The following is a 70,935-nucleotide window of genomic DNA, read 5'->3' as shown; positions in this document are numbered from 1 at the left end:
GAAACCTTAGGCTTATATGTATTGTCTATTTTTTGTTGAATCCTGGGTTAAATTGAAACTAGCTGTTGATGACTTGCTTTGCAAATGCTATATAGGGCTAAAAGCATAATTGATGATATATGACTTGTAAAAAGTATGGTTACATTTAATTTGCTCTCTTAAACCTACCCTTTGTAATGACTTCCATAGCAACAGTGCATATATTTAGTTATTAAGACGTCTCTCAATAATCATTATCACGATAGATAACGTTAGCACATTGGTAGTAGTCAGTGACAAATATAAAAGCTAACCAGGGCTTGGTTAAAACCCTGGATGGGAGACCAAATGAATAGCTGTAGATCAACTGCCCAGTCTATTGTTTATTTTTTAATTTTTATAGTGGATATAACGTTGAAGATCTGACGTTATTGTGGGGGGTTAAGTGCCTTGCTCAAGGGCACAACGGCAGGCAATGACATCTAGGATTTGAGTCCAGCAACCCCCTGGTTGCCAGCTCACTTCCCGACAGATCTTTCCTGTCAGGCCCAGATTTCGAAGTGGCAACCCTCTCTAACCGCTAGGCTACCTGCCCACCCTGTAATTGCCAACAGGATTAATATCATACTGTGTACCAATAGCTGCCCACAGACTGTAGGCCAGTCCAATTGACTCACACCGAGTCTGGCGGAACACAGAAAAGCAGCCTAGTGAGATGTTTTGCACACAATATCATCTATTGATCAATTAAATTGACGACTTGTATTAGTTTCACGGTTGCTTCTATTAATTTCTGAGACGACCAAATAGGCTAGCCCACTGTCTCCTATTATTTCAATGATCTCGCTTCACCTTCCCTTCTTCCACCGCCGCGCGCACTCTCACATTATACTATTTCTCACAGAGCGTGTTGGTAGCAGCGGTGGTATGTTCTGGTGGAGCAGTCGGATGCTCTGGTGGAACGCTTGCGAGACAAGCAATCCATTCCGTCCACTATTGAGAAAGAGAAAGGGGCGGTGATAGAGGAAGAGACATGGCTTCTAAAGAGATAACTGCCTCTTGTTTCGTCAGTGTGAGCAGGGATATTACAGGTAGGAAAAAATATCAACATTATTCCTATCGCCATTATGTCGATCATTATTATCTGTATGATGCACCGATTCTGGCTTTTCCCCATTTCGTTGTATCTGGTGGTCTGCGACTGAACAGAGGCTTTTGAGGTTTATGAGCAAGACCTCTTTCATATCTGCCACCAAGCTTTGTGTCATTTTTTATTTGTCTTTTAAGCAACACGTGCATTGCATTATTTGATCATGAAGCTAGAAAGTTGTGTAAAGCAAAGACGTTCTGCTTGCACAGGATTTAAGATAAAATCCCCAGCCCTAGGCCATAGGAAAAGGGGCGTTGTGAAAATCATCGCATGTGCATCACGCATGGGTTTACTCACTCATAATGTGATCTGCATTCAGAAATTCATGCCAGGTTGTAAGAATAGGAATTGTTACCCTCTCAGCATGTTGGCAGTAAGCTTGCTCTTTTTTGTCTGCAGTGTGTGTTTGAGAGAGAGAGAGCATGCGTACTTGTGTGTGTGTGAAAGATAGAGGGGGAGCAGCATCCTTTTTCTTGCCAACAATGTATGTATTCTTTGCTTTCCTTTATTGAACGAGACAGACATGGACATTATCCTACACTGGTCTTTCAGAGTATTATTTTATACCAGTGTATCCCAACCCTGGTCCTCGAGGGTTTTTATTTTAACCATGGACAAGCACACCTGATTCAATTTGTCAACTAATCAAGCCCTCAATGAGTTGAATGAGGTGTGTTTATCAAGGGCTACAAGGAACTGTGTACTGTTGGGGGTACTGGAGGACCAGGGTTGGGAAACACAGTTCTATACAGACGACAAGGCTGCCATTGAGCTGACACCAGCTTACGTCTCACAAATTTACACCATCAGGACTCAATCACACTCTCACTCACATGCTCACATTTGTAGGGAGTCTCTGCTGAGTTAATTACTCCTAATGGCTCTGTTAACCACTGTGATAATTATTCCAGTGGAATCCCTGCCTCTCAATCCACTCACCTGCCAGCCAGCCACCCCCATCTGCCTCAGAGAGATAGACAGCTATAGAGCATCAGACCCCAGGTGGCCATCTGCCCTGGCCAGCACAAGCTCATCATCTGTATGGAGCCAAAAGACCACCTCTGTTTAAACAGTCATCATGATGTTCAGATCATTGTCTTAATCATGAGAACATGACTCTTACTATCTTGTCAGAACAATCAGAATCAGCAGCATTCTTTCATTTGACAATGCATTAGTCACAGGTGAAGTACAGTACATTCAGGGCCTTGGTTTGTTATCCATAATCTAATACCTTTCACCATGTCACTCTCTCCTCCTGTCCTCCTCTCTGGCCTCGCCCCGGTCTCTCTGATGGTGCCTGTCGGTCGGTGAAGGGATGTCCTCAGGCCCAGCCAAATTATCTGCAGGAGTCTGGGGGGTGGGGGGTCACACCTCTGACTGGGATTATACAGTGGGGAGAACAAGTATTTGATACACTGCCAATTTTGCAGGTTTTCCTACTTACAAAGCATGTAGAGGTCTGTAATTTTTATCATATGTACACTTCAACTGTGAGAGACGGAATCTAAAACAAAAAAAATCCAGAAAATCACATTGTATGATTTTTAAGTAATTAAGTTGCATTTTATTGCATGACATAAGTATTTGATCACCTACCAACCAGTAAGAATTCCGGCTCTCACAGACCTGTTAGTTTTTCTTTAAGAAGCCCTCCTGTTCTCCACTCATTACCTGTATTAACTGCACCTGTTTGAACTCGTTACCTGTATAAAAGACACCTGTCCACACACTCAATCAAACAGACTCCAACCTCTCCACAATGGCCAAGACCAGAGAGCTGTGTAAGGACATCAGGGATACAATTGTAGACCTGCACAAGGCTGGGATGGGCTACAGCTTGGTGAGAAGGCAACAACTGTTGGCGCAATTATTAGAAAATGGAAGAAGTTCAAGATGACGGTCAATCACCCTTGGTCTGGGGCTCCATGCAAGATCTCACCTCGTGGGGCATCAATGATCATGAGGAAGGTGAGGGATCAGCCCAGAACTACACGGCAGGACCTGGTCAATGACATGAAGAGAGCTGGGACCACAGTCTCAAAGAAAACCATTAGTAACACACTATGCCGTCATGGATTAAAATCCTGCAGTGCACGCAAGGTCCCCCTGCTCAAGCCAGCGCATGTCCAGGCCCGTCTGAAGTTTGCCAATGACCATCTGGATGATCCAGAGGAGGAATGGGAGAAGGTCATGTGGTCTGATGAGACAAAATAGAGCTTTTGGTCTAAACTCCACTCGCCGTGTTTGGAGGAAGAAGAAGGATGAGTACAACCCCAAGAACACCATCCCAACCGTGAAGCATGGAGGTGGAAACATCATTCTTTGGGGATGCTTTTCTGCAAAGGGGACAGGACGACTGCACCGTATTGAGGGGAGGATGGATGGGGCCATGTATTGCGAGATCTTGGTCAACAACCTCATTCCCTCAGTAAGAGCATTGAAGATGGGTCGTGGCTGGGTCTTCCAGCATGACAACGACCCGAAACACACAGCCAGGGCAACTAAGGAGTGGCTCCGTAAGAAGCATCTCAAGGTCCTGGGTGGCCTAGCCAGTCTCCAGACCTGGAACCCAATAGAAAATCTTTGGAGGGAGCTGAAAGTCCGTATTGCCCAGCGACAGCCCCGAAACCTGAAGGATCTGGAGATGGTCTGTATGGAGGAGTGGGCCAAAATCCCTGCTGCAGTGTGTGCAAACCTGGTCAAGACCTACAGGAAACGTATGATCTCTGTAATTGCAAACAAAGGTTTCTGTACCAAATATTAAGTTCTGCTTTTCTGATGTATCAAATACTTATGTCATGCAATAAAATGCAAATTATTTACTTAAAAATCATACAATGTGATTTTCTGGATTTTTGTTTTAGATTCCGTCTCTCTCAGTTGAAGTGTACATATGATAAAAATTACAGACCTCTACATGCATTGTAAGTAGGAAAACCTGCAAAATCGGCAGTGTATCAAATACTTGTTCTCCACACTGTATGTGACACACTGAAGCAGAGAGGAGCCATGTGGTTGTTGGTAGTATCATATTGTTCACATAAGGTTGGCGTTTGTGTGGGAATAAATTGTCTGGCATTGTATTTTAAATCTCATTAATAACAGAATGAATGAGATTGCAGGTTTTCGCCGATGAAACACACAATGAATAATAACAAGATGTGTTTGTTGGTTTATTCGCGTGATTAGATTAACAATAATGAAATTACAAAGCGCTTTTAGTATGCATAATACAAGGCAATTAACAGGTGATAATGGAAAAAATACAACAAGAAACAGAAAAAACAGGAAGCGTTTTGTCTTCATCCACTCTCACCAAGTACTGTATTTCAGCTCTGGTTTCCATATTCTATTAAAATGCTCTCTATTTTATGGCTTCATTCTGTCCTCCTCACTTATCCTCATTTTACGGGGCAATTTCTATGCGCCTGCCATGGAAAATAATGCTGTCTTTCACTTTTTAATGAAAAATACAATCGTTTTGGAGACTCAAGGGTTTTCTCAATCAGTACCATAGTTTTAGATTCCAGAAGCAGGGTCATATTCTACAAAATAGACAGTGAGTGTGTTTCTGTGCAGCCTCAGATTATTTCCCTGTTTATGAAATGCCAGTATGTCAGTTTTAAATGACACGGTTGGTCCGCCTTCAGTTGGTTGGCGAAAGCGCTGTCCACTCAAAGGTCAAGCTTGTCTCTCTCAGTGTTTTGATGTACTGTATACTTGGTTGATTTGTGTGATTGTGTGAGTGAAATGTTTGCTGTGTGTATCTGACCTTGGATGTTTTTCTATTTACAGAGAGTATCAGGAAGATTATAGACAAGTCCTCAATCAAGTTTATACGTGGCATTAAGCTTGAAACCAAAAATGGCAAATCAGAGGATAGGATACTGGTGAGTAGTGTCTCTAAATAACTTACACTGGTGAAAACAGTAATTGCTATATTGATGTGCTGACTGAGTGGGTGGTATTCCCAAAGATCATTGTTGAGCTATTGATATAGAGGAGCTCTCCAGGCCATCCATACACAGTACTATTCCACCCCTCACTACGCCAAAAAACAAGTCTGATGCAGTGGATGGATACTCCATAACACATTGGATGGAAACCTGATGGGTGGTCTATGAGAGACATGATGCAACATAGGCAGTATTGATGTGCAATTAATCACTATGGTCAATTATACACTGAGCGCAAGCTATGGCCAGACTGGCCACTTTCCATGAATATATTAAGTTGATAGGCTGCTGCTTCCCCATCCCTGGCTGTGCCTGGGCTCTATATTGGGACAATGTAGGACAGAGAGGTCTGTAATAGCAGCAGCTTGGGGAGGGATCTGTTTGAGGCTCTGTCTCTCTGAGACCATGGCAGTGGAGGCAATGCCGGGTGCGGGCGGACCACTCCCTTTGATACTGGGTGCTTTCATCAGAGAATATGGGGCAAAGATGTGAAATCTCCATTTGAGGAGCTGCAGCCCTGCCAGCTCACAGGACTAAATCTGGGCCAGTGAGCTCTTTTAGTATAGATCACAACCTACAGCAAATAGGGAAAAGTATAAGAAACAGACCGACCAAATAACTGAAGCTGCTCAACACTCTTAGAAAGAAAGGTGCTATCTAGAACCTAAAAGGGTTCTGCGGCTGTCCCCATTGGAGAATCCTTTGAAAAAAAAAGTTTGGTTCCAGGTAGAACACTTTTGGGTTCCAGGTAGAACACTTTTGGGTTCCATGTAGAATCCTTTCCACAGAGGGTTTTACGTGGAACCCAAAATGGTTCTACCTGGAACCAAAAGGGGTTCTCCTATGGAACACTTTTTTATAAGAGTGTAACAACTCCACATAAAACTGCATTGAAATGTTTTCATGTTTTTGTGCTGCCCAAAAACTACCACCACCCCTCCCCTCAACTCCCTGATGAGGCAATGGGCTCACACCCCCAGCTGGGCAGGCTTTGGCAGGGAGTCGTTCCTTTGATGAGTGATTAATGATTCATTATGGGGCAAGTTTGAAGAGTTTTGCATGTGCACCCTTTGATATTCAGGAACTTTGATATGTCTGTCTATCTGTTGGTACTATGTTATCTCTTCAATCCTCTCTGTCCAATCTCTCTCTGCTAAACTGTTCCTTTTTTTACTCTGAACGGTCTGTAATTGTAGTCTCTGTGGGGCTTAGGATGAGGGTTAGGATTTAAGGGGTCAAGGTAACGGCTTGGGGAACGGGAAGGGTGAAAGGCTTGTTTGCTATTAGGCTTGTTTGCTATAAGGCGGGTTCAAGTTCAGGCTGGGGCTAGGGCCATTGTTTTTATTTCATGTCGTGGTCAATGTACTGTAAATGAGGCTTTGGTTCCCTTGCTTGTGAATTATTTAACCAGGTACTGGAAGTATCTTGTTCGTGTATAACAGTTGCCTCACTCCCTTATCAATCTAATATGAAAAGACAGGCTTCTCTGCTCCAAAAACAGACACATGCATAATTATATGCCACAATGACCATGATGAGTGTGGTATGTCCCTTTGATCTGGAAGACTTTGATTAGGACTCTCCTGGGGGGACTGTCTCTCCACCCTTCTCTCCTGGGGGGACTGTTTCCCCACCCTTCTCTCCTGGGGGGACTGTCTCCCCACCCTTCTCTCCTGGGGGGACTGTCTCTCCACCCTTCTCTCCTGGGGGGACTGTCTCCCCACCCTTCTCTCCTGGGGGGACTGTTTCCCCACCCTTCTCTCCTGGGGGGACTGTTTCTCCACCCTTCTCTCCTGGGGGGACTGTCTCTCCACCCTTCTCTCCTGGGGGGACTGTCTCCCTACCCTTCTCTCCTGGGGGGACTGTTTCCCTACCCTTCTCTCCTGGGGGGACTGTCTACCTACCCTTCTCTCCTGGGGGGACTGTTTCCCCACCCTTCTCTCCTGGGGGGACTGTCTCCCTACCCTTCTCTCCTGGGGGGACTGTTTCCCTACCCTTCTCTCCTGGGGGGACTGTCTCCCCACCCTCCTGAACCATCAGCATGATTGACTTGTATATACTCATATGGTACAGTACGCACACACAGTCTCCACCCCCTACCCAGGATACCCCTCCCCAACTCATTACGTTAATGTGATACTATCCGCACGTTTTAATCAACTCCTTCAGACACAGTATCTTTGAAGTGAAGTGGTGGAAATACAGGAGACTCTCTCTCTCTTTATTCTCTCATTCTCTCTCTTTTCTCTCTCTCTCTCTCTTTTCTCTCTCTCTCTAAGTTCAGACACACCCCTCGTTGTGGGGGGTTTGATGTTGTTGTGTGTGGGTGTTGTGGCTGCCGGCAAGTGTTTGGCTCTGATGGGTAGAGTCAAGCACCTCTCTCTCGAAATGCAACAGAGAGGGGGAGCCGTAATTTAATTACTGCATTTCATTAGGAGGGCATACTGTGTACTAGTGTTACTAGGGAGAGAACAAATGAGAGCGATAGCCAGAGAGAGAAATGCAGAGGAGAGAAATGTTCCTCCATCCCTCCTTAGCTGCTCCTCAGAGTGCTGTTTAAAGGGGGCATCCGAGAGGAAGGAGCAAAGGAGCAAAGGACGAGAGTCAGAGAGAGGGAGGGAGAGAGCGAGCATCTGAAAAATATGTTTGTTCATCTGATGAAAATGTTACACTGTGCTTGAACAATATTTACTAAAGATTCTTCATTCTCCCTCAAAATATGGACAGAAGGAGCATGAGAACAGGGCATAGAGATTGTGTTTGTAGCTCAAGGTGATTGCATGTGTGAGCGTACATTTACAGTACGTCTGCGTGTGGGTGTGTGTGTATGTGCAGTGCATCTGTGTGGTTTCTTTTAATGACTTCCCTATGTAACTATTGTTGTTGTAATCATTTCTATAGAACATCTTAATTCACACCCTGAGAATGCAATCATCCCCAGTGTACTGCTCAGCCCATCGTAGCATGATGCTGTGGAAAAAAGATTCCTACCCAGATCAATAGATTAATACAGAGAGGACTCCACATTTCACTCTCTGCATTACCGTGGCAACCCATCAGAGAATCTGATGCCCTTAGCGAGTCTTGAGTGTGCAGTGAACTTTTGCTCAGGATGGATTTTTTCCTGTTTCTCTGGCTGTCTCAGGTTCTCACAACATGGAGACTCTATCTCTTGGCTGCCAAGGTTCCAACAAAGGTAGCCGTCATGATCTCTATGTACAGTATTTACAGTGGGGGAAAAAAGTACTTAGTCAGCCACCAATTGTGCAAGTTCTCCCACTTAAAAAGATGAGAGAGGCCTGTAATTTTCATCATATGTACATGTCAACTATGACAGACAAAATGAGATAATTTTTTCCATAATATCACATTGTAGGATTTTTAATGAATTGATTTGCAAATTATGGTGGAAAATAAGTATTTGGTCAATAACAAACGTTTCTCAATACTTTGTTATATACCCTTTGTTGGCAATGACACAGGTCAAACGTTTTCTGTAAGTCTTCACAAGGTTTTCACACACTGTTGCTGGTATTTTGGCCCATTCCTCCATGCAGATCTCCTCTAGAGCAGTGATGTTTTGGGGCTGTCGCTGGGCAACATGGACTTTCAACTCCCTCCAAAGATTTTCTATGGGGTTGAGATCTGGAGACTGGCTAGGCCACTCCAGGACCTTGAAATGCTTCTTACGAAGTCACTCCTTCGTTGCCCGGGCGGTGTGTTTGGGATCATTGTCATGCTGAAAGACCCAGCCACGTTTCATCTTCAATGCCCTTGCTGATGGAAGGAGGTTTTCACTCAAAATCTCACAATACATGGCCCCATTCATTCTTTCCTTTACACGGATCAGTCGTCCTGGTCCCTTTGCAGAAAAACAGCCCCAAACATGATGTTTCCACCCCCATGCTTCACAGTAGGTATGGTGTTCTTTGGATGCAACTCAGCATTCTTTGTCCTCCAAACACGACTTAGTTGAGTTTTTTACCAAAAAGTTCTATTTTGGTTTCATCTGACCATATGACATTCTCCCAATCCTCTTCTGGAACATCCAAATGCACTCTAGCAAACCTCAGACGGGCCTGGACATGTACTGGCTTAAGCAGGGGGACACGTCTGGCATTGCAGGATTTGAGTCCCTGGCGGCGTAGTGTGTTACTGATGGTAGGCTTTGTTACTTTGGTCCCAGCTCTCTGCAGGTCATTCACTAGGTCCCCCCGTGTGGTTCTGGGATTTTTGCTCACCGTTCTTGTGATCATTTTGACCCCACAGGGTGAGATCTTGCGTGGAGCCCCAGATCGAGGGAGATTATCAGTGGTCTTGTATGTCTTCCATTTCCTAATAATTGCTCCCACAGTTGATTTCTTCAAACCAAGCTGCTTACCTATTGCAGATTCAGTCTTCCCAGCCTGGTGCAGGTCTACAATTTTGTTTCTGGTGTCCTTTGACAGCTCTTTGGTCTTGGCCATAGTGGAGTTTGGAGTGTGACTGTTTGAGGTTGTGGACAGGTGTCTTTTATACTGATAACAAGTTCAAACAGGTGCCATTAATACAGGTAACGAGTGGAGGACAGAGGAGCCTCTTAAAGAAGAAGTTACAGGTCTGTGAGAGCCAGAAATCTTGCTTGTTTGTAGGTGACCAAATACTTATTTTCCACCATAATTTGCAAATAAATTCATTAAAAATCCTACAATGTGATTTTCTGGATTTTTTTTCCTCAATTTGTCTGTCATAGTTGACGTGTACCTATGATGAAAATTACAGGCCTCTCTCATCTTTTTAAGTGGGAGAACTTGCACAATTGGTGGCTGACTAAATACTTTTTCCCCCCACTGTACCATTTACCATGCACATAATTATCAGCATGTTAACAAATAGGTGCAAAATGTGTTGTTCATTGCAGATAGAGCTGACATTTAACTTCTTGGAGATCCGAGCCATGAACAGTCACCCAGAGCCTAAGGTGAGTAACATAATGCCAGGTGAACTGAAGTTTTGAATGGCCATGTTAGTGCATTGTCCCTGTGGCCTCTTCACTACAACTGATTTGTTTTCTAAACAGATTATTTTTGGAGTGATTGCATTTGCAACATCATCTCAACATCTGAGTAATCATTGAAATCAGTTAATCTCATTATCTGCAATATGGAGATATGAGGATCTTCATTCCTGTAAGTAGAGCTACAGTAATCACATAGATATTTCCTGCAGGTAACTGTTAGTTATCCATTTCAAACCTCAGCATTATGCCATCAAAATCACTGTGGTGCCTGTATCACTCTACAGTCATTGAAACTATGCTGTTTCTGTGCAGGTCGTCATAGACACGGACAAGTCCACTTATTCCTTGAGGCTTCAGTCACGTGACCACCTCAATCATGTGGTCAGCCACGTTAACTTTGCCCTGTCCAGAATATTTAACAACTCTGTGTTTGCGTAAGTGTCCATTTTCAGACAGCACAGACTCCTTTACCAGACAGTGTTGAAACCCAGACAAATGATAAGCTTTTATGTCCCTTCTAACTTAAACCTCCTTTGTCCCCCCTCTCTCTCTCTCTCTCAGTCCCTCCATCTGTCATTCAGACAGTGACCTTTCTGAGGGAAGCAAGAAGTACTCCCCCAGCTCAGAGACGTCTGTGGAAACCCAGAGGGCCTGTGGTAAGAGACGCACAGGCAGGAAGGCAGGTATACAGACACACACACAGTCAGACAGACACACAGCATAAGCAGGCACGTGCACAGATAGGGCTCTACCTGTGCAGAGCACATGCCCCTTTGCCTTTCCAGTCTCCAAATTGCCCTTTTGGGTGGTGGTATAATTTCCCCGCTTTAAAAAAAATATATATAAATATATTTTGTCATTGTTGTTCGGAAGTCATTTCCTCGCGCCCGGTTGTGCCTGTTTCCCAGTCTTCCCTGTACGGAGATTGTGCGCGCCTGGTATCCAAACATGCATGGCTTGAGAGATACGGTCACCGGTCAAATGTGTGTTTAGCTATCTACTGCCACAGTAGCATAACATTTGATTAACACTTGATAACACTTGATTCAGCCTACATCATCATCAATATTGGGTCTGGTTGGCTGATAAGCGCTGCAGAAAGACAGAGAGAGGAGCGGCTGCATCAACAACCCTCCGACTGAACTCCATCACTTCTTCAGTCGGGAGTGGCACATGTCAGGGCAGCAGCAACGCAGGTAGTCTAGACTCTAGCTAACCACCATATACTAAAATATCCACACAAGCCACTAGCCAGTTAGCCATATATCATGAGTTAGAAGATTATGAATATTATATTATGAAGTTATTATTTGATTCGGGCATTGAAGATTTATCACAATCTAACTAGCAGATTTAAATCAATCATCAACGATCAGCTGACCACCCTCTTTTCCCGATGTCAATCATAAGGCACTGTAACTAGCTTGCTTATGTGTGATGATGACTGAGTGTGTTGTTGCAGAAATAAATAGGCCTAGGCTCAAAAATGTTAACATTTTTGCTACAGAGACATTTGGTATGTTATACATTTCGAGATATGAATTATGAGCACATGCCCCTTGAAAGGTCTGTTCATGGCCCTGTGCATATGAGACAGATTCTCGAAGATGATAGACAGTCAAAGGATATTGTTGAGTAATTTGATTGAGACAAATGGATAGAGAAACCCACTGCACTACATACAGTGTATATTACATTTAGATTTGACATTTTAGTCATTTAGCAGACACTCTTATCCAGAGCAACTTACAGTTAGTGCATTCATCTTAAGATAGCCAGGTTCTCAACTCTCTATTTACACAGACATTGTAGAGGAATTGCACTGCTTGTTCTTTCTTTCCCTCTTTCTCTCTCTGAAATAACCACCTGCTCTTTAAAACCCTCCTCTCTCTCTCTCTCTCTCTCTCTCTCTCTCCTCTCACCATCCGCTATTTTTCTTCCTCTCTGTCTGTCTCAGGAGGGTTTTCAGAGACCTACGCTGCCCTGTGTGACTATAATGGAATCAGCTGCAAGGAGGAAGTGCAGTGGGTAAGCGCTATGGGAGTGGGCCGGTTGTGTGTGAGTGCACTGGAGAGTTATATACAACACTGTACTTTCAATTGAGGGGGTCATATACTATAGCAAGTGGACTCATGGGTAATCTTGTTCCTAGGATGTGGACACTATCTATCACTCCCAAGACAACAGGGAGTTTAATCTAGTGGACTTCAGCCACCTGGAGAGCAGGTGAGAGAAAGGGGGGGGGGAGGGAGGGAGGGGGGAAGGAAGGAAGGAAGGAAGGAAGGCCAGGACACTATCAAATTGATGCTGCTACAGCCTTAATAAATCCAGTTGCTAAATTTATATTAAGGGTATTATGAAATGTACCTCTTTCAAAACAGTAATTGTTGTGTGTTTATGACAGGGACTTGGCAGTTATTGTGGCCTCAATGGCATACAACACCTGGTTCACCAAACTATACTGTAAGGACCTACGCATAGTAAGTATCCTTCTGTCGGTCTCTCCTTGTGTTTCAATGGTAATTGATATTATTCAGAAGTTATTATGCGTGTAATGAAATTAGATCATTTCTCATGTCAGGGGTCAGAGGTCACTGAGCAGGTTCTGCACACGCTCAGTAAGTCCTCCAGTCTGGAAGAGATCACTCTGGAGAATGCTGGTCTCAAATCGTAAGTTTTCCCTTGCTTCACACATCTCTCCCATACTTTTTTAAAGAATAAGAAATAAGAGTGTTTGTGTGTGTCATTGTTTCTACATATGTCCAAATGTGTGTACTGTGTATGTTGCAGTGACTTTCCGCAGAAGCTGTCAGTTGCGCTCTCAGAGAATCCTGCTTCTGTCATCCACTCTCTGAATCTGGCCCACAACACACTGGACAACCAAGGTACCAAGCAGATGCCTAAGTTCCTGTTTGACTTCCACACTAGTTTGACTTACTCACTATGTCTGTTTTAGTGACATCTCTCCTCACTCTCTCTCTCTCCTCTGGTGTAGGTGTGGCTAACCTCATCCAGCAGGTGTGTCGCCTCAGCAAAGGACTGCGTCTCCTCAACCTCTCCAAGACCTCCCTCAACTCCAAAGGTTTGGACTGCTTCACCTCTCTACCAGCCCCACCCGGAGAGAAGGCCCGACCCCGCTGTCCTCATCCATGTTGCAGAAGCATCCTCCTCTACAGCTCAGTGTCCCCTGACATTAATACAAGGCAGTAATTCAGCAGGCAGGGACAGTCAGCTGGAGAATCAGTTAATGAAAACCTCCATCTGTATTTGGGTTTTATGAAGCAGCAATAGCTGATTGAACATGCCACTAAACCATGCATGCATGCTAGATTTCTAACTGAGGTGATATAAACCTCTGTACCTCCTGCAATTCCCCCACCAACATCTCTGTGTGTTAACGTAATGTTTTGTGTACTATACAACAGCTTCAAAATTCATGATGTGTCCCCACGGTAACCATCCTTCAGGGGGAATGCTCTGTGTTACTCCACCACTTTTTAAATATTTAGAATTGGAATACTGAATATTGAATATTGAATTATACTTCACACAGGTGCGGATGAGAATCACATAACTAAAAATATTCTGAAACTGTTTTTTTTTTTTTTATCTTTGGGGATAACTGTGTCAATTTGCATTAGCTAGCTAGATGCATCTCTCATGGCTTCCCCCTCCGTCTCTCTGTGTGTCTTAGGTGTGGTGTCTCTGTCTCAGGCGCTGTGCTCCAGTGATGAGTATTCTAACTCTCTGCTGCACCTGGACCTGAGCAAGAACCCTGGGGTCCTGTCTGGGGAGGATGCCTCGGTCAGAAAACACACACACACACACACAGACATACACTCATACTCTGTAAACAAATCAACAGTATAATAAATGCACTGCAGATGCCTTATGCATCAGTTTCTCAGTTTAACATAACCATATTTTCTCTCTCTCTCTTTAGAATCTGTACCATTTCCTGTCCCAGCCTAATTGTCTGGTCCATTTGGACCTGTCTGGCACTGACTGTTCTGTTGACTCTGTGAGAATCTAGCGTTTCTGAGAATTTGATTGCACGCTTATAGAATTAAGCATTTCAAGAGTTTCTTTCTTTCTGTGTTTCTTTTTCGTCCTCTATAATCCCCAACCCCTATCTTTCTCTCTCTCCCACTAAAACTGCACAACACAACTCTCGCCTCTCACGTAGCTATTTGGGGATCTGCTGAGGGGGTGTTGTGCCGATCTCTCCTACTTGAATCTCTCCAAAAATTCCTTCTCCCACAGGTTAGTCACATCCTTGAGATTAACTATTTCTTTGGTGTGATGTGGCAGAAAAACGCTTTGAGGCTCGGCGTGAAGATAGAACGCTGATTTTTTTTTACTTCAAACATCCTCAGGCTTGATCTTTCGCTCTCTTTTTCTTTTCACTCTATCTGTCTTATCTCTGTCGTTCCCTTAAATGTGAAATAAAAAATAAGCTTTGTGGGAATCACTGGAACATTGTGTTCCTCTCTGTGGTTGTGTCTGTCGTTTTAAACTCCTAGAGCTGTCTGCATAGATAAGACTCATGAATAGGAAGCAGAGCTATTTATCATCTGACCCCACTTGCACCCTCCTCTTTGGCCAACTCCATTTTCTCTCTTTCTCATTCAATCTGAATACTCTCTCCACTTCATACCAGTCTCTTATTTATCCTGACTATCAACAAATAACCACTCGCCTTCTATCGCTTTTCCCTCCCACTCTCTATCTCTACCTCCTCTCCTCTCTCGTTAATCTCACTCTGACCTCTCTCCTCTCCCAGGAAAGTGAAGGAGACCCTGCCGTTGTTCCGTCAGTTCTTCAGCTCGGCTTTCAGTCTCACTCATGTCAGCCTGGCCTCGATGAAGCTGCCGCCTGAGGCCCTGAGGTCAGTTCCCTTATTCTCCCCTGCTCTCTCTCTTTCACACCTGCAGCTCACTGGAGTGACTGGGGCCAGGCTGTCCGCACAACACGCATTGGTCACCATGGCAATTGACACTACGTTAAAGGGTGTGAATTTCCAGAAAGAGAAAATAGCGAAAAGGTCTTTGTTGTAAGTAAATACACTTTCCCCTTATGTTTAACTTTCTTTAGGTCTCTCTTCATCGGTCTGACCACAAACCCTCACATTAATGACCTACACCTGGACATCAGTGGCTGTGAGGTACAAGTCTGTCACTCTGCACACAGAACATTCAATTCCTGCTAGCCTTTATATAATTTACCATATCGATCTCTCTGGCATTCATTGCTTATGTTTCCAATAAGGACTTACTGTGCAGTAGCTATAGATGGAAACTATGTTTTCTCAAGGTCTCCTCTTATTGTGCTTTGAAGGTCCTCCTCCTCTCACACATGTTCTCTCTCTCTGTCTGTCTGTCTGTCTGCCTGTCTGCCTGCCTGTCTGCCTGTCTGCCTGTCTGCCTGTCTGCCTGTCTGCCTGTCTGCCTGTCTGTCTGTCTGTCTGTCTCAGCTGAAATCTGCAGGAGCTTCTGTGATCCAGGAGCTGTTCCCCAGGCTCTCCTCCATCGCCACGCTGGACATCTCAGACAACGGTGAGCAGAATGACAGACTGCACCACTGTGGCACACGCTGGCACTCTGCACCTCTGTGGCAGCCTGCACCACTCAAGCTAGTTTTGTGTGAGGGGGTTGTCTGTGTTTGATGTAGTTGTGTTTACAGGGCTGGATGCAGACCTTCTCTCAGTTCTACCAGCTCTCTCCAGACACACCTCCCTAAAGCACCTGTATCTGGGCAAGAACTTCAACATCAAGAGCAGGTACAGTACTACAGAGACACACTGTGTGTGTGTGCATCAGTTTGCATCAGAGCTTGATTTTCCTCAGGCAGACTGGGATGATTACGATAGCAGCAGGAAATGACTAGTGCCAGAGCTCCTGCTGAGTGTAGCCTGAACTCCCTCTCTCCTCATGGATCCATGTACAGGGTGCTGGATGAAATCCTACACAAGCTGGTCCAACTCATACAGGAGGAGGAGTGTGTGAGTGAGAATGCGTCACAATTCACACATCATTCACACAATATATCACTCAATTGAATATTCACTGATTGTACTGAAACTCATGGTCAAATACTGATATTCTCCAGGCACACAGACTGTATTTTACATGGTACTCTCTCATACATACTCTTTATTTTCTACAGTATAGTGTTTCCCTTAGAGTATATCACTCCATGGCACTGTTACTGTGGGCTGTAACATATTGTGCCCTCTGAATTATTCCCTTTGTGTACAAAACTATGACACATCACTCTATTACAAATGCTGAGTTCCTCAGTTCCTCCTCAGCACTGCTGCCACCTGTTCCCAGCATTATTTAACCGTCTCTCTTCACTGTCATCTCCTTCTCCTTTATGTTTCTGTCCTACCCTCTTCTTCTACTTTACCTCTCCCCTGCTCTCCACCCTTACCCCTCACCCTACCTTCCCTTCTGTTTTGCCCTCTCCCGTCACCCTCCATCCTCACCCTTTCTCTCCCCTCTTCCCTGTCCCTCCCCAGGCCCTCCAGTCCCTCTCCCTGGCTGACTCGCGGCTGCGTTCTCGGGGCACAGTGCTGGTAAACGCTCTGGGCAGCAACACCTGTCTGCGTAAGGTGGACCTGAGTGGGAACAGCCTGGAGGACATTGGAGCCAAGATGCTGAGCAAAGCCCTGCAGATCAACACCACACTCAGGCAAGAGACAGAGACAGGGAGGGAAAGAGATAGAAGGTATTGTCAGGTATGGTTGTGTTTGACGCTGGTTCTCCCCTGTCCTGACAGGAGTGTGACATGGGATCGTAACAACACCTCAGCTACAGGATTCCTGGATGTGGCTCGAGCCCTTGAACAGTGAGACTGTTTGTGCCTCAAACACACACACAAACACACACACACACACACACATACACACAGACTTCTAAGCAAGACATTTTATATAAATAGGATCCAAGAGACATGGGGATGCCTGATGTTCTGTCTAATTTACATTTTCAGAATTAGCTGGCTAATATATCAACTCAGGTACACAGGAACCAAACCTAGCTTACTGTACACACACAGGACTAAACACATACTTGTGAGGGTCAGCCAGAGAACTTAGACTTCCCCTTAATCAGGCTGCAATAATCAAAGCATTACTCATCCTATCACAGTGCCATAGTCCAGCATCATGCGGGGGGGATTTTGGAAGTTCTGTCCACTGGGGGTATTAAGCCTTAGGTCTCTACCTCCGTTTTCTGCAGCTCTCTTTTTCTATTTCCTTCCTTTCTCTGTCTCCTTCCTAACTCAAACCCCTTCTCTTTCTTTTAACTCTGCCGGTGTGTTCTCTCTCAGTAACTTCACCTTGCAGTACATGCCCCTCCCCCTCAGTGACATCAGCCAGGCGTACCGTAGTACCCCCGAGAGGACAGAGCAGGCACTGACCAAGGTGGGCTCCTGACGCTACCTGAGTCCATCTGCACCCATCTCAATTCCTCCCTCCATTCCTCTGTTAACCATCCTCTAATCTCATCTGCCTTGTCCTTTCCTCCCCTGCTTCTTTTCTCTGCTTGGCATCTACCATCACCAACCCTTTCCTGCTCTTTCCATTTCAAATTACACTGCATCATTGACATTACCACACATGACGGTATTGCCAGTAGGTATTGCCAGTGTGAGTGAATGGTTTTTATCTGTGGTCATCAGATCCAGCGTGCTCTGCTGCGGAACAACCAGACTCAGCGCTTCTCTCAGAGACAGGCTCTACGGCTGCACCAGGGCCTGGTCACCAGCACTGCTGAACAGGTAGATACAGCATATGTATATTAGTCGTGTGTGATTGAGAGACAGTGAGTTGAGACATCACTAGAGCAATATGTGTGTATTGTAAACCTGTATGTCTTTTAATGAAGTTCCTCCTGCTTGTCTGTTCTCTGTTTCCCAGGTGATGGAGCGTCTGACTGTGCGGGTGCTACAGCAGGTGTGTGTGCTTCGTGGAGTAGGGGAGATGGAGGATATTCAAGCTGCTAAACAAGTGCTGAAGGAGGCCAGGAACTCCCGTGCGGTGAGTGTGTGTGTACATGCCTGAATAATTTCTCTAACATCTGGAGTTTAGGTGAGTTTTAAAGTGTTCATTATATGTCTTTGTGTATTCATATGACCCCCCCAACCGTCCCTCTCTCTCTGTGTGTATCTCTCTCGCTCTCTCTCTCTCTCTCTCGCTCTCTCAGCTGTACCCCTCTCTCTGTGAGCTAGCTCATGTACTGTCAGTAGACGGGCCAGTCAGACAGAGACTGGACTCACTGGCAGGAGAACTGGCCAAAGCAGCTGACAAGGAACTACAGGTATACTCCTCAATACTGTACATCACTTATTCAACATAATCTGTTTACTTACTCCTTCACCATTTCTGAATCAAATACATAGTTGTTTATTTGTTTGATTTGTTTAATTGGTTGTTTGATTGATTGACAGGTGATTGTTGACTCCATGGTGTCTCTCTGTCGTGAGCTGTGCCCGCTGTCCTCCTCTGCAGCGGAGAGATTGAGTCCTCCGCTCTCGTCTGTCTCGGAGCGCGTCTCCATCCCTCTCTCCACCATCCGCACAGCCTTGATGGAGAGAGCAGAACAGGACATTCACCGAGTGCTGGAGTGAGGGAGGGAGGGAGGGAGGGAGGGAGAGCTGAGGGAGGAAGATAAGCAATGCAGCCTTATTTTTTCAATTGAATCAGTGTGGGTATCTGTGAAGTCATTCTATCATACTCTCTTCCCCCTCCTCTCTGCCCGGCCCTCCCTCTCCCTTTCCTCCCCACTCTCTTTGTCTCTCTCCCCCTCTCTCAGGGAGGTGAAGCTCTCAGTGGTCTCCTATCTCACCAACTCCATTGTAGATCAGATCTTGCAGGAGCTCTACGCCACCCACAAGACCCTGGTATAGACATGCTACATTTGTCTGTGTCTGTCTATCTATATGGGCCTGTCACCTTTAGCTTATAATTATTGGTAAAGCTTTACTTGAAGGGGTGTACAGGCATTCATAACACCATTACACTTTTGTAGTATCATTCATAGAAACCTTCATAACACCCTTATGAAACCTGTCAGAACACCTTTATGAGTGTTGCAGTATTATTCATATCAACCTTCATAATACATTTATTCATGTGTAATGTCTGCTCCCTGTCCCAGACACGTCAGGTGTCCCAGGTGAAGCGCTGGGAGGTGACATGTGACGGAGGAACAGGTCTGAGGTCACACAGACACAGAGACTCTCTGGACATCACAGACGATGAGATGGGCACCAGTATAGTGAGCATTGTGTGTTGGGATCGTCTGCCTAGGGTGTGTGTATGGTATGTGTGAGTGAGTGAGCATATGTGTTTTGTGATTGTTTGTTTGGGATGTGTGTGTTTGTGCTTTTACATCTTTCTCTGCCCTCTCTAGGACACACTTGCCATTAAGAAGCGTAGCTCTAGAACTAGACGTATACGACCCGTCTCTACCAGGCTTAGTGAGTTTGCCTCCGTCCCACTATCTCTCTATCTCTTTATCCCTCTCTCTCTCTTCCTCCCTGCTCTCTTTTAGAGGTCATTAGTGACTGTGTCCTGCTGTGTCTGTTTTCCTCTCTCTCCTTTCCTCTCCCTCTCTCCATCTCTCTCCTTTCCTCTCCCTCTCTCTCATTTCTTCTCCCTCTCTCTCCTTTCCTCTCCCTCTCTCCCTCTCTCCCTCTCTCTCCTTTCTCCCTCTCTCTCCTTTCTCCCTCTCTCTCCTTTCTCCCTCTCTCTCCTTTCTCCCTCTCTCTCTCTCCTTTCCTCTCCCTCTGAGAAAGCCATTAATCGCTGGTGTTCATGCCAGCCGAAGCCCATTCCTGCATCAACATGTTTGAGTGAAGTTGCTAATTGTTGTAGTTTTTAAACAGTATGTCTTTGAAGCACAGATGACAGCGCCACATGACTCCTATGGGAACTTCTATCCCCTCTCCACTTCCTTCTCCATTTATCTTTGATCTCGTCATCTTTCCATCTTTTTTCTCTCTCTCTTTCAGGCCTGTGTGATGACTCCAGCTCCTCCCCACCGTCCTCTTCTTTCTCTTCTTTCTCGGCCCTCTCGTGCTCTGCATCCTGGGAGGGGCTGTCTGCGCTCCCTACCCAGGGTGCACCTCTCCATCATGTGACACGGGTTAGGCCGAGGCCCCCACGGAGGCACCGAGCAGGACACGCCCCCTCTGACACAGTAAGAGGAAGCTGATCTCAGCATCTCACCCCATATGGAATATACACTGCTAAAAAAAAAATAAGGGAACACTTAAACAACACAATGTAACTCCAAGTCAATCACACTTCTGTGAAATCAAACTGTCCACTTAGGAAGCAACACTGATTGACAATAAATGTCACATGCTGTTGTGCAAATGGAATAGACAACAGGTGGAAATTATAGGCAATTAGCAAGACACCCCCCAATAAAGGAGTGGTTCTGCAGGTGGTGACCACAGACCACTTCTCAGTTCCTATGCTTCCTGGCTGATGTTTTGGTCACTTTTGAATGCTGCCGGTGCTTTCACTCTAGTGGTAGCATGAGACGGAGTCTACAACCCACACAAGTGGCTCAGGTAGTGCAGCTCATCCAGGATGGCACATCAATGCGAGCTGTGGCAAGAAGGTTTGCTGTGTCTGTCAGCGTAGTGTCCAGAGCATGGAGGCGCTACCAGGAGACAGGCCAGTACATCAGGAGACGTGGAGGAGGCCGTAGGAGGGCAACAACCCAGCAGCAGGACTGCTACCTCCGCCTTTGTGCAAGGAGGAGCAGGAGGAGCACTGCCAGAGCCCTGCAAAATGACCTCCAGCAGGCCACAAATGTGCATGTGTCTGCTCAAACGGTCAGAAACAGACTCCATGAGGGGTGGTATGAGGGCCCGACGTCCACAGGTGGGGGTTGTGCTTACAGCCCAACACCATGCAGGACGTTTGGCATTTGCCAGAGAACACCAAGATTGGCAAATTCGCCACTGGCGCCCTGTGCTCTTCACAGATGAAAGCAGGTTCACACTGAGCACATGTGACAGACGTGACAGAGTCTGGAGACGCCCGTGGAGAACGCTTCTGCTGCCTGCAACATCCTCCAGCATGACCGGTTTGGCGGTGGGTCAGTCATGGTGTGGGGTGGCATTTCTTTGGGGGCCGCACAGCCCTCCATGTGCTCGCCAGAGGTAGCCTGACTGCCATTAGGTACCGAGATGAGATCCTCAGACCCCCTTGTGAGACCATATGCTGGTGCGGTTGGCCCTGGGTTCCTCCTAATGCAAGACAATGCTAGACCTCATGTGGCTGGAGTGTGTCAGCAGTTCCTGCAAGAGGAAGGCATTAATGCTATGGACTGGCCCGCCCGTTCCCCAGACCTGAAACCAATTGAGCACATCTGGGACATCATGTCTCGCTCCATCCACCAACGCCACGTTGCACCACAGACTGTCCAGGAGTTGGCGGATGCTTTAGTCCAGGTCTGGAGGAGATCCCTCAGGAGACCATCTGCCACCTCATCAGGAGCATGCCCAGGCGTTGTAGGGAGGTCATACAGGCACGTGGAGGCCACACACACTACTGAGCCTCATTTTGACTTGTTTTAAGGACATTACATCAAAGTTGGATCAGCCTGTAGTGTGGTTTTCCACTTTGAGTGTGACTCCAAATCCAGACCTCCATGGGTTGATAAATTTGATTTCCATTGATAATTTTTGTGTGATTTTGTTGTCAGCACATTCAACTATGTAAAGAAAAAAGTATTTAATAAGATTATTTCATTCATTCAGATCTAGGATGTGTTATTTTAGTGTTCCCTTTATTTTTTTGAGCAGTGTATAAAGTTACTACTGAACTGCTCAGACTGTTTGTAATGCTTGACTGTGAATATGGAAATACAGGATCTATAATAATTTATAGATTCACGTAGATTTCTCATTTGACTGCAGAAGAGTAAAGACGTAGATTTATTAGCTAATAAATTATACATTTAAGGAGATACTGATATGGCAACACATAGTTAAAGATATGTGAACTTTAAAAACTCATAGAGTAACATAGAGATACTTCCATATTAATAACACAGGATACAGATGTTATTAGCATAGATAATGACAACTAAGAAGATAATATTCCCTTATGATACAAGCACAATTTATAACTTGTGGCTATATTAATTTGCTTATTAAATAAACCAGATATGAATATTGATACAGGTTTGTAACACTGTGCTGTGCGTATGTGCGTGTGCCCATGCACATATTCTATTCCATAAGGGCAATTATTAATATGATTAACATAATGATAATACAAAAATGTTTAATTCCCATCGCATATTCCCAAATACTGGGGCCTCCCGACAGTGGCAGCATGCTGCTCTATTTTCAGGATGATTGGGTCCAGGGTTGTCTATACTAAGTGAATTACTCCAATTGGGTTAAGTCATCTCTCCAAAGCTACGTAGTATAATCCATTTGTATTATTAATAACAGAACATTTTAAAAATGAAACTTACCCACCCCCGCCCCCCCAAAAAAGTGCTTACAGTGTTAGTGGGAAATCACTCTTTATTTCTCCATATGAAATCGTGGATGTATCAGACTAGGACAGATGTAGGATCTTAATTTGATCACCATGTGCAGGAGAATTTTCCTTCAATGCAGGAAATGTAAAACTTGTAGTGTATTTGAAGTTTAAAAAGGCTTCTGAAGTTTGTAATTTCCACTTTGAAATTTCAGACTTGATTTTCCCTTACAAAAAATGTATCAACCCCTACAAAAATGTCAGTTAATTATAATGCACATAATAATTCACATTTCATGTTGCTGCAAGATAATTTTTCTGCTGTGAGAAACTGGTCAAATTAAGATCCTACATCTATCTGTATGGTCAATCTGAAATATGGGTGTTTTTCTCTGTCCCCAGCATTGCAATGAAAATGGAGCTGTCACCCCTCTTGATCATGGACTCCCAGATTTCTACACCAAGAGAGTCCTCCCTGATAGGTAGACCCCCCCTCCTACACACCTCTCTCTCTCTCTACCCTTCTCTCTCTCTAATGACCAAAAGGCAATAAGAGTGAATAGCACACCATATGCATGATCTAAATTACATGAATCACCCAAAGAAACTACAGCCTAAGTCATTTAGCATAGGCCCTACTTTCCATCAGTCCATAGACTACTTTCAGAATAAGGACTTTAGGTGAGCTCTGCCTTTAGTAATAGTTTTAGAGAGTATCGTCTCCACCTGTCACAGACTGGCAGAGTAATGCTGGTCCATGCTAAAGTATACCCACACAGCAGATCATCTTGTTAAGTAGATGCTTTTAGTATTATTACATTTACTGTTAAACATATTTCTAAATTAATGCACTCTGGAAAAGCATTGTGTGCCAGGAGTGGTATCCTAGCAACGCCCCTTGCTGCTGGGAAGTGTTATTAAGTTTCAGAGGCAGCAGCCCAGAGAAACATACAGTCTTCTTCGGCTGTCCCCATAGGATAACCCTTTTCTACCTGGAACCCAAAAGGTTTCTACCTGGAACCCAAAAGGTTTCTACCTGGAACCAAAAAGGCTTCCTCAAATGTTTCTCCTATGGGGACAGCTGAAGAACCCTTTTAGATTCTAGATAGCACCTTTTTTCTAGGAGTGTATGGGGGTCTGATGACAGAGACAATAAGAAAAAGTGCAGGTGCTGACTAGGGACAAACTGAACAGAAATATGTAATATAGACATACTGTATTTTTACAGCATAGCTATGGTCAGTTTCTCATAACATCTGCTTTTTCTCTTTTTCCTGTTTTGCTCCCCTCATCTCTCTCTGCCCTCTCCATCAGTCAGTTGTCCTCTCTCCATAAAGCCCACTCTCTCAGGCGAAAGAAGAGACGCAATATGCTGGCCATCTTTGGTTTCCGTAGGAACCGCAACTCAACGCTCTCCAATCAGGGGCCAGAGTCTGGCAGAGACGGGTGTGGGGAAGAGTGTTGCACTGTCGCCACGGCACCGACAGGGTTTGTGAATCCTCAGTATCATACACACTCTCCCATGTAGTATGATATATGCAGCTGCAATCTGCACATTATGATATATATCAGGGTGGCATAGTCTACACTGTCACTTTATAACATACCACCCACTACTTTATGAATGTATCTCTCTCATTCACTCTCTCTTTCTCTCTCTGTCCCTCTGTTAGAGTGATGAGCATTAAGTGCATGCTCTGTGGGCCCTGTGTGCTATTAGTCTAATTGAGTGCTGGGATGCAGCTCTGTGTTGACATGAGGAATGGCCATGCTGCCGGAGAGCACACCCTTACAGAAACACCACATGATTTAACATGTCAACTTACACACAGCTCTGACACACACACTTACCCCACAAGACATGCCACCAGGGGTATTTTCATAGTCCCCAGGTCCAGAACAAATTCAAGAAAGCGTACAGTATTATATAGAGCCATTATTGCATGGAACTCCCTTCCATCTCATATTGCTCAAATGAACCCCAAACCTGGTTTCAAAAAACTGATAAAGCAACATCTCACGGCACAATGCCTCTCCCCTATTTGACCTAGATATTTTGAGTGTATGTATTGATATGTAGGCTGTGTGTCATTTTTAAGTTGATGTAGTTCTGTCCTTGAGATTTTTTTGTCTGTTAATGTTCTGTATTATGTCATATTTCATGTTCTGTGTGGACCCCAGGAAGAGTAGCTGCGGCTTTCGCAACAGCTAATGGGGATCCTAACAAAATACCAAGTTTCGTGTTATCACATTAACTTCACATAAGATCACATGTGAAATTCATGTGGTTTTTCCGTATGGGCAGCAGATGACACCAGTGTGTGTACATAGATGACAGCTGTTGCCCTTCTGTCACTCAGATTATGAGATGCAACAGAATGGTTGTGGTGATGCAGTAAATGAATAAAGATGTCAAAATAATGCAAGTCTTATATGTTCTATCCCAATATTATAACATTACTATAACATAGCCTGCTGGGTTAGAAAAACAGGCCCATTTGTTGTCCACACCAAATCAAATACAATCCAGGGGCCACAGAGCAAATTCTTGGTTGACTCTGTCATTGTTTCTCTGACTGTCCTCTTCTCTCTCTCAGGACAGCCACTGAGAATGTCTACACGCTGCTGCAGCCCCCTCACTCTGCTGCCAGGGCAGGCTCTCCTGGTGAGGGGGGTGAGGTGGAGGACCAGAGGGGGGAGGAGCCAGTGGGCCAGAGCCTGCAGCCAGTGCAGAGCATACCACCAGGCAGCAGACACCCCTTCTACTCACCCAGCCAGGTACAGTATATGCTGTATCACTTGTGGTACATTAACACTCCCCCTGTTTTCTCTGCTGCCACACGGCAAGAAGTACCGGTGCATCAAGTCTGACACCAACAGGCTCTTGAACAGCTTCTATCCCCAAGCAATATGACTGATAAATAGCTAACAAAATAGCTACACAGACTGAGTTAACCTTGTATCTTTATTGACCTTTTATTTAATATTTTGCACTGTATCTATGCACAATCATGGGGCCCTACACACTCATACACAATGTCAATCCAACACACACACAAACACTCACTCCATCATTTGCTCACACACATAATATACACATTTATACTGACTCTACACACCAGCAGACCCACTCACATAAGCTGCTGCTACTCTGTTTATCTTATATCCTGTTGCCTAGTACTGGTTGATGAATTCATGATTATAATATCTCTTATCTTTCCTATGTGTTTTTTACAGCCATCAGAGCTAGAGACAGAGCACGAGCAACCTGCAGATACAGACAGACAGTGGACAGAGGACAGACAGGCGGACAGACAATGGATAGTTGACAGACACACACAGAGACAGATCGACAGACAGTTTGATCGAGATAGACAGTGGACGGTGAGCAGAAAACAGACAGACAGAACGTGGGCAGAGGGTCGACTGACAGACATACAGATAGACAGACAGTGGATAGACAGCTGGCAGTCAGGGAGACAGACTGACAGACAAGCCCAGGGACAACATCTAGCTCAGAGACCTCTGCCCCCTTACCTATCAGACAGGACTCCATCACCTAAAAGTGAGACTGACTCCCAGAAAAACATGGAGGCAACCATGGACAGACAGAATTACTCTGACACACAGACGGACAGACATCTGCGCTCAGACACTGCTGTAGGACAGGTGGAAGGGTGGAAGGGTGGAGAAGGGTTTCCCCCTGGACGGGTTTCTACGAGTGCATCTAAACCAGACCCTCCTCCCAAGAGCAGCAAACCCAACCTGTCCAAACTGAGACAGAGACATCTACAGGAGAGCTCTGGTACTGCACCCTTCTCTTACATACCGTGTTGATTTAATGTATCTGTTTCATTATTTATAATATCGCAGAGTGATATTATTACTCCATCTTTATCTTCAGGGGCCGAGGAGGAAGCAGGTGGAGAGAGGGATGGTGGAAGAATGGAAAGGAAAGAGAGAGATAGAGATGCAGAGGGACAGCCTCCTCCTATTCCTGAAAAGGTGTCTGTCTTTTCATATGCTTCTGGCTGTCTTGTTTATGTGAATTATTTAGTATACTGGTGGATATGTGTGTGGTTATGTTTAGATATTAATTGATAATTTTATGGATTTTTGTGCCCAATTTATTTGCAGCCAAAGACGTCATCCTATGTGTCTTCTCCAAACGAGTATGCCAATGAAAGGCCGATCCAGCCTCCTGCACCATCTGCATTCAGAAAGCCAGTGTTGGGATTGGCTGACAGGGCTGTCAGCCAAGGTATTAACAAATTAAGCCAATATTATTTTGTCATTGCAGTCAAAGAGTATGACAGTGTATGATTGACGGTGGTCTATGGTGTGCAGGTGAGGAAGCAGTGAGGCCTCAAGCCCCAGTGAAACCCCAGAGGAACAGAAAGGCTATGTCTTGTGACACAGGTACATCTGTCTGTCTGTATGCTTCTGTCTGTCTGTCAGTCTCTGTCCATTGTCCAATAGTTAGTAAATATGCTTGTATTAGTCCATGTGTGTGTGTGTGTGTGTGTGTGTGTGTGTATTAATGTGTCTCATGATCACACCCTGTCTGACAGTTATCTTGTATTTCCTGTCTTCATTTACCCCAGGCACTGACAGGGATAGCCCTAATAATCTTGAGAAGCCCCCAAATCGCAAACCCCCTGTGAAAAAACCTAGACTACCCCAGAACAGAAACAAATCCTTGGACTATCCTGGTATCTGTCTTTCTCTATCTCTCTCTCTCTCTCTCTTCATGTGTGTGTGAATGTGAGCATGTGTTTCCTCTCATGCATAATGCATAAAAACAGCTATATTTATTTGGATACAGCTATATTTGTGTGTGTGTGTATGTGTTTAGACTGAAACAAACTAAGCAACGTTTTCAATCACCCCTTTGGTCGGAATAGAATTTAAACATGACTTCATTGTTGGTAATTATCTGATTTAAATCGTGTTTTATGAGATTAATCAGTAATCAGGAATGTCTCTCGTTCTGTGCTCTTCCAGACAGTGTCAACTCAGTGTCTGGTAACAGCGAGCTGTTGTGATGGCGATGGAATTCAGCTGCTTCAGACCGACCAGCCAGAGGGTTGTCATGACAACTGGGCAGCATTTTGTCCAATGTGAAGAGGAGAAAGATGGGAGGGAAAGTCTAGACTCTATAGAGAGAGGGGACACAGATAGAGAGAGAGGGGGAGGGGAAGATAAATGGCTGAGAGTGCAAAATGATAAGGACATCGCCAAGCATCACTTACCTACTGCATTATTATTGGAACACACACAGCTTATCACTAGTCAGTCTCTGTCTGTACCTTGCCTTCACTGTCTGTTTTCCTGTCATCTCAATAGAAACCTGCTGAACTGTTTTGCAGCTATTCAAATGGTAGTTTCTACTTTTGAACATCAAATTCATTGTTGTCTGCACTTAAAGAATTGCTAAAACACTGTCATGCTACAATGCCAAGGGGCCAAACATTGGAACATTGTTATTATTATTATTCAGAGTTACACTTTATTTTGTATTATTCATATAAACTAAGCTGGACTAAAGAAAGGAATTTGTCTTTATTAGAATGTTATGCATTTTGACTGCTGTGAATGTTGATTGCCGTGGTTGAAACTTGAAAATGAGTTGTTGCTTATTATTAAATGAAACTTTTATTTCTATCTAGTTCTGCTGTCATGGACTGAAAGGTAATATATTTTATAGAAAAATTCAATTGCAAAATGATGTATGAGTATACTGTATGAATGAATAAAATGCTGTACTGGAAGACACATTGAGAATGTCATCTTTTTTATGGTTTGGTTCGTAATAGGATAATAAACAGGTAAATGATTTCCTTCCAAGCTGCATTCATTATGCCTTAACCACAGTAATACCACACTGGGTTATAATACCTCAACCAGCGGAGTGGCATCTACAGTAGACCTCCTGTAATTCTCTCTAACAGCAGGTGGCGACCAACCCCAACGAATGAGAGGAGGACCACTCAGTGACAGAAAGACTCATAGGCTGCGTTCACACAGGCAGCCCAATTCTGATATTTTTTTCACTAGTTGGTCTTTTGACCAATCAGATCAGCTCTGAAAAAGATCTGATGTGAAACGATCTGATGTGATTGGTCAAAAGACCAATAAGTGTAAAAAAATATCAGAATTGAGCTGCCTGTGTAAACACAGCCTATTGAATACCAAACACATGAGCTGCTGAGAAGTCTTGCTGGTTGTCATTAGCAACTATGTCATGGCCTTATTTCTAAAGATGGTGGAATGAGTCAAATATTGTCTTTGGCTGGCTGGTGTGCTAAGTATACTCTGATGCCAGGAGACATCATACTAATGAGCTATTCATATGGAAATTGATAAGCTGCTTCTATAAACTGTAACTGAAACTTGAAAAGATGCTTCTCAGAAATCTCCCACCCTGCCTAACTTCTCATATTGTTGCTCATCTGATGTTTCCATGCCGTTATCTTGTCCATAGCATATACCATAGATATTTATGAATGATTGCAGTTGTTTTAAATGCATTTCCACACTCCTTGGCAGCTCTGTGGGCTGGCTTTGTGGGTGGGGTGGAGGGTGGAATGAATGGGTGGGAGGGGAGCCGACTGAGAAAAGACACTGGATCTTATATTTATCTTTTTTTATTATTGGCTTTCATGCACTTGGCAGTTAATCATCGTGATTAGAAACATGAACACTTACTTTAATATCCTCTGTTGGACATATTGTCTTAATTTGACTGTCTGGGCTTACTGTTCAACCATCTCTCAATATGAAGGGAAGTGTTTTATTAGGCTAAATTTACCTATATATTTACTTATACCAAAAAACGTTGCGGTTCCAAACTAAATATAGCTAGGGTAAGGCAGGTTGTCAGGACAGGTTGGGTACCAACAATAACTTGATCATGTTGAGTCAGGATGCTGAAGTATGTATTCGAGAGTATCTGTTGTGTGTTTGTGCTTCCCTCTTCCAGTTGTTGGGAAGACACATCATCCATAACAGGAGAAGCCTGTACCAATCCTACCCATAATTATTATTTTACCGTTACCAAGCAACATAATCACATATCATATAGAGTACTGGGAAAGGGAGAGAGCATGTGTGGGTAGAGCAAAGGGAGAAGCATGGAAATAAAAGGAATGAAAGCAGAGCAATGTGCACACTGCAAAGCATCTAAACATCTTTAACCCATTATAGCCCCTGTACAGTATAGCATGAGGAGTGATCTGTGTGAAGAAAACAGGATGGACAAGGGGACAGACCCACAGACACATTAGGGTCATGTATACTGTACTGTAGGCTACACCAAGTTTATGAGAAACACAGAGACAACACAAAGAATGGTGTCGAAATTACATACAGAGACACCGATACAGAGATAAATGTATTCAGAAACACTGACATATGCAGGGAAATGTACAGGACATTTTATCTGTACATGTACTGTACACCCACAACCATAGACAAAAACAGACCAGGTAGGGCTAGAATTTCCTAAATGGCCCAGGCTCTCCCATAGTTCTAGGAGTATACCATCAAATCAGGTACAGTGCCTTGCAAAAGTATTCATCCCCCTTGGCGTTTTTCCTATTTTGTTGCATTACAACCTGTAATTTAAATGTATTTTTATTTGGATTTCATGTAATGGACAAACACAAAATAGTCCAAATTGGTGAAGTGGAATGAAAAAAATTACTTGTTTCAAAAAATTCTACAAAATAAATAACGGAAAAGTGGTGCGTGCATATGTATTCACCCCCTTTGCTATGAAGCCCCTAAACAAGATCTGGTGCAACCAATTACCTTCAGAAGTCACATAAATAGTTAAATGAAGTCCACCTGTGTGCAATCTAAGAGTCAAATGATCTGTCATATGAGCTCAGTATATATACACCTGTTCTGAAAGGCCCCAGAGTCTGCAACACCACTAAGCAAGGGGCACCACCATGAAGACCAAGGAGCTCTCCAAACAGGTCAGGGACAAAGTTGTGGAGAAGTACAGATCAGGGTTGGGTTATTAAAAAATATCAAAAACTTTGAACATCCCACGGAGCACCATTAAATCCATTATTTAAAAAATGGAAAGAATATGGCACCACAACAAACCTCCCAAGAGAGGGCCACCCACCAAAACTCACAGACCAGGCAAGGAGGGCATTAATCAGAGAGGCAACAAAATGACCAAAGATAACCCTGAAGGAGCTGCAAAGCTCCACAGTGGAGATTGGAGTATCTGTCCATAGGACCACCTTAAGCCGTACACTTCACAGAGCTGGGCTTTACGGAAGAGTGGCCAGAAAAAAAGCCATTGCTTAAAGAAAAAAATAAGCAGTTTGGTGTTCGCCAAAAGGCATGTGGGAGACTCCCCAAACATATGGAAGAAGGTACTCAAGGAAAACGCTATATCTGGCGCAAACCCAACACCTCTCATCACCCCGAGAACACCATCCCCACAGTGAAGCATGGTGGTGGCAGCATCATGCTGTGTGGATGTTTTTCATCGGCAGGGACTGGGAAACTGGTCAGAATTGAAGGAATGATGGATGGCGCTAAATACAGGGAAATTCTTGAGGGAAACCTGTTTCAGTCTTCCAGAGATTTGAGACTGGGACGGAGGTTCACCTTACAGTAGGACAATGACCCTAAGCATACTGCTAAAGCAACACTCTAATGGTTTAAGGGGAAACATTTAAATATCTTGGAATGGCCTAGTCAAAGCTCAAACCTCAATCCAATTGTGAATCTGTGGTATGACTTAAAGATTGCTGTACACCAGCGGAACCCATCCAACTTGAAGGAGCTGGAGCAGTTTTGCCTTGAAGAATGGGCAAAAATCCCAGTGGCTAGATGTGCCAAGCTTATAGAGACATACCCAAGAGACTTGCAGCTGTAATTGAGTAATGCAGTATGAAAAATGTATGCACTCACTAACTGTAAGTCGCTCTGGATAAGAGCATCTGCTAAATGACTAAAATGTCAAATGTAATGCAAAAGGTGGCTCTACAAAGTATGTAATTTTCTGGATGTTGAAATCAGGCTCATTGTTGGTTCTGAATGAAAGTTGAAAATAAGTAATTTATAGATGTTTGGGCCAAATCTAGGCCTGTCTGGACCGTACCAAATCTGAACCAAACAAAGAAGTCTATGATTGGTTCAGATTTGGCCTGGATGTGCAAATCAACGCCGGACTGGAACTGCACCAAAAAAAAGACGTCCAAAAGGCGTCTGTGTCGGTCCGTGCTTACGGAGTTGTAGCTTACAGTGTTGCATGAAATTACATTTTATGAATGCTCATCTATGTGGTAAGCCTTCCGTTTGTAAAACACCAAAAAACATCGGCTCGTGCTTATTGGGGTGTAGCTTACCATGTCCGCCCGCAATGGAATTTATGAATGCATATCCATGTTGTAGGCCCACCGTTTGTAAAACAGGCCATTGCATTGGCTTTATTTGTCCTAATTCCTGTGGCTAATCAATTTGGCTATTTAACCTCTGAATATCAGCTACCCAACTTTATCAGGAGTTATCGCGAGCCTATTTGCAATGTGTTTACACAGAAGGAAATGCAGAAGTATTTAATGCTTCGCTATGATCAGCTTGTCAAAAATTGAAGGATACAAACTTGAAACCACTGATCATGACAATGGGGGGAAACTCCTGGACAACAGTTGTGATTGTCCATTCCATATTGTCCATTTTACTTTTATCTGTCCTGTTTTTAGGATATGTTGTTTGTTAACATGACAGTGCATTTTTTATTTGATTGAGCGCCGTTTAGATTAGGCTATTTGATCGGAGAAACCTGCATGATGTTAAAAGTGTCCGTCTCATTACATTGTCATACATTTTATCTCCAGCCTGTAGGCTACAGAAAAGGCCACATACTCTTTCTACCATATCCTATATCCGCTACATGATTTATGTTCGATTTTTTGGGGGACAGAACGTTGGTGGAGCGCTGCAGAGATGCGTCTTTCCAACAGCACCCTGGAGAGGCGCGCTGGGAATGGACAAGCAAAATATTTTGCATCCCTGCCTTTAACAAAGTGGGCACTGCTTATCAAAGGGCGGCATCAGCTCTTACCTAAAAAGCCCATATGCCACTGGTTGAGAGAAATTGTCATTGTTTTGGGGCAGAATTATGTGAGGTTTTATGTGTTGTTGTTGGAGGTGCGTCTCGGTCAGTTTCGCTCAGAAAATGCCGCCCTCTTCAATCTGCCCCATAGGCGGCTGCCTAATCCTGCGTAATGAGCGGGCAGCCAGTGGTGGTGGGTGTTGTTTTCTGAAATTCCAGGCACTCTCAGTACAACACAGTTCTTTCAACACCTAAAATAGGACTGAAGTGGGCGGTTGTCACATTGTCAGTTGATACGCACAATGATCCAGGCAAAAGTATTTTGGGGGGTTTCATAAGCAATTTATATTTTTGTGCTCTACTTTGGAGTTTGTTTGACAGCCGCCCAAAGAAAGATGGAATTCAATTATCCGACACTGAAGATGAACTCAGTGCTGTTGAGACACTTCATTTATTTTTAATCTGCGCCCTCATTCACTGTAAAAATTGAAATCTAAGCAAGCCTAAATATCTTGAAATATCTAGAAAAATATATTGAAATAAGATAAGATGCTTGTATAAATATTTTTTTGGGGGTTAAAATAAGCAAAATGATCTGCCAATGATGTTAGATAACTTAGCTTGGTGCAATTTTTTATTTTTACTTAAAGTTAATTATTTTACATTTACATTTTAGTCATTTAGCAGATGCTCTTATCCAGAGCAACTTACAGTTAGTGAGTGCATACATTATCACTCAATATAAGATATTTAGGCTTGCTTAGATTTCACTTTTTGCAGTGTTGGCACTTGGCTTGTTATTAGAGAGCTTTGGGTTTGAACAAAAAGGCAACCAAGTTCAGGTTCAAGTTCCTCATTCATACTTTCTGACAGTGCAGTGTCTGTCACCGCTAAGTGGTAGTCAATAATAATACAAAACGTGTAAATGAAAAGGTTTAAATTGGTTCCCTGGTTAACAGATTATGAAAGCTCGGGCAATGATATGACGCAATGTAATTTAATGTAATTATAACCATGTCTGCTAAAGGTCAGGAGTGAGCTGTTCAGCCCGTAGTCATGGGAACTGTCACCCTAGAGGCAGACATGACTGCCTTCAGGGCTACTTCAGAGCCGAAACAGCAGCCTCTTTTAGATCTGCCCACGGCTCACTGTAACTTCCACTGTGTTGTTACTCCAAGAGGGCCTCTGCGAGTCCTTGTGTTTGGTGGTAGTGTAGCTGGGTATTACATCCAGACAATGGCAGACAGTTTGGCAGAGAAGACTTGGGTTTGAAAAACCCTCCTCCTATCTATCATTTATTAATTATGTTTAAATTGCAAGTAAAAAGCAATTAAGATTACTATGAGTACAATTGTTAGATGCTTCACCTGAAACTGGAAAAATTTGTCACCTCCTCATGCCCACTTGAGTACCATCGCCTGGCTTATAGCAAATTACACTTTTTCATAATAGGGCTCTATAGACCCATTGTAAAGATAAATGGCAGCCAGTGACTGATGTGTGTGATTAGTTATGATCAATAATTTACAGTAGACACTATAGCGTGTGTCTCAGTGCCGCCCGTGCCCCCGCTGTGTCAGAGTCTGACAGGTATCACATGTGTTGACTCACTCCACACAGAGCTGACGCCCCCTCGGCTGAAAAGAATACCGGTAATCACAATCATTATCAGGCTTTAAATACTGCTATTACAATTCTCTGCAATTACTATTGAGTTCCTCTCCCTCTGTGTATATCCCCACATGTAGTGCCAAGCATTTAAGATTACTTTTTCTATCTTTTAAAACTTTTTCTCAATTGATTTGTCAAAACTGTGTGTTGAGTGTTGTACAGTATTATGTGAATGTCTTAAAAGTATTATAAAGATTGAAATATAGCTATACATAATTAACGAAATGATCTCCCTACCATTGCATTACAAGACCATAATGTGCGTATTATACTAGATATTGTGTGTTGAAAGGCTCTACAGAGTAGCATGAATATAAACCAGTGTATTCCCAAAAACGGGGGAGGGAAGAGTGATGGGAGGGAGAGATGAATGAGGAAGGGAAGGGAGGAGAGATAGAGGAGGGATAGGGAGGGGAGAGAATTAACAGATTTAGTGTCATCTCTCAGTCTGGGACAGGAGCCAATGTATCGACCACCTTAATCCCATCATCCTTCTCTTCCTCCTCATCTCTGTCTACTCCATGTCTCTCTCTTTCTCTCTTTCTCTGTCTGTCTGTCTCCCCTGTCTTTTCTTTGTGTGTCTGTTTTTTCGTCTATTCAGATTAGTCTATTTAATGCCTATGTTTGTGTGGCTGTTCAGATCCAGCCCTGTAGCCTTCTGTATACTAGTGAGAGGTTTTACTCATTAAGATATCCAGAGCCATTCTCTAACTGGCACATAGAATTCTCCAGGGAGGAGATGGTTGGCAAGGGCCCTTCATCTATTCAGGTGGAACTAATGGTGATTTAGTGGTACAGTAATAGCTGTTATCTGCAAGTATTCAAATTAAAATGAAGAGTGGTTGCCATGGCAAAAAGTGGCAAAGGTGAGTTGCAGCACACAGTAGCACAGTCTGTGAGGAATACCCGACATGGAACAGGTACGGATATTTGGGAGATAATTGTAGGGAAGTTTTAGAATCAAGATGAGTGAAGTTAAGAGCTTACACATCTAATAGAAAAACATGTTAAAACATGTACCATGATCGTGATTAACATTGGAATGTGGTAAATAACTTAGTACCATTGATCTGTGTGGGGTATAGACACTGCAGGGAGGGGGTGAGGTAATATATGTTGGGATGCATGAGGGGGAGGACTATTGACAGCTTTTGTCTACATTACAGATGGTTTATTAAAGTGCGGGGATCTGTTAATCTAACACCAGTTACAGAAGCAGAATCAGCTCTCTAATCCCTTGACTAGCCTGATAATCCCACTCACAACGAGAACCAGCGCGTGGACAACACAAGTAAACACACATACACAGACACACACAAAGACAAACAGCATCATTTACATACTATACAAACCTATGCCAGATAGCTCAGTCATAGTACTAGGACTAGTGGGGTGAAATCGATTAATCAAACTTGGAATCTACCAGTAATATTGTAACACAGTAGTTTTATAAATTCATGCCAAACAGTTACTGTTTTTGAGAGATGATATCAAAACATGCACCATGTCTGTGAGAAAAAAAGGGGGAGGGAGGGGTGGGGGAGTGAAGGAGGGAGACTTAAATGGGCAAGATAAAGTAGGGTTTAACAGTTGAAGTGGTGGATTAGATCCATTTTACAATAATAATGAGATTGACAGACAGACACACAGGGGAGGGAGGGAGGGAGGAAGGATGGTGAAGGGAGGGAGATAGACGATAAACAACTGTTGCAACAGTGAATAACGGAGATCAATTTTGAGAAATAAAGAACTACAAGAGGAGAACAAATTGCAACAACTAAAGGGTGAAACCATGAATTATTTGTAGTAGAACATTATATGACTGTTTTCCTGACGTTTACCTGTGTTTCTTGTGTGTAATTTACAGTACAATGTTTTCTTTAATATTGTTATAGGCACAGGATATAGTAGGAGAGGGATGGACTGAGAAAAATATACAGTATACAGAGACAAAATCAGTCATGTTCATGTCTAAAGCAGAAGAATAGGGCCACGGCAGGCTATACTGGGTGCATGGGAGGTGAGATAGAGAGTGAAGGAGACAGATCCTGCGAGGGAGGGGGCCCTCTTATGAGGTGAGACGTGTAAGCCTGCTGCTTGTAACAGAGTTAGCCAGGATAAGGACATGTATCTGTGGGATCAGGGGGAGTTAGAGGGACCCTCCAGACCACAGCCTCACACCATCTGTCTCAGTCAATGCCCTGCGCTGTTCAAAAACAGGCCATGTTGCACTTTTGAGCAAATTTTAGATCTTGTCAGCGGAAACTTAAACGTTGTGAGAATTTTGTGCAACTTCCGGCACGTGTTTACAGTGAACACTGAGGCTGTACCCTTACAGTTTTAGACAGTAGCCAATAGGCTATTGTGGCTATTTGAGCATAATGTAGGCCTACCAACAAAACCAATGGAGCAAATCCCATAACATTTAAAAATTGAAATACACTACATGACCAAAAGTATGTGGACACGTGCTTGTCAAACTTCTCATTCCAAATTCATGGGCATTAATATGGAGTTGGTCCCCCCTTTGCTGCTATAACAGCCTCCACTCTTCTGGGAAGGCTTTCCACTAGATGTTGAAACATTGCTGCGGGGACTTGCTTCTATTTAGCCACAAGAGCATTAGTGAGGTCTTGCACTGATGTTGGGCGATTAGGCCTGGCTCGCAGTTGGTGTTCCAATTCATCCCAAAGGTATTCGATGAGGTTGAGGTCAGGGCTCATTGCGCATGGTGATCTTAGGCTGCTCGGCCATGGAAACCCATTTCATGAACAGTTCTTGTGCTGACAGTTCTTGTGCTGATGTTGCTTTCAGAGGCAGTTTGGAACTCCGTAGTGAGTGTTGCAACCGGGAACAGACGATTATTACGTGCTACGTGCTTCAGCACTCGGCGGTCTCGTTCTGTGAGCTTGTGTGGCCTACCACTTCGTGGCTGAGCCGTTGTTGCTGTTAGACGTTTCCTCTTCACAATAACAGCACTTACAGTTGACCGGGGCAGCTCTAGCAGGGCAGAAATTTTACAAACTGACTTGTTGGAAAGGTGGCATCCTATAACGGTGCCATGTTGAAAGTCACTGAGCTATTCAGTAAGGCCATTCTACTGCAAATGTTTGTCTATGGACATTGCATGGCTGTGTGCTCAATCTTTTGTCAGCAACAGGTGTGGCTCCGCTAATTTGAAGGGGCGTCTCCCGAGTGGCGCAGTGGTCTAAGGCACTGCATCGCAGTGCTAGCTGTGCCACTAGAGATCCTGGTTCGAATCCAGGCTCTGTCGTAGCCGGCCGCGACCGGGAGACGATGGGGTGGCGCACAATTGGCCCAGCGTCGTCCAGGGTAGGGGAGGGAATGGCCGGCAGGGATTTGGCTCAGTTGGTAGAGCATGGCGTTTGCAACGCCAAGGTTGTGGGTTCGTTTCCCATGGGGGGCCAGTATAAAAAAATAAAAAATAAAAATAATAATGTATGCACTCACTAACTGTAAGTCGCTCTGGATAAGAGCATCTGCTAAATGACTAAAATGTAAATGTAAAAATGTGTCCATATACTTTTGTATATATAGTATAGCTTTCGATTTCTATGATATAGCCTATAGTAGCCTATATGTGGTGTTCAATGCAGGTCTACATTGCATGAGACTAAACGTTTTTACATTATGAAGGGCTTGACATTAATGATTGCTTTTTTTACTTGGTCTGTAACACCATTGGCCAAATAGGTGACTTTAAATTGCATTGTATTGTGTTGTATGATGCAAGAAACCACTTTACCAAATAAAAGTAATTATTATTATCCATACAGAGAATTAGACAATGTAGGCTACCCCTCTGACTATTGGCTTGTTTGCGTATTCAAGTCTGTCTCAAAATACAACACTGCCCCTTTAATTAACATAAGCTTTTTACCTGACTGGCTTTTCAAAGAAATGTAACCTACACGTTTTGTGCTCTTGTAGGAAGCAGTAACTCCCCATTGCTGACCTATACTTATCTATAACTGGGCTAATAACTTGCTAACTAGCAAAGAATATCAACAAATGTGCAAATGCGCGGCTCTGATCTGAACTGATCTGAGAAGCGCATTCACTCGCGGGTGATTGAAAGACAGCTCGTGGGCTAACCCCACCAAAATAATTCTACTCCAGTGCGCTCTGGCTCTGCCTGCAACAAAATCACAGACTCTATCTTGAAAAGTTAGATTTGTTTTGGTTTGTTGCATTGAAAAGGGGCTAATATAATATTATTTAGATCACAGAAAAAGCGTTGATCTATATGGTTCAAAGTAATAGGGCGAACTCAGTGAAGTTCAATCTCTTGCGTCTCTGTGTGGCCTGGCATTTCTTCTGTGTGGCGGTCTTGGAGGAGGTGCGGCCGCAGCTTGAGGGACATTGCTCAAGTCCCTCTCCTCCATTCTCCTCTTCCTCTACTATCCTTTTGACACTTTGACCCAGGACAGGAGCTGTTTTATCGTATTAGGGTAAACAAACCGGGCTGACTGTGGGGTCAGCGCTGTGCTGAGGGGTTGGGCATCACTGGCTCTGTGGCTAATCATTGCCCTAGGCCAAAGCCCTCTGCTTAACCACATGACACAAGGAGCCTGAAACTGTTATTACACATATTACACTTATCAAAACTGCATATACCAAATAGAGTGATTATTACAGTAACAGTGTGGATAACAGCTAGGAAGACAGACTGATCCATTTTTTAATGCCACAGTAGACAGTAAAAAATGCTGCTAGTATAATTTCAGAGAGGTGTAGCAGGATCACTTCTGAAAGTTAGCCGCATGCAGATATACTGTAGCTCAACATTTAATATGTGTCCAATCGGTTATACCATAACCATTTAAATCTCTTCATAAACTCAGAAATATTAGGTTATTTCAGGATAGCTGGCTGACTTATTTATAAATAGCTGTATTCAACCATTGATGAGGTAGATTGCCAGGAGGTGAGGCATTGTTTTGAATCAGCTGAGGGGTTTGAGAAAATTGACAGCATCACTCTATCCAAGCACTGCGACTTACAGTTAGTGAGTGCATACATTGTTTAATTTTTTTCATACTGGCCCCTCGTGGGAAAGAACCCACAACTCTGGCGTTGCAAACGCCATACTCTACCAACTGAGCTACATCCCTGCCGGCCATTCCCTCCCCTACCCTGGGCCAATTGTGTGCCGCCCCATGGGTCTCCCGGTCGCGGCCTGCTACGACAGAGCCTGGATTCGAACCAGGATCTCTAGTGGCACAGCTAGCATTGCGATGCAGTGCCTTAGACCACTGCGCCACTCGGGAGGTTATTACAAAGGAGAGAAAGATACATGTAGGTTGGATATGGACTGAAACAGAGTGAGCTTTGGGGTATGTGATATGTGGTATCATACAGTATGTGAGGTGTCTGAGTTATGTTGATGATTATCTGATAGTAGTGTTTGAGATGTGGCTCCTGAATAATGAGCGGTGAGGTGAGGAGGGATGTTGGAGCTGTTGTGTGTTCACTAGGGTTGGTGATGTATTTGGCATGAAGTATGAGGTAAGTTCCTCTATATCTCCCTCTCTCTCTTTGTCCCTCAGACTCATGGGAGGCCCAGTTGGTTTAACCGCTAAGCTTTCCCCCGGAAACATGACAGGAGATAGTGATGGAGAGATAGAGGAAGAGGAGAGGGGGGTCATTGTTTTTGCAGTTCTAGAAATAGTAGGATTGTCTCTGGTGGCTGTACCTCTGTCTGTTTGACTGTGTTGTTCTTTCACCCCAAGGCCGAATATGTGATTGATAAATAGACAACATAATTAAATGTTTTGTGTTGGACAGAGTTAAATAACATGGCCTAGATCAAAAGAAATGTCTGTGCGTCTTTTTTTGTATGTGTGGGTGTCTGTGTGTGCGTGCCTGTCTCGGTATGTTATTGGTTTTGTTTACCCTCCAGATCAGATTTGGGCAGACAATATTAACTCACTGATTCCTTAACGAGACGTTATTAAGACACAAAGAGACTCCGGATTAACGAGTTTAGCTTTTGAGGATCATTAAAAAGTGCTTGTTATGCTTTTCTCAGCTTGATGAATTTCAAAGGGGTGAAAAAACAGAGATTATATTGTTTCTAAAGGCTAACGCCAAGAGACAAGGGGGTGTGAGGTGACATGGGGTCTGGGATTTTGGGGGACAGGCAAAGAACAAAGACATGGACCATGCCCAGATATTTTAATATCTCTTGCCAGTGCCTGTGGCAACTTTGAGTTTATTATTTAATGTAGAAAGTCAAATAATGATTTGAAGTGAATTGGCGTTATTTTGCCTGCTTTATTTGCACCACAAAATAGCTTTCTAGTCGCTTCCCAGATATCTGATACAAAATAAGAGTTACATTTTCAATGAGAATGACTCACTTAAATGACACTGTACCGCTTCAAAACATTATCATGCATTTATCTTCTTGATTTCTGTCATTACATAATTGTTACACATTTCTTTTTGATAGGTCATCATAGTGTTTCAGTAGCGGTAAGTGGGAAAGGGGAAAGCGGGATACCTACAGTGCCTTCAGAAAGTATTCATACCCCTTGACTTATTCCACATTTTGTTGTGTTACAACCTGAATTCAAAATGGATGAAATAGATTTTAGCAAATGTATTGAAAATTAAATACAGAAATATTTACTTTACATAAATATTCACACCCCAGAGTCAATACATGTTAGAATCACCTTTGAAAGTGATTACAGCTGTGAGTCTTTCTGGTTAAGCGTCTAAGAGCTTTGCACACCTGGATTGTACAATATTTGCACATTATTCATTAAATAATTATTCAAGCTCTGTCAAGTTGGTTGTTGATCATTGCTAGACAGCCATTTTCAAGTCTTGCCATAGATTTTCAAGCCGATTTACGTCAAAACTGTATATAGGCTACTCAGGAACATTCAATGTCGTCTTGGTAAGCAACTCCAGTGTATATTTGGCCTTGTCTTTTAGGTTAATGTCCTGCTGAAAGGTGAATTTGTCTCCCAATGTCTGTAGGAAAGTAGACTGAACCGGGTTTTCCTCTAGGATTTTGCCATTGCTTAGCTCTATTCTGTTTATTTTTATCCTAAAAAACTCTCTAGTCCTTGCCGATGACAAGCATACCCATAACATGATGCAGCCACCACCATGCTTGAAAATATGAAGAGTGGTACTCATTGATGTGTTGTGTTGGATTTTCCCCAAACATAATGCTTTGTATTCAGGACATAAAGTTAACTTCTTTGCCACATTTTTTGCAGTTTTACTTTAGTGCCTTAATGCAAACAGGATGCATGTTTTTTTTGGAATATTTTTTATTCTGTACAGGTTTCCTTCTTTTCACTCTGTCATTTAGGAGTTATTACAATGTTGTTGATCCATCCTCAGTTTTCTCCTATCAAAGCCATTAAATTCTGTAACTGTTTTAAAGTCAACATTGGCCTCATGGTGAAATCCCTGAGCGGTTTCCTTCCTCTTCAGCAACTGAGTTAGGAAGGACACCTGTATCTTTGTAGTGACTGAGTGTATTGATACACCATCCAAAGTGTAATTAATAACTTCACCATGCTCAAAGGGATATTCAAAGTCTGCTTTTTCTTTTACCCATCTACCAATAGGTGCCCTTCTTTGCATTCAAAGGGGTTGAATACTTATTGACTCCAGACAGTTCAGCTTTTGATTTTGTATTAATTTGTAAAGAAAATCAAAAAGCATAATTCCACTTTGACATTATGGGGTATTGAATCTAGGCCAGTGAAACAAAATCTCAGTTTAATCTATTTTAAATTCAGGCTTTAACACAACAAAATGTGAAAAAAGTTCAGGGGTGTGAATATTTTCTGAAGGCACTGTAGTCAGTTGCCCAACTGAATACATTCAACCGAAATGTGTCTTCTGCATTTAACCCAACGCCTCTGAATCAGAGTGTCCACTGTGTGGAGGTAGAGAGCCAACAAACCCATCAATCAAGTTTCAATACAACCTTACCAGATCGCTGTTGATAAGCTGTCAACATGGCTATCTTCATAAACATGTGTGTAGCAGTAGCAGTTCACTGTAGCAGCAAATGGAAGAAAGTACATGTCATTAAGCATTGATAAGGTGACATCATGACATGCCTGGATATGCACGCTCATTGTGGTGTTACCACCAAACGCTTAGCATGGTTTATAATATGATCTGGCATGTGACAACCTGATGGGTTTAATGTGTGTGAGTGTGTGTGTGCGTGCGTGTGTGTGTGTGCGTGCGTGTGTGGAGAGTTCATTTGGGGGATGGGTGTAGGTGCATGGGTGTATGTTGATGCAAAACATATTACATTTTAAACAGAGTTAATGGTATTTTTGCCAATGAGAAAAAGGTCAAAAAATGTGGGGGCTAGTGGAGTTGGGGGGACAGAATGAGAGAGAGAGAGAGAGAGAGAGAGAGAGAGAGAGAGAGAGAGAGAGAGAGAGAGAGAGAGAGAGAGAGAGAGAGAGAGAGAGAGAGAGAGAGAGAGAGAGAGAGAGAGAGAGAGATTTGGACCATGATTGCAGAGAGCCATGGCTCTAGAGAGGGATATTGGGGTGAGAGAAGAGGGGAGTGTGATGAAGAGAGGGAGAGAGGGATTTGCAACAGAGAGGAGAGAAAGAGAGGGGGCAGTGACACTCAGTGACAGAGTGTCATATGCGCACACACACTCTCTTTTTTATTGTCTCTCTCTGTGAACGTGTGTCGGTAAATCTGTCAGTCAGTTTAGTCACTTTTGTGGGGGGAAATGGTGAGAGGACCTCCAAATCAATCATCCTATCTATGACCTACGGTAAGAACTTATTTTTCAACTACACCTCCTCTTTTCCTTCCCTCTCATCCCTCTCTCTTTCAGGCCTTTATCTCTCCCTAGTGTCATTCTACTTTTTTCTCTCTCTTTCCCTATGTCTCTCTCTCTTTCTGTTGGTTCTCTCTCTTTCCCTGTGTCTCGCTCTCTTTCTGTTGGTTCTCGCTCTTTCACTATGTCTCTCTCTCTTTCCCTATGTCTCTCTGTCTTTCTGTTGGTTCTTTCTCTTTCCCTATGTCACTCTCTCTTTCCCTATGTCTTTCTCTCTTTCTGTTGGTTCTCTCTCTTTCCCTATCTCTCTCGCTTTCTGTTGGTTCTCTCTCTTTCCCTGTCTCTCTCTCTTTCTGTTTGTTCTCTCTCTTTCCCTATGTCTCTCTCTCTTTCTGTTGGTTCTCTCTCCCTGTACTCTGGGCCGAAGCCAGGTTGAGGCCTCTGTGGCGCCCCATCACAGTTTGCTCTCTCTGTCATGGTCCATAGGGGACATCAGGGGGTACAATTAATGTGTGGAACCAGTAGAACCATCTGTCTGACATGGGTTGTCATTATTATTAATTTGACAGTAATTATGATGATTATCATCAGTATAATCAGTGCTGATACTGATTAAGTATTTGTTGTAGAAATAGTTTGGGATGTTGTACTATCAAATTTGTGGTTGTTGTTCCGATTTCAAATGTTTGATTTTCAAGATAAAGTAATAGTACTGTATTTAGAAATATGCACTTGTACATGATCAGACAGATTTTCCGTTTGTTTATGTAATTGTTGTGTGGTAATTAGCCAAAAGTTGAAGTTTCAAAATGTTCTATCATTTAAAAAAAGTATCAATTTTCTGTGAGTTTAATATCTTTTGACATGTTCAGTGAATGTTGGAGAATGTATTTGAAGTCTATGTTGTTCTGTCATTAATATCTATTTATAAAATATTCAGTTAGATTATCTGCTCTGTACAAGTGTTTCTTCGTTAAATTACCCTTAAGGAATAAAACAGCAGAGAAAAGTTACAGGTCTTCATTCAGTCACAACCTTCGCTTTGAAACAGTTGTTGAAATTTTATGGGATTTTGTCTCATGGGCTTGGAAATCTCTTCTGTTATTAGGATAATAAAAAGTGAATGCTTTTTGAATGACTGAAATGTACTTTGACTTGTTATGTTATTAAATGAATGAATGTCATTCAATTAAGAAAATACTGAAGCTATGAGATGGGTTCTATCCTATTGCAGTGTTTACTAATTTGTCCCTGAAATTCAGAGAGCTTTGAAATTTCAGACAGCAAAAAAAGTTTAGTTGGACTTGATAATGACCAAAGTCACCCCATAGTCAATTATTTAAGCATCACACCATTCCAGTCATGTAATCTCACACATGGTGTCAAAAATCTTGACCAAAATATTAGGTGTATAATATGGGTATACCTATCTCTCTTGTAGCTCAGTTGGTAGAGCATGGCGCTTGCAACGCCAGGGTTGTGGGTTCGATTCCCACGGGGGGCCAGTATGAAAAATGTATGCACTCACTAACTGTAAGTCGCTCTGGATAAAAATAAAAAAAATGGTAGACCTCCACAAGTCTGGTTCATCCTTGAGAGCAATTTCCAAACGCCTGAAGGTACCACGTTCATCTGTACAAACAATAGTACACTAGTATAAACACCATGGGACCACGTAGCCGTCATAATGCTCAGGAAGGAGACGCGTTCTGTCTCCTAGAGATGAACGTACTTTGGTGCAAAAAGTGCAAATCAATCCCAGAACAACAGCAAAGGACCTTGTGAATATGCTGGAGGAAACAGGTACAAAAGTATCTATATCCACAGTAAAACGAGTCTTATATCGACATAACCTGAAAGGCTGCTCAGCAAGGAAGAAGCCACTGCTCCAAAACCGCCATAAAAAAGCCAGACTACGGATTGCAACTGCACATGGGGACAAAGATCATACTTTTTGGAGAAATGTCCTCTGGTCTGATAAAACAAAAATAGAACTGTTTGGCCATAATGACCATCGTTATGTTTGGAGGAAAAAGGGGGGGCTTGCAAGCCGAAGAACACCATCCCAACCGTGAAGCACGGGGGTGGCAGCATCATGCTGTGGGGGTGCTTTGTTGCAGGAGGGACTGGTGCACTTCAAAAAATAGATGGCATCATGAGGAAGGAAAATTATGTGGATATATTGAAGCAACATCTCAAGATATCAGTCAGGAAGTTAAAGCTTGGTCGCAAATGGGTCTCCCAAATGGACAATGACCCCAAGCATACTTCCAAAGTTGTGGCAAAATGGCCACAACTGTATCTCAGTTGGTAGAGCATGGCGCTTGCAACGCCAGGGTTGTGGGTTCGTTTTCCACAGGGGGCCAGTATGAAAATGTATGCACTCACTAACTGTAAGTCGCTCTGGATAAGCGCGTCTGCTAAATGACTAAAATGTAAATGTAAATGTATTGGAGTGGCCATCACAAAGCCCTGACCTCAATCCTATAGAAAGTTTGTGGGCAGAACTGAAAAAGCATGTGCGAACAAGGAGGCCTACAAACCTGACTCAGTTACACCAGCTCTGTCAGGAGGAATGGGCCAAAATTCACCCAACTTATTGTGGGAAGCTTGTGGAAGGCTACCTGAAACGGTTGACCCAAGTTAACCAATGCTACCAAATACTAATTGAGTGTATGTAAACTTCTGACCCACTGGGAATGTGATGAAAGAAATAAAAGCTGAAATAAATCATTCTCTCTACTATTATTCTGACATTTCACATTCTTAAAATAAAGTGGTGATCCTAACTGACCTAAGACAGGGAATTTTTTACTATGATTAAATGTCAGGAATTGTGAAAAACTGAGTTTAAATGTATTTGGCTAAGGTGTATGTAAACTTCTGACTTCAACTGTACTCTCGCTGGAGAATAACACTACCTCACACACTGCTGTAAAACCACTTGATTGGGTGCATAGGGTGAGAGTCCTGATTTCTCTACTTTCTGGAAAGTTGCAATAATTGTTTTGTAACTAGTTCATTACTTGTACATGCTCAGACAAATTGTAAGCCATAGAGAGAGAGGTCTGGTAAAGAGGTTCATCCGTCTATGGCCAGATTGTTGTTCTTGTGTTGTTTCCCACATCCTGTCCTCTTCTCTGGCCTCTTCTCTATCCTCATTAGAGATGTTATCTTGACCTCAGTTCCTGTCTACCTAACACATAGAGATGTTGTTTTCATGACTTTACACAAGCTTTGAGAGAACAATCACCTATGCCATTTTCTCTCTCTCTGACAGGACCAAGAAGAAACACACAAGGACACAGGAAGACTGTTTTTTACACAGAGGACAGTCGCCAGTCAGTCCATTACTGGACACCAGGGCTGTCTGAGAGTTGGGAGGCATCGAGCCTGTTTGGACTGCTGCTGCACTAAGACAGAGAGGTGGATTAACACACAACCCTGACACACAGACAAACTCAGTCTGCTCCCAAAGCCGTGGCCATGTCGTCTCCCTCTCTCCCCATGCCCTCCCTCCCCCCCAGTCCACTGGCGATGGAGTACCTCAATGACTTTGACCTCCTTAAGTTTGAGGTGAAGCCTGACACTCCTCCTCTCCCTCCCCCCTGTACATTCCCCAAGTCTGGCCTCCCCCACGACCCCTCCACTTCCCCTGGTCCCTACACTAGCCTCAGCTCCAGCCCATACAACTCCATGCCCCCCTCTCCAACGCTGAGCGATGCCCACCCACCTCCCTCAGCCTCTTCCTCCCTCTCCCCTTCCTCCTCCTCCATATCCTTCCCTCTGTCCATCTCAAACAGCTACACCTCTGGCATCAGTTCTGGATCTCAGGGGAATGTGGAGGGTAGCCCCTCCAATGGGGGTGCCCAGGGTCCTAACCCTGCCTCTTTGGAGGACCTGATCTGGCTGGCAGCGCTGCAGCAGCAGTTTGGAGGGGAGGCGGGGGGACCTGCGTCCCTGCTGGGGGCCTTGGGAGGCGGGCCAGAGCGGGGAGACAGAGAAAGAGGGTCGGTCGGCAGCTTCCTGGGCTGTGAGGACGCAGTGGAGGCTCTACTGAACTCAGCTGCTGCAGCTGTAAACTCACAGGTATGTAACACTGTCTATATTGTCTGTAGATGTCTGTAAATAATATGTTGTTATTCACTTTTGATAGTGGGTTCGGAATGACATAGATAGACTATAATCAATATTTATATTTCTTTTTCTCTCTCTCTCCCTTGTTCCAATCCTCCACTGTGTATACTTGCTCTCAGTTCCCAGTGCTTTCCCAGAGTTCCAGCAGTAACCTGGGGGATTCAGGCAGTGACAGTGGAGGTGACATTTCCTGCGCCAAGGGGACAGATATGTGCCATCGTCCACTCCTCTACCTCTCCTCTGTCCCTCAATCGCTCCCCGACACCAACCCCTCTTCAGCATCCTACCCACAACCCCAGAGCCCATCTGACCGACTTCATCACCATCATCCACATCATCATCATCACCACCCGCACCACCCCATGCATGGCCATCATCATCACCATCATCATCACCTCCAAGTAATTAATGGGGTCAGGGGGCATGACAGTATGAAACAAAAGATGGTAGAATAACAGAGATAAGAATAACGAGAAGGCTAGCAACAGGCTAGCAACAACAGCGACAGTACTGGATGGAGCAGGAGCATATGGAAGAGGGGAGGGAGAGGTGATAGAGGGATCACACTGTAAAGGATTAGAATTAGAACATTAGAACATGATTATGTGTGCTTGCCGTCTACCTGTTATAAGTATAGAAAACATGCCTCTACTCTGAGATGACAATGAGTTTATCTGTAGACCTTCCTTGTTTAAAAATGCATTGTTTGTCCTGCAGGCAAGTACAGAATATTGGAGGAAATGTAAAAAAGGGAGCAATTGTTCTCCTTTTAATAGATACATCAACGTTGATATATGAACTGTGTTAAAGCTAATACTTACTAGGCCACATTAATAACTCCAGGGTTTTGATTTGATTAGAATTTGATTTTCCCCTAGCTGTTCTAGAGTTGAAGGAGCTGTGTGTGGGGCTGCTAGTGCTATTGTATATGGAAAGTTCAGTACTGTTCTATAGCTGCATTCCCCAACCAGGTGTCTGAGAGAATCTCTGTACAGTATGTGGAGCACAGTGTGAGCTTATGATAATATCTGCTATTATTGCGGTGTATAACCCTGATTACTGTCACTCACAATCAGTCAGATTACCTGACAGATTATGGACATGTGGTACAAAAATGTTCCCCCTGACACACACAGCTAGGCACACTCTCACATCACGCACACAACCACACATGCACAACTCAGACACACACACAGACGCACGACCACAGTATCATTTTGAAATAGAATAGCAGACTGAAGTCTCGTATCAGTATTGTAGGCCTACTTATAACTAGTGAACTATACACTAGCTCCATCATATTTCCTACTAAATATATTGAAAGTCAGTCAAAATGTTTTAAGTCCTCTCTATTCTGTATAACTGTAATTCATGTCAACATTTGGAAGTAACCATATCTATTTCCCTCTGTCTCTGTGTGCAGTGTGGTGGGGTGGATGAGCGTTTCTCAGACGAGCAGCTTGTGAGCCTGTCGGTACGGGAGCTGAACAGACACCTGCGTGGCATCAGTAAGGACGAGGTGGTGCGTCTCAAGCAGAAACGTCGTACGCTAAAGAATCGAGGCTACGCCCAGTCCTGTCGCTACAAACGCTTGCAGCACCGCCATGCACTGGAGTCCGAGAAACACGTCCTCACACAACAGGTAGGACACACAAACTCACAACAACAACACATCACTGCCAACCACTACAAAATAAAAGCTCTAATAACTCTCTCCTGTCTGTCTCTCTCCTCAGTTGGAACAGCTACAGCGTGAGCTATCTCGGGTGCTGAGGGAGAGGGACGCCTACAAGGCTCGCTACGAAAAGCTTGTCAGTACAAACGAGGCTCCATCTACCAACAACCCCCCCTCACCACCCCCTGACTACTTCCTCTGAGGACATACCAAGACGAGACGACAGAGAAAGTGAGGGATGAGAGCGGGGTGAAAGTGCAGGTCAGCCTAAATAAGGCCGTCACTGAGAAATCAGACTTTGGGAGGGAGGGAGGGTTTGGAGTGTGTGCGTGTGTGGAGGTTGGCAGGCGGGTAGTGGGGTTAGGACTAGGACCTACGCTACCAGTCAAAGGTTTGGACACACCTACTCATTCAAGGTTTTTTACATTGTAGAATAATAGTGAAGACATCAAACTATGAAATAACACATATGGAATCATGTAGTAACCAAAAAAGTGTTAAACAAATCAAAATATATTTTATATTTGAGATTCTTCAAATAGCCACTCTTTGCCTTGATGACAGCTTTGCACACTCTTGGCATTCTATCAACCAGCTTCATGATGCAGTCACCTGGAATGCATTTCAATTAACAGGTGTGCCTTGTTAAAAGTTAATTTGTGGAATTTCTTTCCTTCTTAATGCGTTTCAGCCAATCAGTTGTGTTGTGACAAGGTAGGGGTGGTATATAGAAGATAGCCCTATTTGGTAAAAGACCAAGTCCATATTATGGCAAGAACAGCTCAAATATGCAAAGAGAAACGACAGTTCATCATTACTTTAAATCATGAAGGTCAGTCAATACGGAACATTTCAAGAACTTTGCAGTCGCAAAAACCATCAAGCGCTATGATGAAACTGGCTCTCATGAGGACGGCCACAGGAATGGAAGACCCAGAGTTACCTCTGCTGCAGAGGATAAGTTCATTAGAGTTACCAGCCTCAGAAATTGCAGCCCAAATAAATGCTTCACAGAGTTCAAGTCACAGACACATCTCAACATCAACTGTTCAGAGGGGACTTCAGGCCTTCATGGTCGAATTGCTGCAAAGAAACCACTACTAAAGGACACCAATAAGAAGAAGAGACTTGCTTGGGCCAAGAAACACGAGCAATGGACATTAGACCGGTGGAAATTTGTCCTTTGGTCTGAAGTCCAAATTTGAGATTTTTGGTTCCAACTGCCGTGTCTTTGTGAGACGCGGTGTGGGTGAACGGATGATCTCCACATGTGTATTTCCCACAGTAAAGCATGGAGGAGGAGGTGTTATGGTGTGGGGGAGCTTTGCTGGTGACACTGTCTGTGATTCAAGGCACACTGAACCAGCATGGCTACCACAGCATTCTGCAGTGATACGCCATCCCATCTGGTTTGGGCTTAGTGGGACTATCATTTGTTTGTGAAGGAAAAGCAGCCAACAAGTGCTCAGCATATGTGGGAACTCTAGACTGTTGGAAAAGCATTCCAGGTGAAGCTGGTTGAGAGAATGCCAAGAGTGTGCAAAGCTGTCATCAAGGCAAAGGGTGGCTATTTGAAGAATCTCAAATATAAAATATATTTTGATTTGTTTAACACTTTTTTGCTTACTAAACGATTCCATATGTGTTATTTCATAGTTTTGATGTCTTCACTATTATTCTACAATGTAGAAAATAGTAAAAATAAAGAAAAACCCTTGAATGAGTAGATCTGTCCAAACTTTTGACCGGTACTGTATATGACTGTGAAATCAACCCGCTGAGCAATCAGCTGGCCCTTGACTGTTAACTTAGGGTTAGAATCGGGCCCTTGATTGCTTCATAAACAGGACTAATGGTGAAGATTTCAGTTTTGATATCACTATGACATTCATAGGAGCACAAAGACTCAATGAGACATCTTCAGGATGCATCCTGCACTGGTGAAATCAGGGCATGGAAGGTCACAGGTCATCCTCAAACTGAACAATGTGAACCCAAGGGCTTGTCTTCAATAAACAAACTCCATCGTATCATTCATCGCCCCTAACACTATCAACCTATCTATGCACATTTCTTTCAAGCAGAACAAATGAAAAGATGAACTGATATCCAGACAATGGTTGGGTTGAATCCAGGCCCTGACATGCACACTGTGATGGTGCAGGTTGACTGGGCTCATTGGAAACCCAAAGGTCTGAGTACTGCAGTGGTATTGGATGTGTGGTGGTGTATGATCTTCAAGTGTCCATGGCATGCAGTTGTACTCGCCAGCGAATATTTCACAGTTGCCTACCAAGGTGTTTTTTCTCACCAAGACTTGTTACTCACTATCACATTTCTAAGATGAATAATCATAGAAAATTAATGTACAAGGATCCTTTTCCTGAGACAATTTCTGCAGTTGTGCTAAATTAATAATAGACATAAACACTCATGTATAAAGTAGAAACATAGTGCAACAAGCACCACAGAGCTGGACACTGTGGATTCTTAAAAACTGGGTTGAAATGCAAGAAAATGCAGACATTCAAAGACACCTCTCTTAACTATCTCATGAAATGTTACCAGGCTAGCTACATTAGAGCTAATTGTTTTGGCTAGGTGTAGGTTAATTAATTGATTTATCTGTTTTATTTATTCACTTATTTATTCACAGTATTTATTAATAGTTTATTTATGTACCAATTCTTATTATTTTCATTTTACTGGTTTACAATTTCATCTACAAGCTTAGTGTGTACTTTTATTTTCAAGCAGGATAAATCAATATTTCAATGATCTTTTTGATTATTTTCAATAGTATGATTACAATCATTATTGCCATCATTGTTTATTCTCCTATTGTAGTGTGGTTTCCTATGAAATAAAGACAATATTTTTACCATCCTTGGCAGCTATGTTTATTTTGCACTATTTTTCTGAATTTCTCTCTTTGTCTCCGTTTCACATGTGCTTTAAATACCTAGTAATCCCTCTCTCTATCCCTTCTCTGTCCCTCCCACTTTTCCAATCTCCTGTAGACCTGTTCTCTACCTCATCCCCTCTCCCATTTCTCTCTCCCTCCATCTCTCTGTCGTTCTGTGTGTCCCTCTATAGAGAGGCAGTGACCCTGGCTGAGCACTGTTTGGGATGACCTCACCCTAGGCCCTGCCTCCCTCTCTGTGTCTCTCGCTCTCTCTGGCCTGTATAATAGGGAAAGGATTAGGGCTATAATAGCGCCCTGACTGCTCACTGCCGGAGTCCATTGTAGCATTGTGTGCAGAGGACGTACACAGAGTAACATGAACACTCACCCCACTCAGGCTGTTACACACAGCCACTCACACTCACATTCAGGCAGTCACACAAAACATATGTTGGAATACACATAGTTTACAGTGACGCGTAAATGAATTCACATTCATACAATCTCAGCTCGCAAATATCAGAGGTGATAAATTGCATAGTGTTTTTTTCCCAGTGTAAAATAATATTTACAGAGAGCATGATAGAGAGAGACAGGAAATACCAACAACAGGAAACACAGTGCTAAGATTTAGATTTGCCTAATATGATATGAGAGAGGCAGACAGAGAGAGAGAGAGAGAGAGAGAGAGAGAGAGAGAGAGAGAGAGAGAGAGAGAGAGAGAGAGAGAGAGAGAGAGAGAGAGAGAGAGAGAGAGAGAGAGAGAGAGAGAGAGAGAGGTTATGAGGCCAAGCCTCACTGCCCAAGGGATAAAGTGACCGCAGAAAGTATGAACACATGTACAGTACTTTGTATGCCCAAAGACACAAACATGTATGCACGAACACACACACACACACACACACACACACACACACACACACACACACATACTCAAAAGGGCAATGCATGGTAGAGGTGTTGGAAGAAAAAACTGTACTCTGCTGCGCCCTAGTGCCGAAATGTAGACCTATTATTGCAAGTTACTGCAGCATCCAAAATATTAATTAGAGTGGAGTGAAATGAGCATCTTATCAGCAGATTATGATTTATGCTTTATCTGACCCATGTAGCTCCTGCATTCAAACATTTTATAGAGATGGACTCCGCCTGACCTTTTCTTTACAGGGAAGATGCAGTCCACGCAGCTTTACATTTAATAGCCTAAATCAATTTTGTCTAAGAAAATGAAAAGCTGGCAACGATCATTTATTTACACGTCATGTAAGTGAGTCATAATGCAGAAGCGCGAGGTAAGACACTGCAGGAGGACCGAACTTAATGTACGAAAGCAAACTGTGTGGGAGAGAGAAGTGTGTTGTCTATGTAGCCTCTGAGTCTGTGCGTGTGATGTTTGTTTGTGAGCGCGCATGAAAGAGAGAGAGAAAGAGAAAGAGAGAGAGAGAGAATCCGGTTTTACTTTGTTGGTGCTGCGAGTCTTGTGCCAGGTAAGATCATCCTGTGGCTTTGAGGTAGAGCGCGCTGGAGTGAGAAGAGTGGGAGGGCGGGAAAACGCTCGGGAGTCCGTAAAAGTCGATTTCTGACCGATGTATTTCACATTGCAGATGCAGACAGATGCGCTCATAGACATTATCAATATCGAGGAAACACTGGCGAAGGTAGGCGGGGATGTTTAAACACAATGTGCGAGGCAGCACGTAGCTTTTGAACTGTTTATATCGATGCAAATATGTCATAGTTTGCCTAATGGTTGCCTCACAAGACATCTGTCATATGTGAGTGACAAGACGTGGGAGGTGCTGGTGACATAATTGAAGGGCTTTGATTCTTTATTTATTTTTGAGCTTCAGATTTCATTAACATCAAATTTGTCATGGGCATGAGACCATTTAGTTCTTGAGTGGTTCTCTGCATCTCTTAATGTGTGTGTGTGTGTGTGTGTGTGTGTGTGTGTGTGTGAAGAGAGAGACAGAGAAATAGAGAGATGAAAATATAAAGGGAGATGGAGATAGAGATAGGGAGACAGGCAGAGACAGTGTAGGTGTTGATGAGGGCGATAGATACAAAGTGAGATACAGTAATGTGACAAGAGCTTTCTATTACAGGATCACACGGAAAGTTATAACATGTCAGGTACAGAGTGACTAGACCACTCCCTATTACAGTCCAATTGGTGTCAAGTCTTACTGGAGACAGATTAAGTTAAGGTAGTTCATTAGGAATCACAGCCTTGCACAGGGAAGCTACATCACCATCCCTGCTTTCTAGACAATTGGCGATTTCTGTGTGTATGCAAAACTGCCACTGAGTGTGGAACGTTGATGGAAATGTGGACTCAAAGTCAGAATCTGGTTGGTCCATGTTATATGTGAATATAATGTGTATATCTATTTATTTGTCTCTCTTTTAGTGTGACAGTATGACTCTGTCCAGTGCCCTGCCTTTACGCAGAGGAAGTACCCCTGTGCCAATCAAACACCAGCTCAGACGAGAAGAAGCAGTCCATGATGATTGTGATTGGACATCAGGGTTGGCTGGACCTTCTCCTCCTCCAATCAGTTTCAGCCCGGCGAAGGATGAGACCATCACCTCAGCGGTAGAGGGGAGACCCCCCTCTGAAGGGCCCTTTCGAATTGCCCTGCTGGGGCAAAATGGGGTGGGCAAGTCAAGCCTTGCTATCGCCTTGGCTGGGGATTTGGATAGAACTGCATCTGTGGATTCTGAAGGTACATTGATTGGTGTTTGGATGTTGGTCAGTGTTTCAACAAAAATAGGCCTATGATACTAACAGGTAGAAAGTGTGCAATGCATAACACCCCAGCAATGTGTATGTCTTGTAAATAAGCATAGGCTAAAACCCCTCTTCCCCCCCATCTCCCACCTGACACTTGCCTGCTATGTCTCTCCCTTAGGAGAGGGCTATGTACGTACTGTTACCGTGGACGACGAGGACTGCACCATCCTTATCTACGACAACTGGAGGCAGGTGAGCCAAACGACACCTCTGTGGCCCCACTCTACCCCAGCCTTCTCTCTCCCACTCCTCCCCTCATGTTTAGTCATAAAGTGTTGCCCGATCTCCCTGTCTGTGATCAGGCAGTGGAAATATGACATTCCTCTGTGGGAGTCTGTGATAGGCTGGGTAGGAAGCCTATTATCAGGTTATTTTCCACAGGATTACCTCTGTTCCCCTGAGCACGCTTCAAACACATGTGTTCATGGATGTGTGAGGGAGGGAGCTGCTCACTGAACAGATGTACTGGGGACATTTTCTCCTTCTGCTTGTTCTGACTCAGCTGGAGGTTGGGTATCCTGAGTGGCGCAGTGGTCTAAGGCACTGCATCGCAGTGCTAACTGTGCCACTAGAGATCCTGGTTCAAATCCAGGCTCTGTCGCAGCTGGCCGCGACCGGGAGACTCATGGGCGGCGCACAATTGGCCCAGCGTCGTCCAGGGTAAGGGAGGGAATGGCCGGCAGGGATGTAGCTCAGTTGATAGAGCATGGCGTTTGCAACGCCAGGGTTGTGGGTTCGATTCCCATGGGGGGCCAGTATAAAAAAAAAAATGTATTCACTAACTGTAAGTCGCTCTGGATAAGAGCGTCTGCTAAATGACTAAAATATATTGCAAAATTATCTCGCTGTATCAGCTCTCTAGTCTGCAATCACAAGAGTTTGTGAATTTCCTTTTCGTTTACCTTAATCAGCATGATTTTATTCCAGTGCTGTTTATGTACTGATGTAGGATCTTAATTTGACCAGTTTCTAACAGCAGAAAAATAATTCTGCAGCAACAGGAAATGTGAATTATTGTGTGGATTATAATTAATGGACATGTTCATAGGGGTTGATACATTTTTAGTTAGGGCAAATGAAGCCTGAAATGTTAAAGTGGAAATTACAAACTTAAGAAGCCTTTTTAAACCTTAATTACACTACAGGTTTGCAGTTCCTGCAACAACAGGGTGATCAAATTACAGGGTTTTTTCAATCACTTTGGTGCAATTTTCACAAGTATGTTGTACATTTTCACAACTCTAAGCACAAACATCAAAACAGATCATCAAAACGGCTCATGTTTCAAAACTCTAAGCACATTTCAATTGACTGAGTACAACAAACAAATTGACAAAGTCACTTGTTCACTGCACCAAATCCCTCTTTCAGTTTGGATGCATATTCAATCTAAGTATCTGCTTTTCAAAATGCAATATTCACGTTACTTTTGATATGATTTTCCTGCATTTGTTAAGAAAAGCCATATCTCAGACTGGCCAATAAAAATAATAGATTAAGATGGGCAGTCTGAGATATGGCTTTTTCTTTGCAAATCTGCCTAGAAGGTCAGCATCCCGGAGTCGCCTCTTCACTGTTGACGTTGAGACTGGTGTTTTGCGGGTACTATTTAATGAAGCTGCCAGTTGAGGACCTGTGAGGCGTCTGTTTCTCAAACTAGACACTCTAATGTATTTGTCCTCTTGCTCAGTTGTGCACCGGGGCCTCCCACTCCTCTTTCTATTCTGGTTAGAGCCAGTGTGCGCTGTTCTGTGAAGGGGGTAGTACACAGCGTTGTACGAGATCTTCAGTTTCTTTGCAATTTCTCGCATGGAATAGCCTTCATTTCTCCGAACAAGAAAAGACTGACGAGTTTCAGAAGAAAGCTATTTGTTTCTGGCCATTTTGAGCCTGTAATCGAACCCACAATTGCTGATGCTCCAGATACGCAACTAGTCTCTAGAAGGCCAGTTTTATTGCTTCTTTAATCAGCACAACAGTTTTCAGCTGTGCTAACATAATTGCAAAAGGGTTTTCTAATGATCAATTAGCCTTTTAAAATGATCAACTTGGATTAGCAAACACAACGTGCCATTGGAACACTGGACTGATGGTTGCTGATGATGGGCCTCTGTACGCCTATGTAGATATTCCATAAAAAATCAGCCGTTTCCAGCTACAATAGCCATTTACAACATTAACAATGTTTACACTGTATTTCTGATCAATTTGATGTTATTTTAATAGACAAAAAAATTGATTTTCTTTCGAAAAACAAGGACATTTCTAAGTGACCCCAAACTTTTGAACGGTAGTGTAGCTGCAAATACTACATCATCATTCTCCATCAGCCAGTCTGCTTCAATAGGACAAAGTGGAACGAGTCACTCTATGTGCTACCATTTGGAATTATAGTGCAGTGTACAATGCATTGCTGAAATACCTGGGTTGTAACTTGCATTTAACAATGTTCAAATCATTATCTGAATTTCATTGATACAATGTAAGCTGATGAATTTCATTGATGCACTGTAAGCTGATTAATTTCAAGCAGCGAGACAGGCGGTACTGTATCAGTTGACAAGTCACGTAGAAAAGGTGATGGGGCAGAAATGGCATACAACACCGTGCTACATTTTTACAGTAGTGAACTGATTTACAATACCCTATTTCTGATGATTTGTCTGACGTATTGTCACGTTCGTTCATGAACGGGTCAGACCAAGGCGCAGCGTGATATGCATACATGTTTATTTGAACCGAATAAACAACTACAAAACAACAAGTCCAAGGTACACAAACAACATACCTCAACACGGAACAAGATCCCACAACCCACTAGTGCCAATAGGCTGCCTAAGTATGGTCCCCAATCAGAGACAACGAGCGACAGCTGCCTCTGATTGGGAACCACACCGGCCAACAAAGAAATACACATACTAGAATATACAACATAGACAATCACAACATAGAAAATCACACCCTGACTCAACAAATAAGAGTCCCCAGAGTCAGGGCGTGACAGTACCCCCCCCAAAGGTGCGGACTCCGACCGCACAACCTTTACTTAACAGGGTAGGGGCCGGGTGGGCATTCCGCCTCGGAGGCGGATCCGGCTCCGGGCGTGACAACCACCTATTCTCCGCCTCCCTGTTGTGCCCCTGGTCTGGTCTGGACCTCGGCGTGCTGCTTCCCCTCTCCTTCCTCCCACTATACTCCAAGCCCTGTCTGGACCCTGGTGTGGGAGACCCCGAACCTGGAGAGGGGCTGACGTCTGGGTCTGGACTGGAGCCGCTGACTGGAGCTGGACCAGGCACCGGTGGAGTGGACTGCTCTGGCTCCGGAGTGGAGCCGCTGACCGGATCTGGACTGGACCCCGGTGGAGCGGACTGCTCTGGCTCCGGAGTGGAGCAGCTGACCGGAGCTGGATCAGGCACCGGTGGAGCGGACTGCTCTGGCTCCGGACTTGAGCAGCTTACCGGAGCTGGATCAGGCACTGGTGGAGCGGACTGCTCTGGCTCCGGACTGGAGCTGCTGACTGGTGGCGGACCAGGCACCGGTGGAACGGGCACGGGCCGTGCCGGACTGGACACACTCACCACTGGTCTGGTGCGAGGAGCAGGCACGGGCCGAACCGGACTAGGAACATGCACCACCGGCTTGGTGCGAGGAACAGGAACAGGCCGGGCTGGACTGGCGACACGCACCACTGGCTTGGTGCGAGGGGCAGGAACAGGCCGGGCCGGGCTGGCGACGCGCACCACTGGCTTGGTGCGAGAAGCAGGAACAGGCCGGGCCGGGCTGGCGACGCGCACCACTGGCTTGGTGCGAGGGACAGGAACAGGCCGGACCGGGCTGGCGACGCGCACCACTGGCTTGGTGCGAGGGGCAGGAACAGGCCGGGCCGGGCTGGTGACGCGCACCACTGACTTGGTGCGAGGGGCAGGAACAGGCCGGGCCGGGCTGGCGACGCGCACCACTGGCTTGGTGCGAGGGACAGGAACAGGCCGGACCGGGCTGGCGACGCGCACCACTGTCTTGGTGCGAGGAGCAGGAACGGGCCGGACCGGACTGCGAAGGTGGACTGGAGGTCTGGAGCGGAGAGCTGGCACAACCCGTCCTGGCTGGCTACCCACTTTCGCACTACACATGCGGGGCGCTGGCACAGGACGCACTGGGCTGTGCACGCGTACTGGCGATACAGTACGTAGAACCGGCGCAGGATATGCGGGACCGAGGAGGCGTACTGGAGACCAGGAGCGTTGAGCCGGCACACCCCGTCCTGGCTGGATGCCCATCTTCGCACGGCACATACGTGGTGCTAGCACAGGACGTACAGGGCTGTGCCGGCGCACTGGCGACACAGTACGTAGCTCCGCATAACACGGAGCTTGCCCAGTCATACGCCTTCTCGCGTGAGTACGGGGAGTTGGCTCTGCTCTAACCCTAGGCTCCGCCAACCACCCTTTTAGCCCCCCAAAATTTATTTATTGGGGCTGTCTCTCGGGCTTCTTCCTCGGCCGGCGCCTTCTGCGTTGCCGCTGCTCCTCTCTATACCGCGCCTCCACTGTCTCCTCCCAAGGACGGCGATCCATCCCGGCCTGAATCTCCTCCCATGTCCAGGAACCCTTCCCTTCCAGGATCTCCTCCCATGTCCAGGCTGTCTGCTCCTGGACACGCTGCTTGGTCCTCGTTTGGTGGGATCTTCTGTCACGTTCGTTCATGAACGGGTCAGACCAAGGCGCAGCGTGATATGCATACATGTTTATTTGAACCAAATAAACAACTACAAAACAACAACCGAAACGTGAAGTCCAAGGTACACAAACAACATACCTCAACACAGAACAAGATCCCACAACCCACTAGTGCCAATAGGCTGCCTAAGTATGGTCCCCAATCAGAGACAATGAGCGACAGCTGCCTCTGATTGGGAACCACACCGGCCAACATAGAAATACACATACTAGAATATACAACATAGACAATCACAACATAGAAAATCACACCCTGACTCAACAAATAAGAGTCCCCAGAGTCAGGGCCAGTGGCGGCTCCTGAAAAAATTCTCAGGAGGGGCAATTTTTCTGATGATTTAGGTGACCTACACACATTTTAAAAAAGATATGTCCAGCAACAACATGAAGACAGGGGCAGCATATAAGTCAATACCAGAAGCATTTATTGACTGATCTGGGGAGATGGATTCCAGTTTCTGTGACAGATTATAAATAATCTCTGATGCCTTTGTTATATTAGCTTTTGGTTGAATGTACTGTCGTAGTAAATATATAATGTTATAGCTTGGTCTGACTAAAATCTTGTGCATGACCCATTTTGTGTTGGGCGTTTGTTTTCAATCAATGCTGTTCCTATCCTATAACAATGGACAAAAGAGTCCTATCTTGTCAGCCTTGTCAGCAGGTGGCCAAGGACAACACCCACGCCATAGGTCTCTCAGTTCTTCCAACTCACGAGTTCTTGCTCTGAGGACACACACACACACACACACACACACACACACACACACACACTCATCACTGATAACACACACACACACACACATCATCACTGTTAAACACACACACACACACACACACAAAAAATCCCCTCTCTTTAGGCTGAACATTTGAAGACAGAGAACCCGACTCAGAGCCAATGCAACAGTGGAGGGGACCTCGCCCAACTCATCAGGACCAATCAGAAGATCAGAACTACTAGATTCAACCTACATCATTTATTGTATAAAATGTCTGCACACAATGTTTTCGGGGCTCTCTTCTCCCTAAGAGTTTGACTGAACGAGTCCGTGCACGCGATTCCAGATATCTTTACCTCTGAATAAACTGCCTTTATTATACCATATCCACCCTGTCCAAAGTCTCTACTTGGTCTCAGTTCTCCAGTAAACTTGTGATTATCAACAGTACACAACGGTAACAAACAATTGGGGGAACTCACGGGGCAGATAGTAAGGTCGCAATGACACAGAAAGCAGTTCAATGTCGGGGTACAGAGTCGCTCTCTTACCAGGATCGCGGTCCGCTCTGACCAGGGTGAAGCCGGCCGGCTCCACTTCTCTGTCCGGGACTCTGTCATCCAGCCAAGTCTCCCAGCTGTATTGGGATTCCGCTGCCAGCAGCGTTTTCATTATTTAGTCCGTTCGTAGCGGGTATGTACACGATCAACAAGATCAGTCCAAAACCAACCACTGGAAATCCATGGTTGGCAGAATGTTTGTAAACTAAGTCTACAAATTAAAAACATAAAATAACGCCACACTGCAGGTCGCAACATAGACGCTGCTAGCCGCTATTGTCTTAGTTACGTTCATGGTTACGTCACGTATGACGAAAGCGCGTAAGTGCAAGCCCACAGACACCCATAGAGAATGTATTGAAAGCTTTGAAATTTGAAAAAAATAGATTTTACATGACAGGCTATGAGAGACTTCTGGGCGATTTTCAACTTGACTGAAATCGCCCCAAAAACGGGCGGGGCCATTTGAAGCACGACTTTAGCCTGATTTGACATTTAGTGGCTGGCAGATCAGACGTGAACACTGATAACTACTGTTGCCGTGATATAATTGATTAGAAAAAAAATCCCTTCCTTTTCCCGTTTGGCAGTGCGTCGCCCATATCGCCCTATTGAACAGGCCGTCCCTGGTCAGGGCGTGACACGTATGTACTGTATAAGGATAATGAAACTGTAAGACTGACATATTTCTCAACATTCTCACTATTGGAAACAAATGATAAAATAATTGTGCATGTCAAGTTTTAATCAAATACTGTATGGAAAATTATATTTACCCACTACTATTCTTTCTAACCAGCACTTCAAAAAGAACAGTTTGTATCTTTTATTTTTGCTATTGGATGAAATGGTAGTTAAAATGACTAAATGGAGCCTATCATTATCTGATGTACAGTATGGGTGACTAAACAAAATGTTCTCATGGTATTTCACAGAAAACTTAGATTTTCCATGAATGACTCAGGGGTGAAAGATGTGTGAAACCCCAATGAATGCACAATCTAAGGTCCTTAACATAAGATAGGGGGCATTACAAGTGTTATCAGTTTAGAGTTTTGTGCTTAGAGTTTTGAAAATATACAACTTACATCTAAAAATGTGCCAAAGTGATTGAAAAAAACAGTAAGATCCTACATCTGTAAGTGGATCACAGACGTTGTTCTTTGTTTGTCTTGTAGGAGATACTGATCTTGGTGATGCTGCTCTGTCTTATCTGTTCAGAAGAGTTTGAGTTAGCCTTTTGATGCAGTCCAGTCTCAAGAGTGAAATCATAAATTCAGATTTTAGAAATCAAATGTAGCTTTGCTCATGCAGTGTCCCTGAAGCGTTTTCAGTGACTTATGAAGGATTCACTCAAAGGGCATACAGTGTGTGTGTGTGTGTCATTGTATTCTCTGTGTGTGTCATCAGTAATTGATGTGGTTCCCAGTTGGTGTGGTATGGTAATTTGTCTCTAAGCAGCAGGGAATCATAGAATGAAAGCGCACAGGGCTTCACTCTCACTCTTGACTGCTGCAGCAGGCTTTCACTGCATACCACCAAAACAATAATTTGTTTGAAATGTTGAAAAAACACAAGCACACACACTCTTTGATATGACTATTGGTCTGTAGAGCACTCATCATGCCAGAGTTATAATTAAATGTTGCAACTGACTCTCATTTACAAGGCTCTCAGCACAGCAGTCGGAAAATGTGGAAACAAACCATTCAGACTCAGAAAAATAGATTTTTAGGGAGGGAAGAGCTGCCTCCCTCTACCTCTTCACTTGGTGACGTCTATAGACCCATTGTGATGGGGGGAAATCAATCCAGTTCCATATCGGGATATTCTTTTTGACGATATATCATTTTGACAATATCGCAATATTATTTATGCGCTAGTTGGCTGTACCTGCACAAAAAATCGCTTAGCTTGTTCTCCATCTTATTTTTAAATAGGGAGCCAATTTCTTTTCAGCACTTTTATTTCCATGACTGATCAAAATGTGTTTTTTCATGGCTCTCTTTTGTCCCTCTGCAGCAGACATATGCTGAGAAATATGTTTGGAACATCGAATCGCAATAAAATCATAGTATCGAATTGCAATACATATAGAATCATGAGAATCGCAATACATATCGTATCGGCACCTACGTATCGTGATAATATCGTATCATGAGGTCCCTGGCAATTCCCAGCCCTAGTTTATACCTGGTTCTAACATGCGTCCTTTGGCATGATCTTGTCCACATTCTGATTGTGCCCACATTTTTAGACAGGTGTAGACAATTAAATACGCACTGTGATCTGATTGTGATCAGATCTTCCTGACCATCTCTGGAGGTAGTCAGACACGCATTGTGTCTGGATGTGCAAGTGTAGACAGATCTGGACAGTGAAACCATTTAAATCATCATTATCCCACCCTCTAAAATCATTGACAGGTGGCACCATTCACTTATGCCATCAATATGTGTCTTAAAATAAATAAATAAATATTATTTGGAAAATATAGCAGTGAAATTATTTGCTTAAAGGGAAGGACCAGAAAATCTGGTCACAATGTAGACACAGTGGACAGATAAGAGACACGTTTTAAAAGTGTGGGCACAATCAGAATGTGGACAAGATCAGGACACAGGACCCATGTTAGCGCCAGGTAGAAACTAGGCTTATAATACATAGACATGTATTCTCATTGAAATTTATACGACTAAATGGAAGGTAAAGCGGTATGGTTGTGGTGATCTCGTTCCCTCCCTCTCTCTCTCAGGACCTGTCTGCTCTGCAGTGCGAGGTGTGTGTCCTGGTGTTCTCTGTGACGGACAGGCGTAGTTTCCACCGCACCGCCCAACTTCGCCTCCTCCTCAGGGAGATGCAGCCACAAACTCCCATCATCCTTGTGGGCAACAAGAGTGACCTGGTCCGTTCGCGTGAGGTCAGTGCTCAAGGTGAGGCAGATTGTCCCTCTCTTTGTTACAGCACAGTGGTAGAGTGGTCGCCCTTTGTCTCTGCAACCTTAACCTGCAGTATTGTATAGTGTATACCTTTCCCTATAGATGATATCTTCCTAAATATGCTCTCTTCTCTCATTGCCTTGTCCCTGCCTGCCATCTCCACCCAGTGTGTTGACAGGTTGAGTTATATGATGTATCTCTGCAGGGTACTGGGGTGCAGGGAGAAATATAGAAAGTTGTCACGGTTTCGGCCGAGGCTGCTCCTCCTCCTGGTTCGGGCAGGCTTCGGCGGTCGTCGTCCCCGGAGTACTAGCTGCCACCGATCGATGTTTCATGTTCGTTTGGTTTTGTCTTTATGTTGTACACCTGTGTCTTGTTAGTCCTCGTTAGTGTCCTATTTAGTTCTCGTTGGTTGTGTTTGTCTTTGTGTGTGATTGCTCTTCTGTTTTCGTGTTGGAGCTACGTACTTCCCTCCAGTGTTTTTGGAGAGGGTTTTCGCACATGTTAGTGCGCCGTTTGTTTGACGCCTGTGTGCGCCGTGATTTCGCCTTCGGGCTTATTGTGCTTATTTTCTACGTGATTATTGCACTAAAGTATTTTGGACTGAGCTTCTGCGTCCTGCGCTTGATTCATGCACCACACCCACCTTCAGCACCCCTTGACAGAATCACACACCAGAATGGAATCAGCAGGATCTGCAGTTACGCCTGAGTCGCTCGAGGAGCATGTCCGCGGCCAAGATGACCAGATACGACAACTGGGGACCGCTCTACAGGACGTCATCAACACCTTGCACCGATGGGAGGCCAGCGGGGTACCCACGCCTCCACCTACCCTGCCAACCCCATCGGCCGGTCCACCAGTCCCAGGTCCGGAACCTTCGGCTCTCGCTCCCGAGGGCGTATGACGGAACAGCTGCCGGGTGTCAGGGGTTCCTCCTGCAGGTGGAGCTCTACCTGGCCACTGTACACCCGGTGCCCTCGGGACACGAGAGCGTTTCCGCCCTCATCTCCTGTCTCACGGGCAAGGCGTTGGAGTGGGCTAACGCCGAGTGGAGGAAGATGGACGCCAACACCATCTCCTACGCCGAGTTCTCCCGTCGCTTCAAGGCCGTGTTCGACCATCCACCGGAGGGCAAAGCGGCGGGGGAGCGTCTAGTCCACTTGAGACAGGGGAGGAGGAGCGCACAGGCGTTTGCTCTAGAGTTCCGGACTCTAGCGGCGGACGCAGGGTGGAGTGAACGGGCCCTCATCGACCATTTTCGATGTAGCCTATGGGAGGACGTTCAACGTGAGTTGGCCTGCAGGGATACCCATCTTACCTTCGACCAGTTGGTCGATATGTCCATCCGTCTGGACACCCTGCTGGCCACCCGTGGACGTCCCGAGGGGGGTCCGTCCATTCCGCCCTCCGGCACCTCCGAGCCGAGCCCTATGGAGCTCGGGGGTGCCGGCGCTAGAGAAAGGAGGAGGAGGAGCCCGAGGGGGCCTGTCTCCTGCACCAAGTGCGGTCGTGGAGGGCACACTGCGGCCAGGTGCTGGGGAGGGTTCTCCGGGGAGAAGACGACAGGCCACGCACTGGGGGGCCTCCCAGGTGAGTAGACGTCCCACTTACCCAGAGCTTTCTGTTGCGCACTTTTGTATACCTGTTTGTTTTCCACAGGTTGCACCTCATTCCCAGCATAAGGCGCTAGTAGATTCAGGCGCAGCTGGGAATTTTGTTGATCGGAAGTTTTGTGTAGATTTAGGGATCCCTCTCCTACCTGTTGACAAACCTTTTCCCGTTCATGCCTTAGATAGCCGCCCGTTGGGGTCGGGGTTGATTAGGGAGATCACAGCGCCACTTAGGATGTGTGCGCAGGGGGGTCATGAAGAGACTATACAGCTGTATCTGATCGACTCTCCTGCGTACCCAGTGGTGCTGGGAATTCCCTGGTTAAGCACCCATAACCCTGCTATTTCGTGGCAACAGAGGGCTCTCGATGGGTGGTCTGCTCAGTGCGAGGGGCGATGTCTGGGTGTTTCCGTGGGGGCGACTTCGGTGGAAAGTCCAAACCAAGTGCCCGCACTGCACATTCCGCCTGAATATGGGGATTTAGCTCTCGTGTTTAGCAAGACTAGGGCGACGCAGTTGCCTCCTCATAGACAGGGGGATTGTGCGATTGATCTCCAGGCAGGAGCAGCGCTCCCACGGAGCCATGTGTATCCTTTGTCTCAAGAGGAGAGAAAAGCTATGGAGACTTACATAGCCGAATCTTTGAGACAGGGATACATTCGGCCCTCCACTTCTCCCGCCTCCTCGAGCTTCTTTTTGTGAAAAAGAAAGATGGAGGGTTGCGCCCGTGCATTGATTACCGTGGTCTCAATCAGATTACTGTGAAATACAGTTATCCACTCCCTCTGATTGCGACCATGACGGAGTCATTGCATGGAGCGCGGTTTTTCACAAAACTGGATCTCAGGAGCGCGTATAACTTGGTGCGCATTAGGGAGGGCGACGAATGGAAGACAGCGTTTAGTACCACGTCAGGTCATTTCGAGTATCTTGTCATGCCATATGGGTTGATGAATGCTCCATCAGTCTTCCAATCCTTCGTAGATGACATTTTCCGGGATATGCAGGGACAAGGGGTGGTCGTGTACATTGATGATATTCTGGTGTACTCGTCTACCCGAGCCGAGCATGTAACCCTGGTGCGTCGTGTATTGAGGAGGCTGTTGGAGCACGACCTATATGTCAAGGCAGAGAAATGTCTGTTTTTCCAGGAGTCGGTCTCCTTTTTGGGTTATCGGTTGTCCGCGTCAGGGGTGAGAATGGAGGTGGATCGTGTGTCCGCTGTGCGTAATTGGCAAACCCCAACCACTGTAAAAGAGGTGCAGCAGTTCTTGGGCTTTGCAAATTACTACCGGAGGTTTATCCGGGGTTTTGGACAGGTGGCAGCTCCCATCACGTCCCTTCCGGTGCGCCTGCAGTGGTCAGCTGATGCGGACAGGGCCTTTGGGAGACTGAAGGACCTGTTTACGTCGGCTCCGGTGCTGGCGCATCCGGATCCCGCATTACCCTTTCAGGTTGAGGTGGACGCGTCTGAGGCAGGTATAGGGGCCGTTCTCTCTCAACGGTCCGGCTCGCCACCTAAACTCCGCCCCTGTGCTTTTTACTCAAAAAAGCTCAGCCCGGCGGAGCGTAACTATGACGTTGGGGACAGGGAGCTGTTAGCTGTAGTTCAAGCCCTTAAGGTGTGGAGGCATTGGCTTGAGGGGGCTCAACACCCTTTCCTCATTTTGACTGACCATCGGAACCCGGAGTACATCCGGGCAGCGAGGAGACTGAACCCTCGCCAGGCTCGATGGAGTATGTTTCTCACCAGGTTCGTATTTAAAATCACGTACATCCCTGGGTCCCAGAATGGTAAGGCAGATGCACTGTCCCGGCGGTATGACACGGAGGAGAGGTCCGTTGAGCCTACTCCCATACTACCGGAGTCTTGCCTTGTGGCACCGGTGGTGTGGGAGGTCGATGCCGAAATCGAGCGAGCGTTGCGTACCGACCCCAGTCCTCCACAGTGTCCTGAGGGTCGGAAGTACGTTCCGCTCGAGATTCGGGATCGACTCATTTACTGGGCTCACACGTCACCCTCCTCTGGACATCCGGGTATTGGCCGGACAGTGCATTGCCTTAGCACTAAATACTGGTGGCCTACTTTGGCTAGGGATGTGAGGGTTTATGTCTCCTCCTGCTCGGTGTGCGCCCAGTGTAAGGCGCCCCGACATCTGCCCAGGGGTAAGTTACAACCCCTGCCCGTTCCACAACGACCATGGTCTCACCTCTCGGTGGATTTTGTGACAGACCTTCCCCTCTCTCAGGGGAATACCACCATCCTGGTCGTTGTGGACCGGTTCTCAAAGGCCTGTCGTCTTCTCCCTATGTCGGGTCTTCCTACTGCCCTACAGACCGCTGAGGCCCTATTTACCCACGTCTTTCGGCATTACGGGGTACCCGAGGATATAGTGTCTGATCGAGGCCCCCAGTTTACCTCCCGTGTTTGGAGAGCGTTCATGGAGCGTTTGGGGGTCTCGGTTAGCCTTACCTCAGGGTACCACCCGGAGAGTAACGGGCAGGTAGAACGTGTCAACCAGGATGTGGGTAGGTTTCTGAGGTCGTATTGCCAGGACCGGCCTGAGGAGTGGGCACGGTACATTCCCTGGGCCGAGATGGCCCAGAACTCTCTCCGCCACTCCTCTACCAACCTAACCCCCTTCCAATGTGTGTTAGGTTACCAGCCGGTTCTGGCACCGTGGCAGCAGAGCCAGATCGAGGCCCCTGCGGTGGATGATTGGATGAGGCGCTCGGAAGAGACGTGGAACGCTGCCCACCTCCACCTGCAGCGGGCCGTCCTTCGTCACAAGGCGAGCGCCGATCTGCACTGCAGTGAGGGGCCGGTGTACGCACCCGGAGATCGAGTCTGGCTCTCTACCAGAAACCTACCCCTCCGCCTGCCCTGCCGGAAGCTGGGTCGGCGGTTTGTGGGGCCCTTTAAATTCCTGAGAAGATTGAACGAGGTGTGTTATAGGTTACATCTACCTGTTGAGTATAAGAATATTAACCCCTCGTTCCATGTGTCTCTTCTCAGGCCGGGTGGTAGCTGGTCCACTCCAGGACAATGAGATAGGAGAGACTCCTCCGCCCCCACTGGACATCGAGGGGGCTCCGGCGTACACCGTTCGGTCCATCTTGGACTCCAGACGCCGGATGGGGGTCTCCAGTATCTCGTGGAGTGGGAGGGGTACGGCCCGGAGGAGCGGTGCTGGGTGCCGCGGAGGGACATCCTAGACCCATCTCTCCTGTCGGAGTTCCACCGGGACCATCCCGCGCGCCCCTGCTCCGCGTCCTCCTGGTCGCCCCCGAGGCCGGGGTCGGCGCACGGCTGGAGCCGCGCGGCCAAGGGGGGTACTGTCACGGTTTCGGCCGAGGCTGCTCCTCCTCCTGGTTCGGGCAGGCTTCGGCGGTCGTCGTCCCCGAGTACTAGCTGCCACCGATCGATGTTTCATGTTCGTTTGGTTTTGTCTTTATGTTGTACACCTGTGTCTTGTTAGTCCTCGTTAGTGTCCTATTTAGTTCTCGTTGGTTGTGTTTGTCTTTGTGTGTGATTGCTCTTCTGTTTTCGTGTTGGAGCTACGTACTTCCCTCCAGTGTTTTTGGAGAGGGTTTTCGCACATGTTAGTGCGCCGTTTGTTTGACGCCTGTGTGCGCCGTGATTTCGCCTTCGGGCTTATTGTGCTTATTTTCTACGTGATTATTGCACTAAAGTATTTTGGACTGAGCTTCTGCGTCCTGCGCTTGATTCATGCACCACACCCACCTTCAGCACCCCTTGACAAAAGTGGCACAGCACTTCAGCTGCAGTGCAGTGTGGGAGTATGGGGGGAGGGACTGTGCATGCTGAGAACTGTGCATGAGATACTGAGAACACACACATTCATCTAGATGTACATATCAACTGAGGATAAGGCTGTGTGGTGTGTTCAGAAGACCCACCTGAGCTTGGCTGTATGGTCACCAAAACCTATAACACACATGTACACAAAACTCTCTGTCTTTCAAACTGTCTCTCTTTCACCCCCACCGTCTGTGTGTTGTGTGTTGCTCCAGACTGCAGCTCCTCAGGCCTGGCTGTTTTGGGTTTATGTTATGAGTGTTGTGTAACCTCAGAGCCATGTGGCCTTTGACTTATTATGAGGCAGAGAGCAGAGCAAGGCATTCTGCTTAATTACTTTCACAGTCACTGGGTAAAAACTCCCTTCCTTCTCGCTTTATGCTATAGCTGAACGAGCATGCTCAGAAGAAAAAACATGAACCATACTGGTTCTCTCTTCCTCTGCTGTCAGGGATAATTTAACCTCTCTAATTAACAAATAAGGTTTTAATTAGGACAAATTTGGGCAATTGCTTCTCACCATCTTTCATCATCTAGCTTCTCATTCCCCGTGATTTCTGTGTTGCACTCTTGCGCTCGATCTTTTATATGTGCTTTTTTGTGTGTGTTTATCCTGGGGATAGTAGTCTGCAATGACACAATAAATCCAGAGAGGCAGGGATGTTTATATTGTAGTGTTTCTGAGGTCAACCAGAGGGGAGCTGGGCTGAGTCACAGCACAATGAGAATAAGAGGTGCTTCATCATGTAACTAATATGGATGAACCTGTGACAACAGCACATCACCGTGTACCCAATCTCATCCGAAATGCTCTCATCCTAAATGGGTAATGCGTTTACCACTGACAACTGTGCTTATTCATGGGTCTCTCTCTCTCTCGCTTTCTCTCAGAGGCCTTCACCAGTGCTACTCTGTTTGACTGTCTGTATGTGGAGATGTCAGCCTCCCTGGACCACCGCACGGTGGAGCTCCTGGAGTCTGCTGTGAGGTTAGCCAGAGGCCTCAGCCCGGTGCCCCCAGGGACCTATGGGCACGACATGGCTGGCGGCCTGGTGAGCATCACCCACCGGGCCAAGCGTTTCCTCACTAGCCTGGTCCCACGCTACCCTCGCGAGAGGGAACGAGACGGGGGCAAGTTCTTCAGACAGAAGTCCCGCTCCTGCCATGACCTGGGGGCCCTGTGATCAGGGATAAGGGAGGGATAGAACGAGCGAGGTATAGAAAGAGAGAGGGGTGGCTAGAGAGCGAGCAAGAGGGAAATAGCATGTAAGCAATTGCAAAATAGAGAGAGGGATCCAAAGAGGTAAATGATGGTGAAGAGAAAAGTGAGTGTGAAAGTGAGTGATGAGAGGAGGATACAGTAATGGAGGATGACACATGCATGAAGCAGAGAAGACCATGAAGAGAGAATGGTGGACATATCTGGGTTGATTCATGTAGAAATGTTGTAGTGGAAAACCATAGAGAATAGAGAATTAGCTGTTGAACCCCTGTAAATACAACGCTAAGCATCATACTGCAGTTGTGGGACTGATTCTCCATCTCCGTTCCGATGTGATGTCATTGAGGGCCAAATAAAACACTTTTAGAAGTCATGAGAAAGGAAGGTGACTCTTTTTTATCTGGTTATGTGTCTCTGTGTGTTGTGATACAGTTGAGAGACTTCACAGCCCAGAAACTTAATTGAATGCTTTTTGCAAGTGCAAGAGAGCAATCACAGTAGCAGCCCTGGTTTAACATGGTTTTCACAGTGTTTCAGGTTTTGACGATTCATTTGATTTTTTGAGTATACAGACAATCTTGTATCCATGGGGATACAGAGAGGGGGTAGATAAACAGCCAGAGAGAGAGACAGAGAGAGACTAAATTTAGAG

The 70,935-nt window shown here is 45.0% G+C and overlaps 3 protein-coding genes across 12 annotated transcripts; all 3 read left to right on the top strand.

The window, feature by feature from the left end:
* The first annotated feature begins 894 nt into the window (after positions 1-894).
* LOC121533947 (capping protein, Arp2/3 and myosin-I linker protein 3) lies at positions 895-28,376 on the top strand. Of its 7 annotated transcripts, none has more exons than XM_041840330.1 (40): positions 895-1,070; positions 4,928-5,022; positions 8,234-8,284; positions 9,989-10,048; positions 10,400-10,521; positions 10,649-10,743; positions 12,045-12,115; positions 12,240-12,313; positions 12,492-12,567; positions 12,669-12,757; positions 12,878-12,972; positions 13,083-13,169; positions 13,782-13,891; positions 14,031-14,108; positions 14,274-14,350; positions 14,871-14,975; positions 15,182-15,251; positions 15,561-15,642; positions 15,770-15,866; positions 16,034-16,088; positions 16,608-16,780; positions 16,868-16,936; positions 17,420-17,513; positions 17,771-17,869; positions 18,009-18,128; positions 18,295-18,408; positions 18,539-18,714; positions 18,904-18,991; positions 19,249-19,368; positions 19,504-19,570; positions 20,105-20,292; positions 23,004-23,083; positions 23,916-24,089; positions 25,199-25,379; positions 25,839-26,406; positions 26,506-26,606; positions 26,739-26,862; positions 26,949-27,020; positions 27,206-27,313; positions 27,606-28,376. In XM_041840330.1, exons 1-40 carry the CDS (start codon positions 1,013-1,015, stop codon positions 27,644-27,646), a joined length of 4,404 nt encoding a protein of 1,467 aa, XP_041696264.1. In that variant the 5' UTR covers positions 895-1,012; the 3' UTR covers positions 27,647-28,376. The 7 variants fall into 7 exon arrangements, 6 of the variants coding, with proteins under 6 accessions (XP_041696264.1, XP_041696261.1, XP_041696263.1 ...); XM_041840327.1 differs by having other exon boundaries at positions 19,249-19,401; XM_041840329.1 differs by having other exon boundaries at positions 10,649-10,770.
* A 14,555-nt stretch (positions 28,377-42,931) lies between these two features.
* LOC121533957 (transcription factor MafB-like) lies at positions 42,932-49,423 on the top strand. Its single transcript, XM_041840350.2, has 5 exons — positions 42,932-43,153; positions 46,440-47,248; positions 47,416-47,697; positions 48,720-48,938; positions 49,033-49,423. The coding sequence occupies exons 2-5, from the start codon at positions 46,646-46,648 to the stop codon at positions 49,171-49,173; spliced, it is 1,245 nt and encodes a 414-aa protein (XP_041696284.1). The 5' UTR covers positions 42,932-43,153; positions 46,440-46,645; the 3' UTR covers positions 49,174-49,423.
* Positions 49,424-53,076: 3,653 nt separating this feature from the next.
* LOC121533960 (GTP-binding protein REM 2) lies at positions 53,077-70,649 on the top strand. 4 transcript variants are annotated; one of them, XM_041840354.1, is made up of 6 exons: positions 53,077-53,168; positions 53,481-53,534; positions 54,287-54,602; positions 54,789-54,862; positions 63,444-63,621; positions 69,953-70,649. In XM_041840354.1, the coding sequence occupies exons 1-6, from the start codon at positions 53,154-53,156 to the stop codon at positions 70,243-70,245; spliced, it is 930 nt and encodes a 309-aa protein (XP_041696288.1). In that variant the 5' UTR covers positions 53,077-53,153; the 3' UTR covers positions 70,246-70,649. The 4 variants fall into 4 exon arrangements, with proteins under 4 accessions (XP_041696288.1, XP_041696286.1, XP_041696290.1 ...); XM_041840352.1 differs by lacking the exon at positions 53,077-53,168 and adding an exon at positions 53,227-53,363; XM_041840356.2 differs by lacking the exon at positions 53,077-53,168 and adding an exon at positions 53,227-53,363 and having other exon boundaries at positions 63,444-63,608; positions 69,953-70,131.
* Positions 70,650-70,935: the final 286 nt, after the last annotated feature.

Source organism: Coregonus clupeaformis, chromosome 20 (assembly GCF_020615455.1).
Source record: "Coregonus clupeaformis isolate EN_2021a chromosome 20, ASM2061545v1, whole genome shotgun sequence".
Taxonomy (NCBI): domain Eukaryota; kingdom Metazoa; phylum Chordata; class Actinopteri; order Salmoniformes; family Salmonidae; genus Coregonus; species Coregonus clupeaformis.
Note: the sequence above shows the minus strand (reverse complement) of the source record. Positions and strands in the feature narration are given on the sequence as shown.

Coding starts and splice junctions, on each gene's coding strand:
- LOC121533947 (XM_041840325.1), top strand. CDS start 1,013: ATGGCTTCTAAAGAGATAACTGCCTCTTGTTTCGTCAGTGTGAGCAGG. Junction 16,781..16,867: donor CAGATCAACACCACACTCAG/GCAAGAGACAGA, acceptor CTGTCCTGACAG/GAGTGTGACATGGGATCGTA. Junction 24,090..25,198: donor GTCGCCACGGCACCGACAGG/GTTTGTGAATCC, acceptor TCTCTCTCTCAG/GACAGCCACTGAGAATGTCT.
- LOC121533957 (XM_041840350.2), top strand. CDS start 46,646: ATGTCGTCTCCCTCTCTCCCCATGCCCTCCCTCCCCCCCAGTCCACTG. Junction 47,698..48,719: donor ACCATCATCATCACCTCCAA/GTAATTAATGGG, acceptor CTCTGTGTGCAG/TGTGGTGGGGTGGATGAGCG. Junction 48,939..49,032: donor AACACGTCCTCACACAACAG/GTAGGACACACA, acceptor CTCTCTCCTCAG/TTGGAACAGCTACAGCGTGA.
- LOC121533960 (XM_041840352.1), top strand. CDS start 53,286: ATGAAAGAGAGAGAGAAAGAGAAAGAGAGAGAGAGAGAATCCGGTTTT. Junction 54,603..54,788: donor TGCATCTGTGGATTCTGAAG/GTACATTGATTG, acceptor TCTCTCCCTTAG/GAGAGGGCTATGTACGTACT. Junction 63,622..69,952: donor GCGTGAGGTCAGTGCTCAAG/GTGAGGCAGATT, acceptor GCTTTCTCTCAG/AGGCCTTCACCAGTGCTACT.